Source organism: Zalophus californianus, chromosome 9, assembly GCF_009762305.2.
Source record: "Zalophus californianus isolate mZalCal1 chromosome 9, mZalCal1.pri.v2, whole genome shotgun sequence".
In the NCBI taxonomy this organism is placed as follows: Eukaryota; Metazoa; Chordata; class Mammalia; order Carnivora; family Otariidae; genus Zalophus; species Zalophus californianus.
The window spans coordinates 119,807,075-119,879,163 of NC_045603.1; positions in this window are offsets into that span (position 1 = coordinate 119,807,075).

The following is a 72,089-nucleotide window of genomic DNA, read 5'->3' on the forward strand; positions in this document are numbered from 1 at the left end:
GGATGTTGTTACCCTGTTAGCATTTTGTTCTCTCGTTCATCTATTCTCCTCTGGACAAAATGACAAGACAGAAAATATCAGCTCAACAAAAAGAACAAGAGGTAGTACTGTCTGCCAGGGACCTACTAAATATGGACATTAGTATGATGTCGGACATAGAGTTCAGAATCATGATTTTAAAGATACTAGCTGGGCTTGGAAAAAGCATGGAAGTTATTAGAGAAACCCTTTCTGGAGAAATAAAAGAACTAAAATCTAACCAAGTCAAAATCAAAAAGGCTATTAATGAGGTGCAAACAAAAATGGGGGCACTAACTGCTAGGATAAATGAGGCAGAAGAGAGAATCAGCGATATAGAAGACCAAATGATGGAAGATAAAGACGTTGAGAAAAAGAGAGAAAAACAACTACTGGATCACGAGGGCAGAATTCGAGAGATAAGGGATAACATAAGACGAAACAACGTTAGAATAATTGGGATCCCAGAAGAAGAAGAAAGAGAGAGAGGGGCAGAAGGTATATTGGAGCAAATTATAGCAGAGAACTTCCCTAATTTGGGGAAGGAAACAGGCATCCAAATCCAGGAGGCACAGAGAACCCCTCTCAAAATCAATAAAAATAGGTCAACACCCCAACATCTAATAGTAAAACTTATGAGTCTCAGAGACAAAGAGAAAATCCTGAAAGCAGCTCCAGCCAAAAGATATGTAACCTACAATGGTAGAAACATTAGATTGGCAACAGACCCATCCACAGAGACCTGGCAGGCCAGAAAGGACTGGCATATATTCAGAGCAATAAATGACAAAAATATGCAGCCAAGAATACTATATCCAGCTAGGCTATCATTGAAAATAGAAGGAGAAATAAAAAGCTTCCGGGGCAAAAAAAAAACTAAAGGAATTTACAAACATGAAACCAGCCCTACAAGAAATATTGAAAGGGGTCCTCTAAGCAAAGAGAGAGCCTAAAAGCACATAGACCAGAAAGGAACACAGACAAAATACAGTTGACAGTCACCTTACAGGAAATACAATGACACTAAATTCATATCTTTCAATAGTTATCTTGAATGTAAATAGGCTAAGTGCCCCCAGCAAAAGACACAGGCTATCAGATGGGATTAAAAAACAAGACCCATCAATATGCTGTCTGCAAGAGACTCATTTTAGACCCAAAGACACCCCCAGATTGAAGGTGAGGGGCTGGAAAACCATCTACCATGCTAATAGACAGCTAAAAGAAAGCTGGGGTGGCAATCCTTCTATCAGACAAATTAGATTTTAAACCAAAGACTGTAATAAGAGATGAGGAAGGACACTGTATCCTACTTAAAGGGATTATCCAACAAGAAGATCTAACAATTGTAAATATCTATACCCCTAACGTGGGAGCAGCCAATTATATAAGGCAATTAATAACAAAAGCAAAGAAACACATGGACAACAATACAATAATAGTGGGGGACTTTAACACCCCCCTGACTGAAATGGACAGATCATCTAAGCAAAAGATCAACAAGGAAATAAAGACCTTAAATGAAACCCTGGACCAAATGGATTTCGCAGACATATTCAGAACATTCCATCCCAAAGCAACGGAATACACATTCTTCTCTAGTGCCCATGGAACATTCTCCAGAATAGATCACATTCTAAGTCACAAATCAGGTCTCAACCAGTACCAAAAGACTGGGATCATTCCCTGCATATTTTCAGACCACAGTCCTTTGAAACTAGAACTCAATCACAAGAGGAACGTTGGAAGGAACTCAAATACATGGAGGCTAAAGAGCATCCTACTAAAGAATGAATGGGTCAACCAGGGAATTAAAGAAGAATTAAAAAAATTCATGGAAACCAATGAAGATGAAAACACAACTGTTCCAAATCTTTGGGATGCAGCAAAGGCAGTCCTGAGAGGAAAGTATATAGCAATACAAGCCTTTCTCAAGAAACAAGAAAGGTCTCAAATACACAACCTAACCCTACACCTAAAGGAGCTAGAGAAAAAACAGCAAATAAAGCCTAAACCCAGCAGGAGAAGAGAAATCATAAAGATCAGAGCAGAAATCAATGAAATAGAAACCAAAAGAACAGTAGAACAGATCAACGAAACTAGGAGCGGGTTCTTTGAAAGAATTAACAAGATTGATAAACCCCTGGACAGACTTACCAAAAAGAAAAGAGCAATGTCCCAAATCAACAAAATCATAAATGAAAGAGGAGAGATCACAACCAACGCCAAAGATATAAAAAATTATAAGAACATATTATGAGTTGGGCGCCTGGATGGCTCAGTTGGTTAAGTGACTGCCTTCGGCGCAGGTCATGACTCTGGAGTCCTGGGATTGAGTCTCACATCCGGCTCCCTGCTCAGCAGGGAGTCTGCTTCTCCCTCTGACCCTCTTCCCTCTCATACTCCCTATCTCTCATTCTCTCTCTCTCAAATAGATAAATAAAAAAATTAAAAAAAAAAAACATATTATGAGCAACTCTATGCCAGTAAATTAGATAACCTGGAAGAAATGGGTGCATTCCTAGAGATGTATCAACTACCAAAAATGAACCGGGAAGAAATAGAAAAACTGAACAGACCTATAACCGCTAAGGAAATTGAAGCAGTCATCAAAAATCTCCCAAGAAACAAAAGCCCAGGGCCAGATGGCTTCCCAGGGAATTCTACCAAACACTTAGAGAAGAATTAATACCTATTTTTCTGAAACTGTTCCAAAAAATAGAAATGGAAGGAAAACTTTCAAACTCATTTTATGAGGCCAGCATTACCTTGATCCCCAAACCAGACAAAGACCCCATCAAAAAGGAGAATTACAGACCAATATCCTTGATGAACATGGATGCAAAAATTCTCACCAAAATACTAGCCAATAGGATCCAACAGTACAGTGAAAGGATTATTCACCACGACCAAGTGGGATTTATCCCTGGGCTGCAAGGTTGGTTCAACATCCGCAAATCAATCAACGTGATACAATACATTAACAAAAGAAAGAACAAGAATCATAGGATCCTCTCAATAGATGCAGAAAAAGCATTTGATAAAGCACAGCATCCTTTCTTGATCAAAACTCTTCAGAGTATAGGGATAGAGGGTCCATACCTCAATATCATAAAAGCCATCTATGAAAAACCTACAGTGAATATCATTCTCAATGGGGAAAAACTGAGAGCTCTCCCCCTAAGGTCAGGAAAGCGGCAGGGATGTCCACTCTCACCACTGCTATTCAACATAGTATTAGAAGTCCTAGCCACAGCAATCAGACAACAAAAAGAAATAAAAGGCATCCAAATCGGCAAAGAAGAAGTCAAACTCTCACTCTTTGCAGATGATTTGATACTTTACGTGGAAAATCCAAAAGACTCCACCCCAAAACTGCTAGAACTCATACAGGAATTCAGTAAAGTGGCAGGCTATAAAATCAATTCACAGAAATCAGTGGCATTCCTATACAGCAACAACAAGACAGAAGAAAGAGAAAGTAAGGAGTCAATCCCATTTACAATTGCACCCAAAACCATAAGATACCTAAGAATAAATTTAACCAAAGAGGCAAAGGATCTGTATTCAGAAAACTATAAAATACTCATGAAATAAATTGAGGTAGAAACAAAGAAATGGAAAAACGCTTCATGATCATGGATTGGAAGAATAAATATTGTGAAGATGTCAATGCTACCTAGAGCAATCTACACATTCAATGCCATCCCCATCAAAATACCATCCACTTTTTCCAAAGAAATGGAACAAATAATCCTAAAATTTGTATGGAACCAGAAAAGACCCCGAATAGCCAGAGGAATGTTGAAAAAGAAGAGCAAAGCTGGTGGCATCATAATTCCAGACTTCCAGCTCTATTACAAAGGTGTCATCATCAAGACAGTATGGTACTGGCACAAAAACAGACACATAGATCAATGGAACAGAATAGAGAGCCCAGAAATGGACCCTCAACTCTATGGTCAACTCATCTTTGACAAAGCAGGAAAGAATTTCCAGTGGAAAAAAGACAGTATCTTCAACAAATGGTGTTGGAAAATTGGACAGCCACATGCACAAGAAGGAAACTCGACCATTTCCTTACACCACACACAAAAATAGACTCAAAATGGTTGAATGACCTAAATGTGAGACAGGAGTCCATCAAAATCCTAAAGGAGAACACAGGCAGCAACCTCTTCCACCTCAGCCACAGCAACTTCTTCCTAGAAACATCGCCAATGGCAAGGGAAGCCAGGGCAAAAATGAACTCTTGGGACTTTATCAAGATAAAAGCTTTTGCACAGCAAAAGAAACAGTCCACAAAACCAAAAGACAACCGACAGAATGGGAGAAAATATTTGCAAATGACATATCCGATAAAGGGCTAGTATCCAAAATCTATAACGCACTTATCAAACTCGACACCCAAAGAACAAATAATCCAATCAAGAAATGAGCAGAAGACATGAACAGACGTTTTTCCAAAGAAGACATCCAAATGGCCAACAGACACATGAAAAAGTGCTCAACATCGCTCGGCATCAGGGAAATCCAAATCAAAACCTCAGTGAGATACCACCTCACACCAGTCAGAATGGCTAAAATGAACAAGTCAGGAAATGACAGATGTTGGCGGAGATGCGGAGAAAGGGGAACCCTCCTACACTGTTGGTGGGAATGCAAGCTGGTGCAACCACTCTGGAAAACAGTATGGAAGTTCCTCAAACAGTTGAAAATAGAGCTCCCATATGATCCAGCAATTGCACTACTGGGTATTTACCCCAAAGATACAAATGTAGGGATCCGAAGGGGTGCATGCACCCCGATGTTTATAGCAGCAATGTCCACAATAGCCAAACTGTGGAAAGAGCCAAGATGTCCATCGATAGATGAATGGATAAAGAAGATGTGGTGTATACACACACACACACACACACACACACACACACACACACACACACACACAGGAATATTATGCAGCCATCAGAAGGAATGAGATCTTGCCATTTGCAACGACGTGGTTGGAACTGGAGGGTGTTATGCACAGCGAAATAAGTCAATCAGAGAAAGACATGTATCATTTGACCTCACTGATATGAGGAATTCTTAATCTCAGGAAACAAACTGAGGGTTGCTGGAGTGGTGGGGGGTGGGAGGGATGGGGTGGCTGGGTGATAGACATTGGGAAGGGTATGTGCTATGGTGAGTGCTGTGAAGTGTGCAAGACTGTTGAATCACAGACCTGTACCTCTGAAACAAATAATGCAACATATGTTAAGAAAAAAAAGAAGGTAGGAGGAGGGAAAGAATGAAGGGGGGAAATCTGAGGGGGACATGTACCATGAGAGACAGTGGACTCTGAGAAACAAGCTGAGGGTTCTAGAGGGGAGGGGGGCGGGAGGATGGGTGAGCCTGGTGATGGGTATTAAAGAGGGCACGTTCTTCATGGAGCACTGGGTGTTATGCACAATGAATCATGGAACACTACGTCAAAAACTAGTGATGTAATGTATGGTGATTAACATAACAATAAAAATTTTTTTAAAAAAGAAGTAGCTTTGTAGTCAGCTAGCTTGAGTTAAAAAAAAAAAAAGAAACAATAGCTGGGGCGCCTGGGTTGCTCAGTCGGCTGGGTGTCTGACTCTTGGTTTAAGCTCAAGGTCATGATCTCAGGATTTGGGGATTGAGCAGGAGTCTGCTTCCCCTCTCCTTTTCCCTCTGCCTTCCCCCTCCAAAATCAATCAATCAATCAATCTTAAAAAAAAAAAAAAACACCTGAGGGAGTTCATCACCACTAGACCTGCCTTACAAGAATTGCTAAAGGGACTTTTTCAAGCTGAAACTAAAGGATGCTAGACAGCAACATGAAAGCATATGAAAATATAAACTCTCTGGTAACAGTAAATATATAGACAAATACGGAATTCTATATTACTGTTATGAATGTGTGTAAATCATTTTCAAGCCAGGTATAGAAATTAGAAGGGGAAAGCATAAAAATAAGTATAACTAAAAACTTGTTACTGGACACAAATATAAAAAGATGTCATTTGTGACATCAATAACAGAAAGTGGCCAGGGGTGGATATAAAGGAGTAGTTTTTATATGTGATTGAAGTTAAGCTGTTATCAATTTGAAATAGCTTGTTATAAGATATTCTGTGTAATCTCATGGTAACCACAAAGAAGATACCTAAAGAAGATGCACAAAATAAAATGAGAAAAGAATCAAAACATGTCACCAAAAAGGAACAAATCAACAAAACACAAAGGAAGGCAGGAAGAGAGGAAATGGGAAAAATAACTGCAAGGCATTTAAAAAACAATAAACAAAATGGTAATATTAAATGCTTCTTTACCAATACTCTAAATGTAAATGGAGTAAACTCCCCAATCAAAAGACATAGAGTAGCTGAGTGTATAAAAAAATAAAATCCAATTACATGCTGTCTACAAGAGACACTTTATTTTTTTAAAAGATTTTGTTTATTTATTTGAGAGAGAGTGTGAGAAAGAGAGCACGAGCAGGGTGAGGGGCAGAGGGAGAAGCAGACTCCCTGCTGAGCAAGGAGCCCAGTGTGGGGTTTGATCCCAGGACCCCGGGATCATGACCTGAGCCGAAGGCAGATGCTTAACCAACGGAGCCACCCAGGACCCCTACAAGAGACACTTTAGATATGAGGACAGATACAGGCTGAAAGTCAAGGAATGGAAAAAGATATTCTATGCAAATTGTAACCAAAAGGTAGAAGAGGTTGCCATATCTGACTTATATCAGACATAATAGACCTCAAGTCAAAAATTGTCACAAGAAACAAAGAAGGACATTATATAGTATATATTCGAACAACATGTTAAAGACTCAATTCACCAGGGAGATATAACAACTATAAATATTTATGCAGTTAACAGCAGAGTAGCCAAATATATGAAACAAACATTGACAGAATTTGAAGGGTGAAAACAAAAACAATAGTAGGAAATCTCAATACCTACTTTCAGTTAGGGATAAGTCACCGGACAGAAAATTGGTAAAGAAACAGAGGACTTGAACAACACTGTTGACCATATACAAAGGTGCCAAGCTATACAATAGGAAAAAGACAGTGTTTTCAACAAATGGTGTTGGGAAAACTGGATAGCTACATGCAAAAAAAAAAAAGTTGGATTCTTACCTTACACCATATACAAAATTAATTCAAAATGGATTAAAGACCTAGATGTAAGACCTGAAACCATAAAACTGCTGGGAGAAAATATAGGGGGGAAAGTTCATAACATTGGATTTGGCAATGATTTCTTGGTTATGACACCAAAAGCATACATGGCAACAAAAGAAAAAAAAAAACCTCAAAGCTAAAACCTTGTGCACGGCAAAGGAAACAATCAGCAGCATGAAAAGACAACCTATGGAATGGGAGAAAATATTTGCAAACCGTATTTCTGATAAAGGGTTAATATCCAGAGTATATAAACAACTCTTACAACTGAACAACAAAAAATCAAATAACCTAATTTAAAATGGACAAAGGTCTTGAATAAACATTTCTCAAAGATCTACAAATGACTAAAAGCATATGAAAAGATGTTCAACATTACTAATATTAGGGAAATGTAAATTAAAACCACAATGAGAGATCACAGTATGCTCATTAGGATGACCATTATATAAAAAAACCAAAACAGCAAATAGCAATTGTTGGTGAGAATGAGGAGAAATTGGAACCCTTGTGCACTGTTCATGAGGATATAAAGTGGTGCAGCCATTATGGAAAACAGTATAGAGGTTTATCAAAAAAAGTTAAAAATAGAATTACCATATAATATAGCAATCTCACTTCTGGATATATACACAAAAGAATTGAAACAGGATCTTTAAGAAATATTTGCACGCCCATGTTAATTACAACATTATTCACAATACCCAAGAAGTGGAAGCAATCTGTCTATCAAAAGATAGATAAAGAAAATGTAGTATAGACATACAATGGAATATTTATTATTCAGCCTTGAAAAAGGAAGGAAATCCTGTCAAATGCTACAACATGGTTGAACCTTGAGGACATTACAGTAAGTGAAATGAGCCAGTCACAGAAGGACAAACACTACATGATGCCACTTATATGAGGAATCTAAAATTGTTAAACTCTTAGAAACAGAAAGTAGAATGATAATTTCCAGGGCCGTTGGGGAGGGGGAAAAAGAGAATTGTTCAGTGGGTATAGAGTTCTGGTTTTGCAAGATGAAAAAGTTCTAGAGATACATTTTGCAACAATGTGCACATAATTAATACTACTTAGTCTACACTTTAAAATGGTTAAGATGGTAAATTTTATGGATGTGTTTTTGACCACAATAAAAAATATCTGCCTCAAAGAACAACAACAAAGTTATATATAATTCCATTTATATGACACCTTCAAAAAGGTGCAAAAGTATAGTAACAGAGACATTAAGTAGTTGCTGGAGGTTTGGGGTGGGAAGAGAGTTGCAAAAGGAAGTATTCAGGGATGATGGAGCTCTTCTATCCCGAGTGTGGTGGTGGTTACATGAATCTATACGTGTGTTAAAACCCACACCACACTGTTCACTCCCCTCAAAATCAATTTTTCTATATGTTAATTTTTAAAATAAAATGATCAAAAAATTAAATATGAAATGCAAACATTTTTAAAATAAAATAAATATATTTATAATAAATATATATAAATATGAAATTGAATATAAAAATGCATGATTCTGTAACATCAGGTCAGCAAATTATATGTACCATTGATAGAAATCAGAGTTATTTTAAAGAGAAGTCTATGTAATAATGAACATTGTTGCTTCTATGCCATTTTACAGATTGCTTTCTGTGGCTTCGTGTTTTTTTTTTTTCCTTTTAATAACTTCAAACTGTTCTCACACTAAGTTCTCATTTTATTCTTTTCCTGATGAATGGCGGAAGGAGCATTTATCATTCTATCTCTTCTAGTTCTTTTTCTTATATCATGTGTAACACCTCCCAGCTTGAATTCACCTAAACACCTAATTAAAGGGTTTTTAAAATCGAAGTCTTCTAGATTATTTACGGACATGTTAAACAAAGCTGGGTTTGACCTTAAACTCTACCAGGTCTGCTAATCTAAACCACAATCTTTCAACCACATGCTGCTTGATTTTAAGCTCTCCATTGTTTACAGTCCTATCTGAGATCCATTTCATGGTATCAATAACTAAAGGAATTCATTTCCATTTCTCTAATGTGTATGCTACCAAATGCTTACGCCAAAGTCCAGATGTTTTATATCCTTTTGTCTATTCATTTGATAATTGCATGAAAAAATTTGATCTCACATTCTCTTCGTGGCCACCTACAAGGAAGAGAAGAGCAGTGTGAGTCCATTAGAATCAGTTTGTTCCTGAGAGTTAGATAGTAAATGAGTAAGTAAACAGAAGACATGAGCAATAAAGACAGATGCCTTGTAAAGATAAGCAGATCTTCAGCTTGGAGCAACAACATAGAAAAGAAAGAAAGCAAAGCAAACAGTAAGGCAGAGAAATTTCTTATTATGAAGGATAAGGGTCCATGAGTTCACAGACGCAGTTAGAATTAAATGGTAATTTAATTCGATGATGGTAAGCCATAATAATCTCTAATAGATGACACAGGGTGGTGTTTGGATGCAGAGACAAAAGAACAACAGAAAAGTAGAATCAAAGCTGCACTGTAAAGAGAATTATGGAATATGAAGGCTTTGAGTAAGATTCCTGTGATGATGAATGAATATAATCGAAAAGAAATAGCATTTGGACTCGTTCAGTTTGAAACACAAGTAACGGGTCCCAGATAAAATGAGGGGAGCTCATAAAAGAAGAGCTTAAAAGTGAGAAGATTAAAAGCTTAAAAAGTGAAATGTTAAAATAAGTATTTATCGGGTGTCCTATAAACAGGTCTGGAACCCAGGCAAATAGGCACGGTGTTGTCAAAGATATCTCCGATCTGTAAAAAAATAATAAATGAAATAACATTAAGCTCTGTTTCTAGATATGAGGTACTGGGAACTCAATTTGTGGGAAGGAAATTGTGAACTTGGATCACTAATGGTGATGAAAAAACAGTATGTCTTGTTAAGGTGGTTATAAACTAAAAAATGATACTGATAATATAATTTCTCCACATGAAATCTTATTTAACCCGACTGAATAACCTTCGAGGCCCTCTTCAAAATGGGCTTACCCCCTCTAGCACCTCCTCATCTATACCTGGTAACTGTCTTCCAAGTGCTGCATTGCTACCTCACAACATTCTTGCAGGAGAGTTAATGAAACAAAGTACCTAGGACCAGGCACATAAGTGTTTCACAAATGCTAATTGCCTTACTTTTCAATTCCCCTTCCCTGGAGCCCTACATTCTCTACACACCAGACTGAAGCATGCTGTGCTCATAACAGTTCTCTGTCTGTTTTCATATGCACTCTTAAACATCATCTCAGATATTTTCTTTGTTTTTAATTTGGCAAAACACAGTTCATCAGAGAGAACCAGCTTTAATGTGCTGTCTGTTTTGCCCTGCCAGGCAGAAATGATCACTGTGTCTGAGCTGACCCCATAGCATCTGGTCCTATTTCCCAGAATTTTACTTATTTCATTGTTTTTTCTCCCACTGACTACAAGTTCCTCGAGGGCAATCAATGGATCTAATTATTCTCTGCATATCCGGAGTTTAACAAACTTGATCATTCACTCATTCGTTCCATCACTAAACACTAATTGGGCAACTATAATGTTAGAAGTGCCTTGGATACAAATTTAAGGACAAATGCTCACTGCTTTCAAAAAACTCCTATCTGTTGTGGGAGAGAGGTCTAGTTAATAATGACTACCAGTGGATGTCAGGGGATTTGTGATCTCTTCTTAATGCTATTTGTGGATTGTGTGCATATTTAAAATGAGAACTTTTGGGCGCCTGAGTGGCTCAGTTGGTTAAGCGACTGCCTTCGGCTCAGGTCATGATCCTGGAGTCCCGGGATCGAGTCCCGCATCAGGCTCCCTGCTCAGCAGGGAGTCTGCTTCTCCTTCTGACCCTCCCCCCGCCATGCTCTCTCTCTATCTCTCATTCTCTCTCTCAAATAAATAAATAAAATCTTAAAAATTTTTTTAAATGAGGACTTTGTAAAATACAAGAAGATATTGATATTCTATTTTCACTTCGAAAAAAGAATTGCAAGTATGATGATAGAATTCTATAAGGGGTAATAGGGGCACCAAGGAGAAAGCTAAAAGGCACAAATCAAGAGAAGCTTCGGAGAGGAGAACAACAATGGATTGCCTCCATTAACACAAAGAGCAGAGGTGGAGCCCTGGTCCTGTTCCTCCACCCAGCAGTGTACTAAGAAGGCTGAACAATGCTCAGAGAATTATCTTCTGACTTTGCAGTACTTTGGTTTCTTCATTCATATCTATTAAATTGTATGCTTAAGAAATCCCACATCTCTGATTTCATACAAATTTTAGGATTGTTCCAGGATTTGAAAAATGTCATTGGAATTTTGATCAGGATGGCGTTGAAGGTATAGATTGCTCTGGGTAGCATAGACATTTTAACAATGTTTATTCTTCCGATCCATGAGTATGGAATATTTGTCCATCTTTTTGTGTCTTCTTCAATTTCTTTCATGAGTGTTCTGTAGTTCCTAGAGTATAGATCCTTCCCCTCTTTGGTTAGGTTTATTCTGAGGTATCTTATGGTTTTTGGTGCTATTGTAAATGGAGTTGTTTCTCTAATTTCTCTTTCTACAGTTGCACTGTTAGTGTATAAGAAAGCAACTGATTTCTGTGCATTGATTTTGTATCCTGCCACATTACTGAATTGCTCTATGAGTTCTAGTAATTTGGGGGTGGAGTCTTTTGGATTTTCCACATAAGGTATCATGTCGTCTGCGAAGAGAGAAAGTTTGATTTCTTCTTTGCCAATTTGAATACATTTTACTTCTTTTTGTTGTCTGATTGCTGTTGCCAGGACTTCTAGTACTATGTTGAACAATAGTGGCGAGAGTGGGCATCCTTGACATGTTCCTGATCTTAAGGGAAAGGCTCTCAGCTTTTCCCCAATGAGGATGATATTTGCTGTGGGTTTTTCATAGATGGATTTTATGAACTTGAAGAATGTTCCCTCTACCTCTGTACTCTGAAGAGTTTTAATCAGGAAAGGATGCTGTATTTTGTCAAATGCTTTTTCTGCATCAATTGAGAGGACCATATGATTCTTCTCTCCCCTCTTATTAATGTGTTTTATCACACTGATTGATTTGAGAATACTGAACCACCCTTGCATACCGGGGATAAATCCCACTTGGTCAGAAAAGACCACGAATCGCCAAGGAAATGTTGCAAAAGAAAAACAAAGCTGGGGGCATCATGTTGCCTAATTTCAAGCTATATTACAAAGAAGTGATCACCAAGACAGCATGGTACTGGCACAAAAACAGATATATAGACCAATGGAACAGAATAGAGAGCCCAGATATGGACCCTCAACTCTATGGAGAAATAATGTTTGATAAAGCAGAAAAAATATACAATGGAAAAAAGAGTCTCTTCAATAAATGGTGCTGGGAAAATTGGACAGCCACATGCAGAAGAATGAAACTCTACCATTCTCTAACACCATCACAAAGATAAACTCAAAGTGGATGAAAGACCCCAGTGTGAGACAGGAATCCATCAAAATCCTAGAGGAGAACATAGGCAGTCACCTCTTCGACATCGGCCACAGCAACTTCTTTCAAGATACATCCCCAAAGGCTAGTGAAGCAAAAGCAAAAATGAATTTTGGGGACTTCATCAAGATAAAAAGCTTCTACACAGCAAAGGAAACAGTCAACAAAACAAAGAGGCAACCCACAGAATGGGAGAAGATATTTGCAAATGACACCACAGACAAAGTGCAGATTTCCAAGATCTATAAAGAACTTCTCAAACTCAACACCCAAAGAACAAGTAATCAAGTCAAAAAATGGGCAGAAGACATAAACAGACACTTCTCAAAAGAAGACATAAAATGGCTAACAAGGCGAGAAGGAAAGATGGTGGAGGAGTAGGGGACCCTATTTCAACTGGTCCCCGGAATTGAGCTGGAATCTACCAGACCACTCTGAGCACCCACGAAACCAGCCTGAGATGTAAGAAGATCTGGATCTCTACAAATAGATTATCACAGGCGGTTGGTTTTGAGGTACGAAGCGGGGAGCCGTGATTCCGCGGGCAGATATTGGAGGATAAATGGCAGCGGGAGGGAGCCTGGCCGTGGGGATCCTACACTACTGCTGAGTGACAGCCTCGTGAGCTGGGGACGGGGCATGGACTCGCAGACCGGTAGCGGTGGGGAAAGGACTGTAGGGCAGCCCCCGAGGCGGAAACCCGGAGCAGCGGGGTGGCACGTGCGAACTAGGGGTGGCTGGCAGAAGCACAAAGGGCAGAGACGTGCCCCGACCTGGAGGCAGGACTGGGAGCGCTGCGGAGGGGCGCACAACCCAGGCCACTGCAGTTTATAGCAGCGCGGACAGAAATGGAGACAGTGGGGCCTGGAGAGCTCAGTGAAGAACAGACTGTGATCTCTCTGCTCTGAGGCAGAGGGTTGGAAACAGTCTCTTCTGCTCTGACTCTCAGAAGACACATGGAAAGCCACCAGGGAAAGCTGCCAGAGAACAAAAGCCCCCCAAACCGATTCCCACTGAGCCCATCCCCTGCCACAGGGGGCAGGGCAACTCCGCCCAAACAGGGTTGCCTGCGTAACAGCGGGGCAGGCCCCTCCTGCAGAAGACAGGCTGGGAAAACAAGAGGCCAGCAACCGTAAGGTCCCAAGAAAACAGGTGCATCTTGCTTAGATTCTGGTCAATAATTTGGACTCTATACATTCCCTCAAACACCCATCAACAGAATGACTAGGAGGAGGAACCCCCAAAGTAGAAAAGACTCAGAGATTATGACTTATGCTGCAGATTTACAAATGGATGCAGATATAACCAAGATGCCGGAGATGGAATTCAGGCTAGCAATTGTGAAGACAATGGCTAGAATGGAGAAATCAATTAATGGCAACATAGAGTCTCTAAGGGCAGAAATGAAAGCTGAATTGGCAGAACTTAAAAATGCTATCAATGAGATCCAATCCAATCTAGACAATCTAACAGCTAGGGTAAGTGAGGCAGAAGAATGAATTAGCAACCTGGAAGACAATATAATAGATAAAAAGGGAAAAGAGGAGGCCAGGGAAAATCAACTCTGAATCCATGAAAATAGAATCAGAGAAATAAGTGACACCATGAAGCGTTCCAATGTCAGAATAATTGGAATCCTGGAGGGAGTGGAGAGAGAGAGAGGACTAGAAGATGTATTTGAGCAAATCGTAGCTGAGAACTTCCCTAATCTGGGGAATGAAACAAACATTCATGTCCTAGAGGCAGAGAGGACCCCTCCCAAGATCAAGGACCCCTCCCAAGATCAAGGAAAACAGGTCAACACCCTGGCATGTAATAGTAAAACTTGCAAATCTTAGAACCAAGGAAACCATCTTAAGGGCAGTTAGGGGGAAGAGATTCCTTATGTACAGAGGGAGGAATATCAGAATAACATCAGACCTATCCACAGAGACTTGGCAAGCCAGAAAGGCCTGGCAAGACATATTCAGGGTATTAAATGAGAAGAACATGCAGCCAAGAATACTTTATCCAGCAAGGCTGTCATTTAGAATGGATGGAGAGATGCAGAGCTTCCACGACTGGCAGAAACTGAAAGAATATGTGACCACTAAGCTGGCCCTGCAAGAAATATTAAGGGGGGCTCTATAAAAGGAGAAAGACCCCAAGAGTGATATACAACAGAAATTTACAGGGACAATCTATAACAACAACGTCTTCATAGGCAACATGATGACAATTAATTCATATCTTTCAATAATCACTCTCAACGTGAAAGCCTTAATGCTCCCATAAAACGGCACAGGGTTGCAGATTGGATAAAAAGACAGGACCCATCCATATGCTGCCTACAAGAGACTCATTTTGAACCCAAAGATACATCCAGACTGAAAGTGAAGGGATGGAGATCCATCTTCCATGCCAGCGGACCTCAAAAGAAAGCTCGGGTAGCAATTCTTATATCACACAAATTAGATTTTAAACTAAAGTCTGTAATTAGAGACACAGAAGGACACTCTATCATTCTTAAAAGGTCTATCCAACAAGAAGATCTAATAATTGTAAATATCTATGCCCCCAACATGGGAGCAGCCATCTACATAAGCCAACTGTTAACCAAAATAAAGAGTCATATTGATAACAATACGTTAATTGTAGGAGACCTCAATACTCCACTCTCAGCAATGGACAGATCATCTAAGCAGAAAATCAACAAGGAAACAAGAGCTTTGAATGATACACTGGACCAGATGGACCTCATAGATATTTACAGAACATTCCACCCTAAAACAACAGAATACTCATTCTTCTCGAGCGCACATGGAACTTTCTCCAGAATAGACCACATACTGGGTCACAAATCAGGTCTCAACTGATACCAAAAGACTGAGATTATTCCTTGCATATTCTCAGACCACAATGCTTTAAAACTGGAACTCAATCACAAGAAAAAAATTTGGCAGAAATTCAAACACTTGGAAGCTAAAGACCAGTCTGCTCAAGAATGTTTGGGTTGGGGCGCCTGGGTGGCTCGGTCGTTAAGTGTCTGCCTTCAGCTCAGGTCATAATCCCAGGGTCCTGGGATCGAGCCCCGCGTCGGGCTCCCTGCTCAGCGGGAAGCCTGCTTCTCCCTCTTCCACTCCCCCTGCTTGTGTTCCCTCTCTCGCTGTCTCTCTCTGTCAAATAAATAAAATAAAATCTTTAAAAAAAAAAAAAAAGAATGTTTGGATCAACCAGGAAATCAAAGAAGAACTTAAACAATTCATGGAAATCAATGAGAACGAAAACACATCAGTCCAAAACCTATGGGATACTGCAAAGGCAGTCCTAAGGGGGAAATACATAGCCATCCAAGCCTCACTCAAAAAAATAGAAAAATCCCGAATTCACCAACTAACTCTACACCTTAAAGAACTAGAGAAAAAGCAACAAATGATGCCTAAGCCACACATTAAAAGAGAAATAATTAAAATTAGAGCAGAAATAATGAATTAGAAACCAGAAACACAGTAGATCAGATCAACGAAACTAGAAGTTGGTTCTTTGAAAGAATTAATAAGATCGATAAACCATTGCCAAGACTTATCCAAAAGAAAAGAGAAAGGACCCAAATTAATAAAATTATGAATGAAAGGGGAGAGATCACGACTAACACCAAGGAAATAGAAACAATTATTAGAAATTATTATCAACAACTATATGCCAATAAACTGAGCAATCTGGATTAAATGGAGGCCTTCCTGGAAACCTATAAGCTGCCAAGACTGAAACAGGAAGAAATTGACAAACTGAATAGGCCAATAACCAGTAACGAGATTGAAGCAGTGATCAAAAACCTCCCAAAAAAACAAGAATCCAGGGCCTGATGGATTTCCTGGGGAATTCTACCAAACATTCAAAGAAGAAATAATACCTATTCTACTGAAGCTGTTTCAAAAAATAGAAACAGAAGGAAAACTTCCAAACTCATTATATGAGGCCAGCATTACCTTAATTCCCAAACCAGGCAAAGACCCATCAAAAAGGAGAATTTCAGACCAATATCCCTGATGAATATGGATTCCAAAATCCTCAAAAAATCCTAGCTAATAGGATCCAACTACATTAAAAGGATCATCCACCACGACTAAGTGGGATTTATCCCCGGGATGCAAGGGTGGTTCAACATTTGCAAATCAATCAATGTGATAGAACACATTAATAAGAGGAGGGAGAAGAACCATATGGTCCTCTCAATTGATGCAGAAAAAGCATTTGACAAAATACAGCATCCTTTCCTGATTAAAACTCTTCAGGGTATAGGGATAGAGGGAACATTCCTCAAGTTCATAAAATCCATCTATGAAAAACCCAGAGCAAATATCATCCTCAATGGGGAAAAGCTAAGAGCCTTTCCCTTAAGATCAGGAACACGTCAAGGATGCCCACTTTCGCCACTATTGTTCAACATAGTACTAGAAGTCCTAGCAACAGCAATCAGACAACAAAAAGAAATAAGAGGTATTCAAATTGGCAAAGAAGAAGTCAAACTCTCTCTTTTCGCAGATGACATAATACTTTATGTGGAAAACCCAAAAGACTCCACCCCCAAATTACTAGAACTCATAGAGCAATTCAGTAATGTGGCAGGATACAAAATCAATGCACAGAAATCAGTTGCTTTCTTATACACTAACAGTGCAACTGTAGAAAGAGAAATTAGAGAAACAACTCCATTTACAATAGCACCAAAAACCATAAGATACCTCAGAATAAACCTAACCAAAGAGGGGAAGGATCTATACTCTAGGAACTACAGAACACTCATGAAAGAAATTGAAGAAGACACAAAAAGATGGACAAATATTCCATACTCATGGATCGGAAGAATAAACATTGTTAAAATGTCTATGCTACCCAGAACAATATACACCTTCAATGACATCCCTATCAAAATTCCAATGACATTTTTCAAAGTTCTGGAACAAACAATCCTAAAATTTGTATGCAATCAGAAAAGATCCCGAATCGCCAAGGAAATGTTGAAAAAGAAAAACAAAGCTGGGGGCATCACGTTGCCCGATTTCAAGCTATATTACAAAGCTGTGATCACCAAGACAGCATGGTACTGGCACAAAAACAGATATATAGACCAATGGAACAGAATAGAGAACCCAGATATGGACCCTCAACTCTATGGTCAACTAATCTTTGACAAAGCAGGAAAAAACATGCAATGGAAAAAAGACAGTCTCTTCAATAAATGGTGCTGGGAAAATTGGACAGCCACATGCAGAAGAATGAAACTCGACCATTCTCTAACACCATCACAAAGATAAACTCAAAGTGGATGAAAGACCTCAATGTGAGACAGGAATCCATCAAAGTCCTAGAGGAGAACATAGGCAGTCACCTCTTTGACATCGCCCACAGCAACTTCTTTCAAGACACATCTCCAAAAGCTAGTGAAACAAAAGCAAAAATGAACTTTTGGGACTCCATCAAGTTGAAAAGCTTCTGCACAGCAAAGGAAACAGTCAACAAAATAAAGAGGCAACACACAGAATGGGAAAAGATATTTGCAAATGACACTACAGATAAAGGGCTGGTATCCAAGATCTATAAAGAACTTCTCAAACTCAACACCCAAAAAACAAATAATCAAGTGATGAAGTGGGCAGAAAATATGAAAAGACACTTCTCTGAAGAAGACATACAAATGGCTAACAGACACATGAAAAAATGTTCATCATCATTAGCCATCAGGGAAATTCAAATCAAAACCACATTGAGATATTACCTTACACCAGTCAGAAAGGCAAAAATGGACAGGAAAAGAAACAACAAATGTTGGAGAGGTTGTGGAGAAAGGGGAACCCTCTTACACTGTTGGTGGGAATGCAAGTTGGTTCAGCCACTTTGGAAAACAGTGTGGAGGTGCCTCAAAAATTTAAAAATAGAGCTACCCTATGACCCAGCAATTGCACTAGTGGGTATTTACCCCAAAGACACAGATGTAGTGAAAAGAAGGTCTATAGGCATCCCAATGTTCATAGCAGCAATGTCCACAATAGCCAAACTGTGAGAAGGGCCGAGATGCCCTTCAACAGATGAATGGATAAAGAAGATGTGGTCCATATGTACAATGGAATATTACTCAGCCATCAAAAGGATGAATACCCACTATTTGCATCGACATGGACGGAACTGGAGGGGATTATGCTAAGTGAAATAAGCAGAGAAAGTCAATTATCATGTGGTTTCACTTATTTGTGGAACATAAGGAATAGCGGGGAGGACATTAGGAGAAGGAAGGGAAAAATGAAGGGGGGAATCAGAGGGAGAGACGAACCATGAGAGACTATGGACTCTGAGAAACAAACAGGGTTCTAGAGGGGAGGGGGGAGGGGGGATGGGTTAGCCCGGTGATGGGTGTTAAGGAGGGCACGTGCTGCATGGAGCACAGGGTGTTATACAAAAACAATGGATCGTGGATCACCACATCAAAAAATAATGATGTATTGTATGGTGACTAACATAACATAATAAAATTTTTAAAAAACAAAATAAATAAATAAATAAATAAAATGGCTAACAGACACATGAAAAAATGTTCATCATCATTAGGCTTCAGGGAATTTCAATCAAAACTACATTGAGATACCACCTCACACCAGTTAGAATGGCAAAAATTGACAAGGTAAGAAACAACAAATGTTGGAGAGGTTGTGGAGAAAGGGGAACCCTCTTACACTGTTGGTGGGAATGCAAGTTGGTTCAGCCACTTTGGAAAACAGTGTGGAGGTGCCTCAGAAAATTAAAAATAGAGCTACCCTATGACCCAGCAATTGCACTCCTGGGTATTTACCCCAAAGACACAGATGTAGTGAAAAGAAGGGCCATATGCACCCCAATGTTCATAGCAGCGATGTCCACAATAGCCAAACTGTGGAAAGAGCTGAGATGCCCTTCAACAGACGAATGGATAAAGAAGATGTGGTCCATATATACAATGGAATATTAGCCATCAGAGAGGGTGAATACCCAACTTTTACATCAACATGGATGGGACTGGAGGAGATTATGCTAAGTGAAATAAGTCAAGCAGAGAAAGTCAATTATCATATGGTTTCACTTATTTGTGGAACATAAGCAATAGCATAGAGGACTTAGGAGAAGGAAGGGAAAAATGAAGGGGGGGAAATCAGAGGGGGAGATGAACCATGAAAGACTCTGGACTCCAAGAAACAAACTGAGGGTTTTAGAGGGAAGGGGGGTAGAGGGATGGCTTAGCCTGATGATGGGTATTAAAGAGGGCATGTATTGCATGGATCACTGGGCGTTATACGAAAACAATGAATCATGGAACACTACATCAAAAACTAATGGTGTATTGTATGGTGACTAACATAACATAATAAAGTTAAATTAAAATAAAAAAAAAAGAAACCCCACATCTCATACCCAAAAGCAAGTACTCACAGACCACCTAAGTTGACCTTCTGGCACGATTCCAAGAGGCCATTCAGATTATTTTGTTTTATCTAATATTCTGTCATTCGAGTCATTTAAAAATACTGAGTACCACCCTCAAGATATACTGTTCTATGATCAACAATGGCTCATTAATTTCAATTGTTATCTATGACTCACTTTAAAACATAACTCATATTTTTGGGGTGCCTGGGTGGCTCAGTCAGTTAAGCGGCCGACTCTTGATTTCAGTTCAGGTCTTGAGCTCAGGGTCATGAGTTCAAACCCCATGTTGGGCTCCATGCTGGCAGTGGAGCCTGCTTAAAACAAAAACAAAACAAAAAAAACTGGTATTTTAGTATTTCATACACTAAGCTTTGCAATATTTTTTCCCATGATTTGCCTGCAGAATTATATCCTAACCATACATGCCAATCCTCTCCTTGCTTTGGGCCCTGCCATTTCCCCCTGTGAGCTCCCAAATATGCATCTATTACTGATAACCTAAATGCTGGGGACAGACGAATGAGGCAGAGTCCCCGCTTTCAAAGGACTCCCATTCTTGAGTCCTCTGAACAGAGGTATGAGTAGAAGAATAACTTCAGGTCTCCATGTTATAATCCGATGGTTTCTTTCTTTCTTTTTTTTAAGATTTTATTTATTTATTTGTCAGAGAGAGAGCATGAGCACAAGCAGGGGGAGCGGCAGGTAGCGGGAGAAGCAGGCTCCCTGCTGAGCAAGGAGTCCAATGTGGGACTAGATCCCAAGAGCTTGGGATCATGACCTGAGCCGAAGGCAGACACTTAACCAACTGAGCCACCCAGGTGTCCCAATCAGATAGTTTCTTACAGGATGTAATAGTGAAACCCTCTAGGCACAAACATTATAATCAGCCGTGATCAGAAAGGGGTTAATGTGCATGAGTTAATAGTTTTTAAGATCAAATATTTCTTAAGAGAACACACTTCCAGATAACAAAATAAATATCTGTGGACATGACATGGATATGTGATTAAATTAGATCATTTACTATGTTACTATAACTATTTTGTATGGACTCTGCATAAATTTCACATGCTTTGCTATTAAAGTAACATGGTACACAATTTTATCACTTTCACAATGAGGTTTATAATACTTTAGAATTGTATGCTTTGCTTTTCTTAACACTGTGATTTATTCTGAGATATTATTATATTTCTGAAAAACCTAAATGAGTGCTAAATTTTAATTTTTGAAGTTAAAAGCAAAAAGCTTATTTTGCAAATTAGCTTTTACAAATGAGATTTGTTCCCAGTCTTTAAAATAACTGCTTCCAGGAAACAACGGTAAAAATTCATCTTGTATAGGTTCTTGTGATATTGTGATTTGGTCTCCATCCCATTTCTGGCACAGAGTTCTGAAAACCTATAGAATTTCCTAAGTGAAAGAGCAATAAATGTGTCTTACTATTCATAGCAAACCTCTTTCAACCCCACTTGAGTTTATGTGAATGAGGTGACTTTTGGAAAGCACCTACAGACGAGGGCTGGTTGCCAGGGGAACTAACCATGAATAGAAGGTTGGAATTTTCAGTCCCACCCCCTGATTTCCCAGGAGGGGAGAAGGACTAGAGGTTGAATCAATCACCAGTGGTCAGTGATTTAATCAATCATGCCTATGTAATGAAGCCTCCATAAAAAACCCAAAAGGAGAGGGTTTGAGAGCTTCTAAGTTAGTGAACCAGAGCACTGACTCATGTCATCATGCCAGCCCCCAAACTCCACAGGGACAGAGAAGTTCCTTTGTTTGGGGCCTTACCCTATGCACCTCTTCATCTGGCTATTGATTGTATCCTTTAAATAATAAATTGATAGTCAAATGAGTGAACTGATTTCCTGAGTTCTGTGAGCCACTATAGGAAATTGATTGAACCCAAGGAGGGGGTCATGGGAACTTCTGATGTGTAGCCAGTAGGTCAGAAGCACACCTGACAACCTGGACTTGTGATTGGCATTTGAAGTGGGGAGCAGCTTTGTGGGACTAAATCTTAAACCTATGGAATCTGATGCTGTTTCTGGGTAGACTTTATATGCACGGGTTTATTTCTAGGCTCTCAATTCTATTCCATTGATCCATGTGCCTGTTTTTTAATGCCAGTACCATACTGTTTTGATTACTGTAGCTTTGTACATGAAATCTTCATGACGAGTTCTTCAAAGAGAAAGGGGACACTTGTGCACTGGTTGGTGGGAATGTAAAGTGTTAAAGCCACTATGAATAACAGTATGGCGGTACCTCAAAAAATTAAAATATAACAACTATATGATCCAGCAGTCCCATTTCTGGATATTTATCCAAAAGAAATGAAATCACTATATCAGTTCATCAGTGGATGAATGGGTAAAGAAAATGTGTGAGATACAAACACATGAATATTATTCACCCATAAAAAAGGAAGGGAAATCCTGCCATTTATGAAAACATAGATGAAGCTTGAGGGCATTATGCTAAGTGAAATAAAACAAACAGAGAAACACAAATACTGTATGATCTCATGTATGGAATCTAAAAATGCTGAAGTCATAGAAATGGAGAGTAGGATGGTTGCCAGGGGCTGTGGGTTTAGGATAAATGGGAAGATGTTGGTCCAAGAGTACAAACTTCCAGTGATGAGGAACAGTTCTGTGGACCTAATATATAGCATGGTGACTGTAGTTAACAAAACTGTATTGTATACTTCAAAGTTGCTAAGAGAGTAGGTCTTAAATGTTCTCACCATAACAACAACAATAAAAAATGGTAATTACGAGAGGTGAAGGATGTGCTAACTAACCTGATTATGGTAATCCTTTTGCCATATATATACATATGAAATCATTATGTTGTACACCTTAAACTTACACAGTGTTCTATCTCTATAAAGCTGTGGTCAGAGTGCGGGGGAAAACATGAAGGACCCTGCTATCCTAGGGATAACTCCTGGTGTTTGATAGCTCTCAAGACTGGGATCCAGTCTGGGGGGCTTCAAAGGCCCCACCATACTCTTGACACAGCTTCTCTCTACTGCTTCTCTCTACTGCTTCCACTTTAACTCTCTAGGCATCTAGAGCACAAGTTCCCAGTGAGAGAGAAACTGACTGAGCTGATTAGTCTCAATCCAGTATGAAAGGCCTTTCTTGGCTGTGTTTGTGGATTTCAAGGGTCTAATCAATTGTGGCCGAGGCAACACGATCAAATGGCATGAAGCTTGACAACCTATGCATCAGCAGCAGTTAGGGTTGCTTTGTCCCAGGAAGTCTGTACGTGTCAGTTACCTAGAGTTTCATGGTCTGTCTAGTTCACTTCTATAGCTTGCTTTCATCCAATGATTGGTATTATTTCGTATTTTTATACCAGGAACTACCTAGGATGCTAAGCTTTGAGTTACTAAGTGTAGAACAGAACAAACATCATGTTTGATTAAAGAATAAACCATGTGTTGTACTTTTTCTAGGGTACTGGATCTTTAGGGTGACTCTGATAGTAAAGATAATAATAATACAAGGCATTATAAAACAAGATATCAAGATAGAAAGATCAACCTAGGTACTGTAAAATGGAGTGTCAGATTCTAAATCTAGGGTTTTGGAAAAAGTCAAGGTAATTTACAGCGTTAATAGTAGGTGTAAACCATTGCTTAAGCCTATAACATCTGGAAGGGTATGAAGATACTATACTTTATGGGAAAGAAAAAAGTTTTATTATTATGCAATCCAATATAAATACATAAACACGCACACTGAAAGGTCATCAGGGAAACGTTGGGTAATCTGTTCCTTCTGTCTGTTCTCTCTGTCTGTGTACTTGCCCCCTTGTCCAGGCTCTCACCCTATCCCAGTTGATCGCTTTGGTGTTCTCCTCAGTAAGGCTGACAGGGCAGCATCTGTGCTTTGGAAGAGGATTGCAGGCCCCTCCGAGAAGGGAAAACATCCACCAGACCAATTTTTTTCTCTTCCCTGGTTGATACTGATCACCTTTATAACGTCAATGCAGAGGGCTGTTATATTCTGCTTCTTTAAAAAAAAAAAAAAAAAAGCTTTTTTTTTTTAAGACTTTATTTATTTTATTTCAGAGAGAGAGCACGAGCAGGGGGAGCAGCGGAGGGAGAGGGAGAAGCAGATCCCTGCTGAGCAAAGAGCCCGATGTGGGACTCAATTCCAGGATTCAGGGATCATGACGTGAGCCGAAGGCAGATGCTTAACGACTGAACCACCCAGGCGCCCCTCTTTTCTCCACTTTAAAGACCCCTCCCACGATGGAAGATGGGGAGTAAAAAGGGGGTTGATGGGAGAAGAAAAGCCTACCTGCCACAGTGTCTTAATGACAATGGAGACTGGAATCTGTTAAGCCCTGGCCTTGCTGTTGCTGGCTTTCACATTACATTTGCTTGCTCTCCCTAGTATACAAGTAATTTCCACTCAAGTTGACTCAGTCCCAAACAGGAAAGGAAGAATAGATTACATTATGTTAAAGCTTATAGTCCTGAATGACACAGGAGCTATTGCAAATGCATTGAAAAATTTCTGGGTTTAAAAGACAAGCCCAGTTGTAAAGTTTCTATAGTTTTGTGTATATTGGTGAATAAGGAGAATTGAATACATTTGCCTTCGTTTGATGGGATTTGTGTTTAATTTAGTGACATTTCAATTATAATAGTTTATAAAATCAGGAGTTTATGTTTAAAAAGGGGGAATTTCACACAAAGCCAAATAGTAAAAATATAATCCTAAAGTTCCCGATGTTTTCAAAATCTATCACTGACAAAAAAAAAATGTAATGATACTGATTTTAGCCTTAAAGATTTTATTTATTTATTTATTTATTTGAGAGAGAGGTGGGGAAGAGTGGAGGGAGTGGGAGAGGGAGTCCTAAGCAGACTTGGAGCTGAGCACACAGCCCAACGCAGGGCTCGATCCCACAACCCTGAGATCACGCCCTGAGCCAAAAACCAAGAGTCAGAAGCTTCACCAACTGAGCCACCCAGGCGCCCCTGATTTTAGTTTTAAATGAAACATTTAGAGAAGAGGGACACAAACTTGTCAATGTGGTAAAGATAAATTTACTTTAATAAAAGCTTTCCAACTCAAATGATGCTATGTGGCCAAAGTCATTTTTACAGAAATAATGCCATCTCGGATAGTATTGAGCCTTTTAATCCTAAGATTTATGTGTACTAATTAGACTTAATATGATTTCATTGTTGGCTCTAATGGTATAGTTAATTATATTTCATTATTAGCACTCCTGACCACAAATCCATTTCAGATTTCTTATCATCTTCTCGTCATCCCAAAGTCCTGCCAACTCCACCTCCGAAGTATTTATTTCCACCACCACCACCACCCCCATTGCTCACTCATACTGTCGGCTTAGGCTCCTAATTGGTCTCCTGCTCTCTTCACTCTGCTCCCTCTCTCCTCTGTTCTCCACGTGGCCGACAGAAGGAGTGTTCGTGGATGCGCACGTGTGAGGAGGAAGGCCACCTCTTCATATGGCCAGCAAGGCCCGTATGATCTTGTCCTTACCTTCCTCCTGGGGTCTCATCTGGCACAGGCTACTGCTGATCCTGTGTCTTTGAGAACCTCCTACGGGGCTCCAGCCGCAGAACCCTACACACGCATTTAGGACCCTCTGTCCTCTCCCCTCCCCTCTTTACCTGATTAACTCCGAGTGCCTTTCAGGTCTCAGCTCAAGGGTCACTTCCTCTAAGAAGCCTGCCCTGATCCCCTTCCCTGACCAGCTCAAACACCTGTCTAAGGACTATGGCTAGCAATATGTAACTAACTTTCTTAGCTCTTGTGATGGTCCTACTACTTTATTGGCTTGGTGATCATTTAATTAATGTCTCTCTTCCCTACTTGACTAGAAGTGAAATGAAGACAAGAATCACTTCTGGGCCTAGAAAAGTACCCGGCACATAATTGGCACCCAATAAGTATATGTTGTATGAATAACTATGAAAATAGCCAAAAAATAAACATAAGTACATTTAGCATATGGATTGAAATGTGTAGATGGAAAATTATTATTATTCCATGAGTCTGTTTTAACAATTAAAAGAAAAAATAACAAAACTCAGCTTAGGTTTTTATTGTTTATTGGGAGATATTAAATTACTCAAAGCATTGTTTTACTAAAATGTTTAGTTTTTCATGCCATTCATCAATATTAAGTAACCAAAATATGCATGTCAACCTTAAATTCCTATGACATCCTTTCTACCTTCCAAAATTAAAAAATTTATTCACTCGTGCTTTTGAAAAATTAAAGTGATTTTCAATTTTGGCTTTGAGTTCTCCAGCTTTTTTAAAAATTAAGAAAATACTACAGGGGTGCTGGGTGGCTCAGTCTTTAAGTGTCTGCCTTTGGCTCAGGCCATGGTCCCAGGGTCCTGGGATCGAGCCCCGTATCGGGCTCCCTGCTCGGCGGGAAGCCTGCTTCTCCCTCTCCCACTCCCCCTGCTTGTGTTCCCTCTCTCTCTGTGTCTCTCCGTGTCAAATAAATAAATAAAATCTTTAAAAAAAGTAAAGAAAATAGTACAAAAACCGTAAAATGGAAAGTTACTGATGGTACGTATAGTAAGAAGAACAGCAACAATTTCAGACAACTAGGAGTACTGTGCTCTATTTTAAGGTGTCTAGGTGATTGCTCATAATTTATGTTACTACTTCAATAAATATTGCTGTTTGTGAATTTTTCCTTGCCTGGACCTCATGCAGGTTAAATGTGTTTAAAGATTTGGGTAGTTAACTTTTATGGTCAGAAAACTTTGATTCCAAATTTACAATCTTTGGTGCTTTATGTGAAATAGACATGTGCAAATAGTCTGGAAGAAAAATTCCATTACCACATTGAACAGAAACAGAATTAACTCCTTAATTTTCTGTGCAGTCTTTGAGGGAATTCCGCCCCCCATCGACCCCCAGTGTACTATTTAATTTCTAATAGCTTGACTACTTAAATAGAAATATTTTGCCTGAGTCAGACATTAGCAGTTAGATACTTTGGTAATGTAAGAAGATACTTTAAAAACAAACCATGCTAATGATTTAAGAGCACTTTGTGTTTCTTGTTCATGGCTTATCCATATCATCTGAAAATAGTTCCTGGCATAAAAAAGCATTTAATATTTGTGGAGTGATAAAGTGTTTATGTAAGTCTAACTTTAAAAGCTGGATTAATATATAAAATATGAATCTTTCAGTTTTGGAAATTAATTAACTCAGTTCATCTTAATGGCTTTGCAATAAGTGGACTGGTGGGTCTCATGCTTTAGAGAAAATAGAGGTATATTTCATTTGTAAATAGGAGAAATCCTTTTCAGTGAGTTTTTAATGTGTAAAAGAGGCTGCGGGCCAGAATGACATATTCACAATTACTATGATTTAATTCATATTCAGTTTATTCAAGCCTGCAAATTCAACTTACAGATATTGATGTTTTATTTATAAATCTAATACTTGTGTGTTAAAATACAAAATGATGACTTTCATTTTTCTTTGATTTCTAAGAGGTCATAAATCTGACAGTTTAATTTCTCATAATCTGTTATTTATTTTTTAAATACCACGGGTACAAAAAATGATAAGTATAGTAAGTACCACCATATAATATATATATACTGAAGCCCACCCACCACTGGCTTAAGAAATAAAGTATTACAGATACTTTTGAAGTTCAAAGACTACTTCTTCTGAAGTCTATTTCCACGCCCCACACCACTACCATTCTGAATTTTATTCTATAAATATTTACTACAGATAATATCATGTATTGTTTTGTTTACTTTGAAATATAATAAATAGTTTGTCACAGGTTGGGCTCTCCAGAAGCAGATGCTGACATTGAGTTTGGAATATTTCTGTGGCTTGTTTTTTCACTCTTTTTTAAAACATGGAACTGTTTGCTATATAGAAGTTTTAATTTTTAATTAAATGAAATTTAAATTTAATTTTAAATTTAATTTAATCATAAGTGTGCTCTTAATCGGCTTCACCTATTTCACCCGTCTCCCCTCTGGTGACCATCTGATTGTTCTCTATGGTTAAGAGTCTGTTTTTTTGGTTTGCCTCTTTTTTTATTTGTTTGTTTTGTTCTTAAATTCCACATATGAGTGAAATCATGTGGTATTTGTCTTTCTCTCACTGAGTTATTTCACTTACCATTAAACCCTCTAGATCCATCCATGGTGTTGCAAATGGCAAGATTTCATTCTTGTTTGTGACTGAGTAATAATTCCATTGTATATATCTACACCCATCTTCTTTATCCATCCACCTATTGAAGGAGGCTTGGGCTGCTTCCATAATTTGGCTATTGTAAATAATGCTGCAATAAACATAGGGGTGCATATATCTTTTTGAATTAGTGTTTTTGTATTCTTTGGGTAAATACCCAGTAGTGGGATTACTGGATCATATGGTAATTCTATTTTTAACTTTTTGAGGAATCTTTATACTGTTTTCCACAGTGGCTGCACCAGTTTGCATTCCCACCAACAGTGTACAAGGGTGCCTTTTTCTCCACATCCTTGTCAACACTTATTGTTTCTTGTGTTTTTTTTTCTTTTATTCTAGCCATTCTGACAGGTATGAGGTAATATCTCATTGTGGTTTTGATTTGAATTTTCCTAATGATGAGTGATGGTAAGCATCTTTTCATGTGTCTGTTGGCCATCTGTATGTCTTCTTTGGAAAAAATGTCTGTTCTTGTCTTCTGCCCACTTTTTATTTGAATTATTTGTGGGGTTTTTTGGTGTTGAGTTATATCAGTTCTTTATAGACTTTGGATATTAACCCTTTATTGGATATGTCATTTGCAAGTATCTTCTCGCATTCAGTAAGTTGTCTTTAGTTTTGTCAATTCCTTTCTTCCTGTGCAGAAGCTTTTTATTTTGATACAATCCCAATAGTTTATTTTTGCTTTTATTTCCCTTGCCTCAGGAGATATATCTAGAAAAATGTTGCACAGCTCATGTCAGAGAAATTACTGCCTATGCTCTCTTCCAGGATTTTAATGGTTTCAGTTTTCACATTTAGGTCTTTAACCCATTTGAGTTTATTTTTGTGTACGGTGTAAGAAAGTAGTCCATTCTTTGACATGTAACTGTCCAGTTTTTCCAGCACCATTTGTGGAAGAGACTGTCTTTTTCCCAGGCAAGACTGACATTCTTGCCTCCCTTGTTGAAGATTAATTGTGGGTTTATTTCTGGATTCTGTTCTGTTCCATTGATCTATGTGTCCATTTTTGTGCCACTGTCATAGTGTTTTGATTACTATAGTATATTTTGTAGTATATTTTGGTATCTGGGATTATAATATCTCCAGTTTTGTTCTTCTTTTTTCAAGATTGCTTTGGCTATTCAGGATCTTTTGTGTTTCCACATAATTTTAAGATTATTTGATCTAGGAGCGCCTGGGTGGCTCAGTCAGTTAAGCATCTGCCTTCAGCCCCGGTCATGATCCCAGGGTCCTGGGATCAAGCCCCACATTGTTGTTGGCATATAATTTTTCATTATATTCTCTTACAATCCTTTGTATTTCTCTGGTGTTGGTTATTTCTCATCTTTCATTACTGATTTTGTTCATTTGAAGCCTCTCTCTCACTCTCTCTTTTTATGGGTCTGGCTAAAGTTTTAGCAATTTGGTTGATCTTTTCAAAGAACCAGCTCCTGGTTTCATTGATCTTTTTTTGATCTTCCATTGATTTTTTTTTTAAAGATTTTATTTATTTATTTGACAGAGAGAGACACAGCAAGAGAGGGAACATAAGCAGGGGGAGTGGGAGAGGGAGAGAAGCAGGCTTCCTGCGGAGCAGGGAGCCCGATGCGGGGCTCAATCCCCAGAGCCTGGGATCATGACCTGAGCTGAAGGCAGACGCTTAACAACTGAGCCACCCAGGCACCCCTTCCATTGATTTTTTTTTTTTAAGTTTCTATATCATTTATTTCTGCTCTAATCTTTATTATTTCCTTCTTTCTACTGGTTTGGGACTTTGTTCTTCTTTTTCTAATTCCTTTAGCTGTAAGTTTAGGTGGTTTATTTGAGATTTTTCTTGCTTCTTGAGGTAGGTTTATATTGCTATAAACTTTCCCCTTAGAACAGCTTTTGCTGCATTCCAAAGATTTGGGGCCACTGTGTTTTCACTTTCATTTGTCTCCATGTTTTTTTCTGATTTCCTCTTTGATTTCTTGGTTGACTTTTCATTGTTTAGTAGCATGTTATTTAACCTCCATGTATTGTGTTCTTTCCAGACTTTTTCTTGTGGTCAATTTCTAGTTTCATAGTATTGTGGTCAGAAAAGATGCATGATATGACTTCAATCTTTTTTACTTGTTGGGACTTATTTTGTGGTCTAATATGTGATATATTCTGGGGAATGTTCCTTGTGCACTTGAAAAGAATGTGTCTTCTGCTGTTTTAGGATGGAATGTTCTGAATATATCTATTAAGTCCATCTGGCCCAGTGTGTTATTCCAAACTACTGTCTTCTTTTTTATTTTGTTTGGATGATCTATCCATTGATGTTAAGTGGGCTGTTAAAATCCCCTACTATTATTGTATTACTACCAATTGCTCCCTTTTACATTTTTTACTAGCTGCTTTATGTATTTGGGTTCCCCTGTTGGGTGAACAAATACTTACAATTGTCCTATCTTCTTGTTGGATTGTTCCCTTTATGATTATATAGTGTCCTCCTTTGTCCCTTTTTATTGTCTTTGTTTTTAAAGTCCATTTTGTCCAATATATGCATTGCTACCCTGGCTTTCTTTTCACTTCCATTTGCATGATAAATGCTTTTCTTTCCCCTACTTTCAATCTACATGTGTTTTTAGGTCAAAAATGAGTGTCTTATGGGCAGCATGTAGACGGGTATTGCTTTTTCATCCATCCCATCACCCTATGTCTTTTGTTTGGAGCATTTAGTTCATTTACATTCAAAGTAATTATTGATAGGTATATATTTATTGCCATTTTGTTAATTGTTTTATGGGGGGTTTTGTAATTCTTCTCTCTTTATTCCCTTGTTCTCTTTTCTCATAGCTTGCTAACTTTCTTTAGTGATATACTTGGATTCTTTTCTCTTTAATTTTTGCATATCTCTTACCAATTTTTGATTTGTGGTTACTATTAGGTTTATATATAACATCTTATGCATATGGTAGTCTATATTAAGTTCATGGTCACTTAAGTTTGAACCCATTCTTCACTCCTCCCCCCCCACTATGTTTTAGGTATATGGTGTGATACTTTACATCCTTTTACTCTGTGAATTCCTTGACTGATATCTATACATACACTTAATTTTACTGCTTTTGTGCTTCCTACTTCTCTTACTCTTACTTATGGTCTTTCCACTTGAAGACTCCCCTTTAACATTTCTTGTAAGACTGGTTTTGTGGTGGGGTGCCTGGGTGGCTCAGTCGTTAAGCATCTGCCCTCGGCTCAGGTCATGATCCCAGGGTCCTGGGATCGAGCCCCGCATCGGGCTCCCTGCTCGGCAGGAAGCCTGCTTCTCCCGCTCCCACCGCCCCCCCCCCCCAGCTTGTGTTCTCTCTCTCGCTTTGTCTCTCTCTGTCAAATAAATAAATAAAATCTTTAAAAAAAAAAAAAAAAGACTGGTTTAGTGGTGATGAACTCCTTTAATTTTCGTTTGTCTGGGAAACTCTTTATCTCTCCTTGTATTCTGAATGATAGCCTTGCTGAATAGAGTATTCTGGGCTGCAAGTTGTTTACTTTCAGCACTTTGAATATATCATGCCACTCCCTTCTGGCCTCTAAAGTTTCTTTTTTTTTTTAAGATTTTATTTATTTGAGGGAGAGAGAGAATTTGCACGAGCAGGGGGAGGGGCAGAGGGAGATGCAGACTCCCTGCTGAGCAAGGATCCTGACTCAGGGCTTGATCCCAGGACCCTGAGATCATGGCCTGGGCCAAAGACAGATGTTTAACTGACTGAGCCACCCAGGTGCCCCTGGCCTCTAAAGTTTCTGCTGAAAACTCAGCTTATAGCCTTATAGTGTTTCCTTGTATGTAGCTGTTTTCTTTTCTCTTGCTGCTTTAAAATTTTTTCTTTTTATCACTACTTTTTGCCACTTTAGTCACTATGTGTCCTGGTGTGGACCTTCTTGGGTTAATTTTGCTGGGGGGCTCTCTGTGCCCCCTGGATCTGGATTTCTGTTTCCTTCTCCAGATTTGGGAAGTTTTCAGCTATTATTTCTTCAAATAAATTTCTGCCCCCTTTTCTCTCTCTTCTCTTCAAATCCCTGTAATGTGAATGTTATTTTACTTGACGGTGTCACTAAGTTCCCTGAGGCTGTTTTCATTTGTTATTATCTTTTTTTCTCTCTCTTGTTCACCTTGATTACTTTCCATTCCTCTGTCCTCGGGGTCACTGATCTGTTCTTCTGTTTCCTCTAGTCTACTATTTATTCCATCTAGTGTATTTTTTTTAAGATTTATTAATTTATTTTAGAAAGAGAGAGAATGTGTGTGAGCATGGGTGGGGGGATGGGTAGAGGCAGAAGAGAGAGAGAATCTCAAGCAAACTCCTGCTGAGTGGGAAGCCCGACGACACAGGGCTCGATCCCATGACCATGAGATCATGACCTGAACTGAAATCAGGAGTTGGACCCCCAACCAACTGAGTCACCCAGGCACCCCTCCATCTAGTGTATTTTTAATTTCAGTTGAGTTCTTCATCTCTGATTGGTTCTTTTTTAATATTTTCTATCTCTTTGTTGAGGGTCTCACTGAAGTCCTCCACACTTTTCTCAAATCCAGTGAATATCTTTATGACCATTACTGTAAATTCTCTATCAGGCATATTACTTATCTCTGTTTTGTGTACCTCTCTTGCTGTGACTTTGTCCTCTTCTTTCATTTGGGACATATTCCTCTGTCTCCTCATTTTGTCTAACTCTCTGTGTCTGTTTCTAGGTGTTAGGAAAGTCAGCCAAGTCTCCTGCTCTTGAAAGTAGTGGCCTTATGAAGAAAAGGTCCTGCAGTGCCCTACAGTGCAATGTCCCCTGTTCACCAGAACATGGCACTTCAGGGGTGTCTCCTATATGTGTCACATATACCCTACTGTTGTGGCTGAGCTGCATTTGCCTTCAGTCCAGTTGTCTGCAATGGTTCTCTTTGCCTGTTGTGAACAAGGTTGGGTCCCTAGGTTGTTAGTGGGCCAGTCTTGGGGGCTGACTTGGACTTAAGTTGAGTCAGACAAGGCATTTGCCAGAGATGCAGTAGCTTCAAACTGCAGGGTGCTTTCCCTTTGTTATCCCTGAGATTTTATTGGTGGGTGGACCCTGCAGTCAGACATGATGTCTGTTTCCATCCAACTGTGGGGGCCACAGTCAGACTGGTGTATGTGGTTATCTTCCTTTTGTTCCCAGGCAAGAGTTTGCTTGCATACTGCCAGGCTTATGGGACCACTTTGGATGGGCTCTGGCCATCCAATTGAGGGGGCAGGTCCACAGGAGAATTTGGGAGTATGGCATGCTGTGCCAGGAAGGACCACACAGGCCACTGGATGTGGGGAGGTGCAGTCACAGCTGCCAGGGTTTAAGAGGCGAGAACTACTGCCAAGGCCAAGTAGATTGGAGGAGGCCAATCTGCAGAAGCATGCAGGGGGTGAGCATACTGTTAGCAACCTAGGTGGAGAGTGTTTGCACAGTATGGTTCCCACAGGTATCCATGTATCTAGGCTGGGGGCTGGGGGAGGGAAATGGCACCCACCAGCTCTTTTGTTCTTTGAGAAGTGTCCCAAAGATCCTACCCCTCCAGCACATGCTCTGAGATTAGTAAAGAGATCTTCCTGTATACTCCAGATGTTTTTCAAACTTTTGTTTCTATGCTGTATCTTAGTATAGCTGTTTGTTGTACTGTTCTTTATGGCAGAGACTCTGCATCTTTGATAACCACATCTCAGAAGTGATCATGTCTGCTGTATTCTATTGGTCACTTACACCAACCTTAATCCAATGTTGGGAATGAACTACCCAGAGGTGGGGATCACTGGGGACCGTCTTGGAGGTTGCTGGATTAATTTGCCCATACTTTTGCTACAATTTTTGTTCTATGTTCACAAGTGAAACTGGACTGTAATTTTTCTTTCTTGTTGTCAAGTTTATGCCAGCCTCATGAAGTGAGATAAGTAGTGTTCTCTCTTTTTCGAGTCTCTGAAAGAGTTTGTCTATAATATCAGAATAGTTCAGAATTATTTATTCCTTCACCGTGGCAATTTAATGTGAAGCCATCTAGGGCCCCAAATTTTCCTTGATTCAGTTTCTTCACCTTCACTGAAAGATCATTTAGGTTTTAACAGCATTCAGTTTTTCTATTTCTTCTTGAGACAGTTTGTGTAAATTGCACTTTGATAAAATTTGTTCCTTTAATCTACATTTTCAAATTCAATGGCATAAAATTGTTCATAACGACTTTTTATTCTGTATTTAATATTTCTAGCTTTTATGGAAATGTCCTTTTTTTCTCATATTGGTTATTTGTGCTGTCACTCTCCTTTTTGTATTGATCTCATCAGATGCTAATTTATTAGGTTTTTTGAAAAATCAGTCTTTGGTTTTATTGATTCTGTTGGTTTTCTATTTAATTGACCTCTTATTTTTAACATTTCCTTTCTTCTACTTTCTTTGGGTTTATTTTGTTCTTTTTTTAATTTCTTAAATTATATCTTAGTTTATTAATTTTTAGACTTTTTCTAATATGAATATCTTACACCATAATTTTCCTTTAAGTATTCCTCTGCTGAATCTCATAAGTTTTTATATGTGCTATTTTAATTATTGCTCAGTTCAAACTATTTTTTTAAAGATTTTTTATTTTTATTTATTTTGAGAGAGAGAAAGAGAGTGTGTGTGTGAGCAGAGGGAGGAGCAGAGGCAGAAGGAGAGAAATAATCTCAAGCAGACTCCATGCTCGGCACAGAGCCTGATATGGGCTAGATCCCATGACCCTGAGATCATGACCTGAGCCGGAATCGAGAGCTGGATGCCTAACCGACTGAGCCACCAAGCACCCACGAACTATTTTTTTAATCCAACTATATCTTCTTTGATCCATGAGTTACTTAGATATCTATTTAATTTCCAAGCATATGAAGATTTTCTTGAATTGTGGTTAGTTTCTAACTCATTGTATTATGTTAGGAAAAATATACGTATTATTTCAATCTTATGACATTCATTTAGGCTTGGTTTAAAATTATTTAGTCAGTTCTTATAAATGTTTTGAATGTGCTTATTATATACAATACTCAATATGGGTTTATTAGGTCAAAAACATTAATCATGATGTTTAAATCGTGTATATTTTGAAGAATTGTTTTTCTCTATCAATTACTGAGTGGTTATATTAAAATATCACAGTAAAAGTGTGGATTTGTCTGTTTCTCTTAATAGTTCTATCAGTTTGTAAGTTGAAATTTTTTCCATTGCTTTTTTTTATTATATTATGTTAATCACCATACATTACATCATTAGTTTTTGATGTAGTGTTCCATGATTCATTGTTTGTGCATAACACCCAGTGCTCCATGCAGAACGTGCCCTCCCCAATACCCATCACCAGGCTAACCCATCCTCTCACCCCCCTCCCCTCTAGAACCCTCAGTTTGTTTTTCAGAGTCCATCGTCTCTCACGGTTTGTCTCTCCCTCCGATTTCCCCCTCTTTATTCTTACCCTCCTGCTGTCTTCTTCTTTTTTTTAACATATAATGTATTATTTGTTTCAGAGGTACAGATCTGTGATTCAACAGTCTTGCACACTTCACAGCGCTCACCATAGCACATACCCTCCCCAATGTCTATCACCCAGCCACCCCGTCCCTCCCACCCCGCACCACTCCAGCAACCCTCAGTTTGTTTCCTGAGATTAAGAATTCCTCATATCAGTGAGGTCATATGATACATGTCTTTCTCTGATTGACTTATTTCACTCAGCATAACACTCTCCAGTTCTATCCACATCATTGCAAATGGCAAGATTTCATTCTTTTTGATGGCTGCATAATATTCCTTTGTATGTGTATATATATATATAGCACATCTTCTTTATCCATTCATCTGTTGATAGACATCTTGGCTCTTTCCACAGTTTGGCTATTGTGGACATTGCTGCTATAAACATCGGGGTGCACGTACCCCTTTGGATCCCTACATTTGTATCTTTGAGGTAAATACCCAGTAGAGAAATTGCTGGATCGTATGGTAGCCTATTTTCAATTTCTTGAAGAACCTCCATACTGTTTTCTCTGCATCCCCACCAACATCTGTCGTTTCCTGACTTGTTAATTTTAGCCACTCTCACTGGTGTGAGGTGATATTTCATTGAGGTTTTGATTTGGATTTCCCTGATGCTGAGCGATGTTGAGTTCTTTTTCATGTGTCTGTTGGCCATTTGGATGTCTTCTTTGGAAAAATGTCTGTGCATGTCTTCTGCTCATTTCCTGATTGGATCATTTGTTCTTTGGGTGTTGAGTTTAAGAAGTTCTTTATAGATTTTGGATACTAGCCCTTTATCAGATATGTCATTTGCAAATATCTTCCCCCATTCTGTCGGTTGTCTTTTGGTTTTGTGGACTGTTTCTTTTGCTGTGCAAAAGCTTTTTATATTGATGAGGTCCCAATAGTTCATTTTTGCCCTTGCCTCCCTTGCCTTTGGCGATGTTTCTAGGAAGAAGTTGCTGCGGCTGAGGTGGAAGAGGTTGCTGCCTGTGTTCTCCTTTAGGATTTTGATGGACTCCTGTCTCACATTTAGGTCATTCAACCATTTGGAGTCTATTTTTGTGTGTGGTGTAAGGAAATGGTCCAGTTTCATTCTTCTGCATGTGGCTGTCCAATTTGCCCAACACCATTTGTTGAAGAGACTGTCTTTTTTCCATTGGACATTCTTTCCTGCTTTGTCGAAGATTAGTTGACCATAGAGTTGAGGCTGAATCACATAATTCATCTTAAAGGCTACTTAGTCTAGAAATAATTTGGCTATTTATTTGGGCCTTCTAGTTTTCCACTTACAGTGAGGTGATTCTCCTTAATTCTTTCTCATTATCAAGGCCCAGTTGCACCTTCTCATTATAATAAGCTTCAGCTTATTCCACTGTTATTTAATGATATCATGTTCATCTTTTTCTCTGTTTCCTCAAGTAAAATTAAGCTCCACAGGCCTGGTTTTGCTTTAAGTAATGAATAAAATTCCAGAGCTGGCTCTTAAAAATGTCAAATCTTCATAATTAACAAAAGGAGCCCAAGGGACAGTTGAAGGAGAGGTGATCTCTCCCCTGCAGCTACAGAAGAATGACCCTCCTTGTGTCATAAAACATGTTCAAAGAATGTGATCTTATGTGGTATTGAGACTTGTGTGAATATTTATAACTATACTAACTTGTTCTGTTCTTTATTATTATAATTTTATCCTTGGAAGAATAATGCAAATAAAGATTCCAGAAGTCATTGCTGTATTCTTAATCTCCAAAGTACCCTGTAATTCTCATGAGTTATCTTCTCAATAATCTGATGTTCTCTTAATGTCATGTTTGACATTTCTATTTTCCTATATAGTATGAATACTTGTGAGATTGTTCTAGCAAGTCAGTAGACTACTGGCATTTTTCCCCTTCTCTTGTCTATAGAATAAAATGAATAAATGCCCATGGCTCTACTAGATTTCTTGTTTAACAAAGAAATCGATCATCTTGTCTCATATATATTAACCAGCCGAATGCCTTGGCTTCAACATTTTTGTATTCTGTATTCTGCCTTTCTGTTGCCCAATTGGAAGTTCCCAGATCTGGGCACAGTAACAACTGGTGAATTTGGTAGACTTTTGTCTTTGCATTCACATCTATGGTTGTGTTTAAAGAACTGCATCAGAGTTCATTCTTCCTGATCATGTGTACTTCTCTCTGTTCTCGTAGTTAGAGCAGGGGCTCTGGGGGGAGGGGCAAGCCTCTATTTCCTGATTATACCTCTAATTCAGGTTTTTTGATGGTTTTGATACTGTCAGAAACTATTAGCCCTGAAGGAGTATTGTGCTGCCCATTCTTTATTCACCAGCCACATCCCAAGCTTTTCTCTTAACCATAGGTAAAGTGCAAAATGTAAGATTTCTTCAGGCTAAGACACTGTAGAGCAGGGAATGGTTTCACATGGGACTTTCCATGTACCATCTATGTCTCTAGAAGTTTTTTTTTTTAAGATTTTATTTATTTATTTGAGAGAAACAGAGAGATAGAGAGAGAGCACAAGCAGGGTGAGAGGCAGAGGAGAAGGAGCAGGCTCCCAGCTGAGCAGGGACTCTGATGCCGGGCTCAATCCCAGGACTCCGGGATCATGGCCTGAGTGTAAGCAGACACTTAACCGACTGAGCCACCCAGGCGCTCCTGTCTCCAGAAGTTTTTTGTTTTTTTTTTTAAACCTTAATCACGTTTTTTTTTTTAAGATTTTATTTATTTGACAGAGAGAGATACAGAGAGAGGGGGAACACAAGCAGGGGGAGTGGGAGAGAGAGAAGCAGGCTCCCCACTGAGCAGGGAACCCGATGAGGGGCTCGATCCCAGGACCCTGGGATCATGACCCGAGCCAAAGGCAGCCGCTTAACCGACTGAGCCACCCAGGGCCTCTGTCTCCAGAAGTTTTAAATTTATTTTCTTTTTTTTCATTCCATTTTCAAGACTTCTTTTATTTAGAGATAGTTTTCCCTTATTAGACCCGAATTTCTCTTCTACCTTCTTCCCAACAAGAGAAAAATAAGCCAATGTGTTTGGCACTGTGTCTGGCTTTCACTGAGTCACGGCTTACCTGTCGTGAGGAGCAGGACTTCCACTCTAGAGCAGCTTTCTGTGTCTTTGTCTTTGGGCTGCCTCCTCACACACCCATGACCATCAGTTCTGTTCGGTTCCAAAGTAGATGTGTTAGTCACAGATTAGAATTTTGTCTCAACATCTTCCCCTTGCTTTTTTTCTTGTCTCTCACTCTCACATCTGCAAAATCTATCACCGGTCTGGTATTCTAGCACATAGCAGGCACTCAATATGTCTTTGTTGAGTGGGTGAACGGAGAAACGACAAACACTACTTCTGAGAAAGCAGATAAAGATCTCTTAAGGTTTTCTGCAAACTTCTGTCTCTGAATAATGCTTTCCAAAGAACATAAAGAAAAATGTTGCTCCTCTCTAGTTTGATGACTGTGTGTGAGTGTGCTGTTTCTGAGTCTTAGTGATTTATTAAGATTTTAATGGGAGAGAAATTCTGTGATCCTGCCATTTTTCTCTGGAAGTAAAGTTATGTATCTGTGTGTGTGTGTGTGTGTGTGTGTGTGTGTGTGTGTGTGTGTATGCACAATATATATAGTATATTTGTTTTAGTAAATTCTTTATAAGTCAAGGTTCTCCAGAGAAACAGAACCAATAGGATATAAAAGGAAACTTACTATGATGAATTGGCTTACACAATTCTGGAGGTTGTGAAGTCCCAAGATCTGCCATCTGTAAACGGGAGACCCAGGAAAGCTAGTAGTTTAATTCAATCCAGGTCTGAAAGCCTGAGAACTAGGAGAGCCAGTGATACAAATCCCAGGGGGAGAGCAAAAAAAGATGAAAAGAGATGTCCCAAATGAAGCAATGAGGCAGGACAAAAAGGGGCAATTTCTTCCTTCCTCCACATTTTTGTTCTATCCAGACCCTTAGTGGAGTAGTTGATACACACATTGGGGGTGTGTATCACCCCCAGTAAAGCAATATTCTTTACTGAGTCCACCAATTCCTATGCTATTCAGTGCAATTAAATGCTCTTCATAGACACATCTGCAGACACCTTCACAGACACATTCAGAAATAATAATCAGATATCTGGACACCCCTGATCCTATCAAGTTGACACAGAAAATTTACTATCATGCACTTTAAAGAAAATATAGGTAAAAAAAAAAAGAGTTTTAGAATCTTTTCTGGGGGTCATTTTGTCAATATCAAAAAAAAAAATCTTTTTACCTAATAATTTTACAATAGGAATTATCCAAAATATATGCTCACACAGGTATAAAATGGCATAGAAATAGGATATTTTGCTTCTGTAATTGCAAAAGACTTGAAAAAATATAAATATTCATGAAAAGGAAATGTCTCAGATAAATTATGGTCTGACCATACAATTGGAGAAGCAGCAGTAAAAAAGAAAATGAGAAAATTTTGTGAAGTGATATGAAAGATCTCCAAGAGCTATTGTCAAGTGAAAAAGCCAAGTTGCATAATAGTACATATAGTATGCTATTGTTACTGAAAAAAAAAAAAGAGAGGGGAAGTACATGTATTTGTTTTTTATGTGCTCAAATTAGTTGTGAAGATTTGGAAAGATACATAAGAAATGTATATTTGTTGCTGCTAGGTGGGAGAACTCCATGTCTAGGTGACTGGGGAATGCTCTTCTTTCTTTTGACTTCAGAATTATATGACTGTATTACCTACTCTAACTGGAAAGTAGGAAGGAAAGAAATTCACTAAATCGTTAAAAGAATTGTCTTTTGGTGATTAGAATCTGAGCAATCTTTATTGCCTTTTTATGTTCCTCAGTATTTTCCTAACTTTCTATATGACATATGTTACCTTTATAACTAGGAAAAAAGTGTTTAGATACAAATACTCATTTTTGTTCTTTTATTTACCACGAGTCCCTCTTAATTCCTTTTGAGGAATAAAAATAAAAAAGATAGGCTTCGAAGATATATATATTCTCCTATCCTTTTTGACATAGTGAATTAAGAAAGGCATATTTTGAAGTGCACAATACCGTATTGTTAATTATAGGCATTATACTGTAAAGTGGATCTTTAGGACTTATTAATCTAGAATAACTGAAACTTTGCACCCATTAAACAACAACTCCCAGACAAAACCAAAACAAAGGGACACAAGGAAATTTGGGAGACGTTGGATATGCCTATTAGCTTGATTGTGCTGATGGTATCACAGGTGCTGGCATATGTCCAAACTCATATGTCCAAATGTTAAGTATATGCAGTTCTTTATATATTCATTATAAATCAAAAATCTGTTTTTAAAAAAAACTAGATTATTTAAACTGTCCAAACTGTTCTAGTTTTTACTATCTCTAAAGGTAGGAGGTAGAATTATGCACATATAAAACACAATTATATATGAAATTATGGAAGATTTTACAAAGATACCACTTCTTTTGTGTCCTGATTTGCCTCAGATCCCCACTTTGTGTTGACTAAATTCTAGATCGGGTAATCCAGACTTATTCACAACTTTTTTTTCTGCAGCTGGAATCATGTAGTATTATCATTTTATTTTAAAATTGAAAACTTTGATGTTATGTACATTTATCACCTCAGACCTGGGCCATTGTGACTGGTTAAAGTACTTGAAATTTTATGGGTAAATTCTCTTCAAGTAATGAAATGTGTAGCTCTGTGTAATTTAAATCACTTATTAGGCAAAAGCTACATTTGGTATATGCACTGTTGTTATTGCGGTGACAGTTTTGCCCAATGGTTAGGAGTTCTGCCTTCTTGAGGCCTGAGGCCATGGACAAGCCAGCCCAAGCAGACATGTGGAAATTTCTATGCCCTGAGACCCTGAGGGAGGTGAGGGTGCGCTGCTCAGTATTGGCAGAGAACTTTGAGGCTCAACATGATTTCAGAATTATTGCCATAAATAGTTGTGTAAGTTGTTCATGCTTACTGAATGCCAACGTGGCTGATATAAAAGCAGCAGGCACACAGGTCTGTGCTCCTCCAACCTGACAGATACCTCACTCACAGCTTGCTTAGCCCACCAGACCTCTAGGGTGTCTCCACGAGAAACAAGGGAGGCGCTGGTTGCTGTGTCCACCCATTGGAATGCTTATCTCAAGAATATCATCTATACTTCATTTGTTATTAGGCCAAACCTAAATAGAAGCTACTTTGAGCTAGGAAAAATCGTAATTCTTTTTTTTAATAATTTTTTATTGTTATGTTAATCACCATACATTACATCATTAGTTTTTGATGTAGTGTTCCATGATTCATTGTTTGTGCATAACACCCAGTGCTCCACGCAGAACGTGCCCTCTTTAATACCTATCACCAGGCTAACCCATCCCCCCACCCCCCTCCCCTCTGAAACCTTAGTTTGTTTTTCAGAGTCCATCGTCTCTCATGGTTCGTCTCCCCCTCCGACTTACTCCCCTTCATTCTTGCCCTCCTGCTATCCTCTTCTTCTTTTTTTCCCTTAACATATGTTGCATTATTTGTTTCAGAAGTACAGATCCGTGATTCATCAGTCTTGTACAATTCACAGCGCTCACCATAGCACATACCCTCCCCAATGTCTATCACCCAGCCACCCAATCCCTCCCACCCCCAACCACTCCAGCAACCCTCAGTTTGTTTCCTGAGATTAAGAATTCCTCACATCAGTGAGGTCATATGATACATGTCTTTCTCTGATTGACTTCTTTCACTCAGCATAACACCCTCCAGTTCCATCCACGTTGTTGCAAATGGCAAGATCTCATTCCTTTTGATGGCTGCATAATATTCCATTGTGTATATATACCACCTCTTCTTTATCCATTCATCTGTCGATGGACATCTTGGCTCTTTCCACAGTTTGGCTATTGTGGACATGGCTGCTATAAACATTGGGGTGCACGTACCCCTTCAGGTCCCTACATTTGTATCTTTGGGGTAAATACCCACTGGTGCAATTGCTGGATCGTATGGTGGCTCTATTTTCAACTGTTTGAGGAACTTCCATACTGTTTTCCAGAGTGGTTGCACCAGCTTGCATTCCCACCAACAGTGTAGGAGGGTTCCCCTTTCTCCACATCCCCGCCAACATCTGTCATTTCCTGACTTGTTAATTTTAGCCATTCTGACGGGTGTGAGGTGGTATCTCATTGAGGTTTTAATTTGGATTTCCCTGATGCCGAGCGATGTTGAGCACTTTTTCATGTGTCTGTTGGCCATTTGGATGTCTTCTTTGGAAAAATGTCTGTGCATGTCTTCTGCCCATTTCTTGATTGGATTATTTGTTCTTTGGGTGTTGAGTTTAAGAAGTTCTTTATAGATTTTGGATACTAGCCCTTTATCAGATATGTCATTTGCAAATATTTCCTCCCATTCTGTCGGTTGTCTTTTGGTTTTGTGGACTGTTTCTTTTGCTATGCAAAAGCTTTTTATCTTGAAGTCCCAATAGTTCATTTTTGCCCTGGCTTCCCTTGCCATTGGCGATGTTTCTAGGAAGAAGTTGCTGTGGCTGAGGTGGAAGAGGTTGCTGCCTGTGTTCTCCTTTAGGATTTTGATGGACTCCTGTCTGACGTTTAGGTCTTTCAACCATTTGGAGTCTATTTTTGTGTGTGGTGTAAGGAAATGCTCCAGTTTCATTCTTCTGCATGTGGCTGTCCAATTTTCCCAACACCATTTGTTGAACAGACTGTCTTTTTTCCATTGGACATTCTTTCCTGCTTTGTCAAAGATAAGTTGACCATAGAGTTGAGGGTCCATTTCTGGGCTCTCTATTCTGTTCCATTGATCTATGTGTCTTTTTGTGCCAGTACCATACTGTCTTGATGATGACAGCTTTGTAATAGAGCTGGAAGTCCGGAATGGTGATGCCGCCAGCTTTGCTTTTCTTTTTCAAGATTCCTCTGGCTATTCGGGGTCTCTTCTGGTTCCATACAAATTTTAGGATTATTTGTTCCATTTCTTTGAAAAAGGTGGATGGTATTTTGGTGGCGATTGCATTGAATGTGTAGATTGCCCTGGGTAGCACTGACATCTTCACAATGTTTGTTCTTCCAATCCATGAGCATGGAACGTTTTTCCATTTCTTTGTGTCTTCTTCAATTTCTTTCATGAGTATTTTATAGTTTTTTGAGTACAGATCCTTTGCCTCTTTGGTTAAATTCATTCCTAGGTATCTTATGGTTTTGGGTGCAATTGTAAATGGGATCGACTCCTTGATTTGTCTCTCTTCTGTCTTGTTGTTGGTGTGTAGGAATGCCACTGATGTCTGTGCATTGATTTTATATCCTGCTACTTTACTGAATTCCTGTATGAGTTCTAGCAGTTTTGGGGTGGAGTCTTTTGGGTTTTCCACATACAGTATCATATCATCTGCAAAGAGGGAGAATTTGACTTCCTCTTTGCCGATTTGGATGCCTTTGATTTCTTTTTGTTGTCTGATTGCTGTGGCTAGGACTTCTAATACTATGTTGAATAGCAGTGGTGAGAGTGGACATCCCTGCCACGTTCCTGACCTTAGGGGAAAAGCTCTCAGCTTTTCCCTATTGAGAATGATATTCACTGTAGGTTTTTCATAGATGGCTTTTATGATATTGAGGTATGGACCCTCTATCCCTATACTCTGAAGAGTTTTGATCAAGAAAGGATGTTGTACTTGGTCAAATGCTTTTTCTGCATCTACTGAGAGGATCCTATGATTCTTGTTCTTTCTTTTGTTAATGTATTGTATCACGTTGATTGATTTGCGGATGTTGAACCAGCCTTGCACCCCGGGGATAAATCCCACTTGGTCATGGTGAATAATCCTTTTAATGTGCTGTTGGATCCTACTGGCTAGTATTTTGGTGAGAATTTTTGCATCCATGTTCATCAAGGATATTGGTCTGTAATTCTCCTTTTTGGTGGGGTCTTTGTCTGGTTTGGGGATCAAGGTAATGGTGGCCTCATAAAATGAGTTTGGAAGTTTTCCTTCCATTTCTATTTTTTGAAACAGTTTCAGGAGAATAGGTCTTAATTCTTCTTGAAATGTCTGAGAGAATTCCCCTGGGAAGCCATCTGGCCCTGGGCTTTTGTTTCTTGGGAGATTTTTGATGACTGCTTCAATTTCCTTAGTGGTTCTAGGTCTGTTCAGGTTTTCTATTTCTTCCTGGTTCAATTTTGGTAGTTGATACATCTCTAGTAATGCATCCATTTCTTCCAGGTTATCTAATTTGCTGGCATAGAATTGCTCATAATATGTTCTTATAATTGTTTGTATGTCTTTGGTGTTGGTTGTGATCTCTCCTCTTTCATTCATGATTTTGTTGATTTGGGTCATTTCTCTTTTCTTTTTGATAAGTCTGGCCAGGGGTTTATCAATCTTGTTAATTCTTTCAAAGAACCAGCTCCTAGTTTTGTTGATCTGTTCTACTGTTCTTTTGGTTTCTATTTCATTGATTTCTGCTCTGATCTTTATTATTTCTCTTCTCCTGCTGGGTTTAGGCTTTATTTGCTGTTCTTTCTCGAGTTCCTTTAGGTGTAGGGTTAGGTTGTGTATTTGAGACCTTTCTTGTTTCTTGAGAAAAGCTTGTATTGCTATATACTTTCCTCTCAGGACTGCCTTTGCTGTATCCCAAAGATTTTGAACAGTTGTGTTTTCATTTTCATTGGTTTCCATGAATTTTTTTTAATTCTTCTTTAATTTCCTGGTTGACCCATTCATTTTTTAGTAGGATGCTCTTTATCCTCCACGTGTTTGAGTGCTTTCCGACTTTCCTCTTGTGATTGAGTTCTAGTTTCAAAACATTGTGGTCTGAAAATATGCAGGGAATAATCCCAATCTTTTGGTACCGGTTGAGACCTGATTTGTGACCTAGGATGTGATCAATTCTGGAGAATGTTCCATGGGCACTAGAGAAGAATGTGTATTCCATTGCTTTGGGATGGAATGTTCTGAATATGTCTGTAAAGTCCGTTTGGTCCAGTGTTTCATTTAAAGTCTTTATTTCCTTGTTGATCTTTTGCTTAGATGATCTGTCCATTTCAGTCAGGCGGGTGTTAAAGTCCCCCACTCTTATTGTATTGTTGTCAATGTGTTTCTTTGCTTTTGTTATTAATTGCCTTATATAATTGGCTGCTCCCACGTTAGGGGCATAGATATTTACAATTGTTAGATCTTCTTGTTGGATAGACCCTTTAAGTAGGATATAGTGTCCTTCCTCATCTCTTATTACAGTCTTTGTTTTAAAATCTAATTTGTCTGATATAAGGATTGCCACCCCAGCTTTCTCTTGGTGTCCATTAGCATGGTAAATGGTTTTCCACCCCCTCACTTTCAATCTGGGGGTGTCTTTGGGTCTAAAATGAGTCTCTTGCAGACAGCATATTGATGGGTCTTGTATTTTCATCCAATCTGATAGCCTGTGTCTTTTGATTGGGGCATTGAGGCCATTTAAATTCAGGGTAACTATTGAAAGGTATGAATTTAGTGCCATTGTATTGCCTGTAAGGTGACTGTTACTGTATATTGTCTGTGTTCCTTTCTGATCTGTGCTGCTTTTAAGCCCTCTTTTTGCTTAGAGGACCTCTTTCAATATTTCTTGTAGGGCTGGTTTTGTGTTTGCAAATTCCTTTAGTTTTTGTTTGTCCTGGAAGCTTTTTATCTCTCCTTCTATTTTCAATGACAGCCTAGCTGGATATAGTATTCTTGGCTGCATATTTTTCTCGTTTAGTGCTCTGAAGATCTCATGCCAGTCCTTTCTGGCCTGCCAGGTCTCTGTGGATAGGTCTGTTGCCAATCTAATGTTTCTACCATTGTAGGTTACATATCTCTTCTCCCGAGCTGCTTTCAGGATTTTCTCTTTGTCTCTGAGACTCGTAAGTTTTACTATTAGATGTCGGGGTGTTGACCTATTTTTATTGATTTTGAGAGGGGTTCTCTTGCCTCCTGGATTTGGATGCCTGTTTCCTTCCCCACATTAGGGAAGTTCTCTGCTATAATTTGCTCCAATATACCTTCTGCCCCTCTCTCTCTTTCTTCTTCTTCTGGGATCCCAATTATTCTAATGTTGTTTCATCTTATCGTATCGCTTATCTCTCGAATTCTGCCCTCGTGATCCTGTAGTTGTGTATCTCTCTTTTTCTCAGCCTCTTTATTTTCCATCATTTGGTCTTCTATATCGCTGATTCTTTCTTCTGCCTCATTTATCCTAGCAGTTAGTGCCCCCATCTTTGATTGCACCTCATTAATAGCCTTTTTGATTTCGACTTGGTTAGATTTTAGTTCTTTTATTTCTGCAGAAAGGGTTTCTCTAATAACTTCCACACTTTTTTCAAGCCCAGCTAGTATCTTTAAAGTCATGATTCTGAACTCTAGGTCCGACATCGTACTAATGTCAGTATTGAGTAGGTCCCTCGCAGACGGTACTACCTCTTTTTCTTTTTGCTGAGGTGATTTTTTCGTCTTGTCATTTTGTCCAGAGGAGAACAGATGAATGAGAGAACAGAATGCTAACAGGTTAACAACGTCTCCAGCAAATACACTCTATACAAATCAGAAAAGACCAGAAACCAGGGGACAAGAAAGGGAAAGAAAGAAGAGAGAGAAAAAAAAAAAGGAAAACGAAAAAGATACATTGGGGAGGGTATGTGCTACGGTGAGTGCTGTGAATTGTGTAAGACTGTTGAACCACAGATCTGTAATTCTGAAACAAATAACGCAACATATTTTAAGAAAAAAGAAAAAGAAGAAGATAGCAGGAGAGGAAGAATGAAGGGGAGTAAGTCAGAGGGGGAGACGAACCAGGAGAGATGATGGACTCTGAAAAACTAACTGCGGTTTCTAGAGGGGAGGAGGGTGGGGGATGGGTTAGCCTGGTGATGGGTATTAAAGAGGGCACATTCTGCATGGAGCACTGGGTGTTATGAACAAACAATGAATCATGGAACACTACACGAAAACAAATGATGTAATATATGGTGATTAACATAACAATAAAAAAAATAAAAAAAAAACAAAAACAGAACAAAACAAAGAAAAACAGAATGTGATCAAATATGATCAGGCTAGTGCATAGATCAGTGCCACACCCAAGCTTTTGGGCATATTTTGGTCTGTTAGAAGAAAGTGCCTGCTAAAATTTTAAAGGAAGAGAGACTTATATATGTACAAAATAAGGGTTGATACAATGAAGGGATGGCAGATGACTGTAAACATGAAAATTATAAAAGATTTTATAAAAGGAATTGATAAGATAAGTTGTTTTTTAAAAAGAAAGAAGAAGATTTAAAAAGAAAAAGAAAAAAGAAAAAAAGAAAAAAGGAGAGAGAGAATGTGATCAGGCAGGAGAATAGAACAAAGCCATACACTAGTGATTTAGGGTATATTTTGATCTGTTAGAAGAAATTGTATCTCAAAATTTTCAAGAGAGAACAACTTATATATATATGCCAAAAATAAGGGTAACTACTATGAAGGGATAAAAATATGACTCTAAAAATGAAAAATAAAAAATGTTTTTTTAAAAAAAGGGATTGATAAGATGTTGTTTGAAAAAGGGAAAAAGAAAAATTCAAAAAAAACGGTTAAAAAATTAACTTTGAAAAACTAATGAATTATGGTAAAAAAGCCATGAATTCTATGTGCAGTATTCCCCTAGCGCTGGAGTTCTGCCGTTCTCCTTGATCGGTAAACTTGGTCTTGGCTTGCTGGCTGTTCGTGCTGATCTTCTGGGGGAGGGGCCTGTTGCCGTGGTTCCCAAATGTCTTTGCCGGAGGCTGAATTGCCCCGCCCTTGTTGGTCCAGGCTAAGCAATCTGCTCGCGTTTGCTCTCGGGAGCTTTTGTTCCCTGCAAGCTCTCGGTACAGCTTTGGAGGACCAGAGTGAAAATGGTGGCCTCCCAATCTCCGCCCGGGGGAGCCGAGAACTCGGGGCCCTGCTCCTCAGTGTGCCCCCAGAGAAAAGCAGTCACTCCCGCCTCCCCGGTCTCCGGCCGCACTCCGTGCTCACCCGGCCTGTGACCGAGTGTTTCTTTCTCTGGCACCCGACCCCGTGTGGAGTCTCCAAACCCAGCAGATCCCCGCGGTGCGTTCCCGTGCCGCTCCTCCCGGGGGAGGAAGGGGAGTCTCCCCGGCTCTGCCGCTTGTTGGGTCCCTGCTGGAGGAGCAGTGGCCCGACTGGGCCGCGGATCACAGTTTATGGCAACCCCGAGCTGAGAGCCCGCGTCTGGGCTCCGTCTCTGCAGCCGGCTTCCCCGCTCCGATACCTGGGAGCTCTGCTGCACTCAGGCACCCCCGGTCTTTCTGTGACCCCGAGGGTCCTGAGACCACACTGTCCCGCGAGGGTTCCACCCCCCGCTTAGCCACTGGAGCGACGTCCCACAGCGGAGCCAGCTTCTAAAAGTTCCGATTTTGTGCTCCGCGGCTCTAGCACTTGCCAGAAGTGGCCGACGGAGGCCCCCTCCCCCGCCATCTATCCTCCCGAATATCGCCTCGGATTCACTTCTCCGCACCTCCTACCTTCCAGAAAGTGGTCGCTTTTCTGTTCAGAGAGTTGTTACTCTTCTTCTCTTCAATCTCCTGTTGAGTTCGTAGGTGTTCAGAATGGTTTGATCCATATTCAGCTGAATTCCTGAGACCAGACGAAACCCAGGTCTCCTACTCCTCCGCCATCTTGCTCCGCCCCCTGGAAAAATCGAAATTCTTTCCCACTGTTAATTTAGAACCAGACTCTGTGGTCCAGTCCAGCTATTCTTTTGTTTAGAAACATACTGTGGAGTTAGATCATGACAAGAATCCTAAAATGAGGCAGATCTGAATTAAATTTGGACCCTACCACTTACTGTTTCAGTGATCTAGAAAAACTACTTAATTTTTTCCGAAACTTAGTGTTCTTGCTTATAATAGTGAGACAATAATGCTTACCTTATGATATAGTTGTGAAATTATATATTTGTATAAAGAGAGAGGACCTTAAATACTCGATATTTCAGTATTTCATTAGTTACTTTCCCAATTTGTGGTTAAACTGTAAAGCATGGTAGAATCTTAGAATCTTAGAAAATAATATTTATATAATATATATTATTATATATAAAGTATTTTCCATAATTGAATCTGAACAGTGGTAAAGTTCAGATAACTGCTACCAATTCTTCTACTTTATTTTTAGTTCTGTCTCTTTTCTTCACAAATCATTATTTTAATGTTTATTGCTTTGTTTTTAAAAGTTAATGAAAGACAGAAATAGTACGTACATAACATCTTTTATTTTCTAAATATAAGATTACACTGGCAACAAATTTTAAAACTATGAGTTCTGAGTTTTATTTATTTTCACATTTTCCAAAAATACTCTTCTATTGTGATGTGAAACAAACAGAAAGATCAACCAAAAATTATCTCTTCCTGAGATCAGGTAAATAAAATAGTCCTCTGAGTGACATAAAAAACATACTAAAATATTAATAGGACTGTTCTTCAAATCTGGGTCTTCAAAAGCTGACTGAGGTCAGTTTCCCTGGGAAAGAACTCTGGCAGAAACACATGTGTGGTAACTTGCTGATGAGTGCCATGGGGGCTCAACACCTGTAGGGAGAGTGGAAGAAACAGGATTGAGTAGAAGGAGAAGCTGAAATGTGGTGCAGTCCTATAGGGAGCTCTGAGCTGAGAAGGCCCGTTAAGTGTAGTTCTGCCTTGAGGCAAGGGTGTTGGTCAGGATGGCCCCACATTTCCAGTTCTGTACTGTGAGCTATTCCAGGAAGGAAGGTAGAGTGGCTCTTTTTGGCTAAGGGCAATTCCCAGAAAGGGTTTAGCTGAGTGCTGGGGGTGGGGGGTGAGAGTTGCCTGAGTCACCCACCTCAGCATTCACTACATGCTTAAATCAGAATATATTCAGACTTTCTTAAACTTATATTTTATATGTGTATTGCAAACTGATGTCTTCTGAACAGTGAATAGCCAAAACCAATTCAGGGCAGAGTACCTTTCAAAATCATCTAGAAAAAAATAAAAATGAAAACAGAATAAAATCCTCATTTGTTTGAATGGAAACAGTCTTACAGTGAGCAACATAATTGTTTAACATGCCAATTATCTATTAAAAACAATTTCCAGGGGCGCCTGGGTGGCTCGGTTAAGCGACTGCCTTCGGCTCAGGTCATGATCCTGGAGTCCCAGGATCGAGTCCCACATCGGGCTCCCTGCTCGGCGGGGAGTCTGCTTCTCCCTCTGACCCTCTTCCCTCTCGTGCTCTCTGTCTCTCATTCTCTCTCTCTCAAATAAGTAAATAAAATCTTTAAAAAAAAATTAAAAAATAAAAACAATTTCCAAACATACATGGCCCTCTTACTAATCTGTTAGTCTCAGTCAGTGTATCTCCTGACTAATATATGGGTTACATTACTCCTGAATATTTAATACAAGGGTTACGTTACTTCCCGCCCACTTAACACACCAGAAGAGAAGCAAAGCTCTGATGCATGTAGCTACAAGTCCTAGGACCATCATCCATGTAGAATCTCGGACAGTCAAAGGTATGAGACTTTCAGGGACGGCTGAGCTTTTCCAGGGTTTAAGAGAAATGAACTTGGGCTAAACCCTGCTGAGGAAATTTATCACTTTCTTGAGTCCACACTGAGAAAGAAAGGCAAGGGATGGGGGTAGAGAAAAAGTGTGGAGTCTCCCTACCTCCAATTAGGATGCTTTCCTAGAAAACCATGAGATAAATGCCCTAGAATATTTGACGTGCCTCTGTAACCTTCCTTCTCTTAAGCTACCATACCCAGGAAAGGCAGGCTTTCCTTCCTTATTTTCTATGAGAGTAAGACTTTCTTGCCCAGGTAAATTGTCATAATTGGTCTTATTATATATTCACAAATAATAAAATTAATTTTTAAAGTTCTTTTCTCTCCGAAAAAGTCTGGCATTACCTCACACTCACTTGCATTTCTCTCTCTCACGCGTGCGCACACTCTCTCCATCTCTCTCTCTTCAGAAAAAGAAGCCACCCCTGGGACATGAAGCTGGACAATGGCCTCTCTGCTTGGTACCTGTCTGCTTCTCCTTCCCTGGATGATTAGGCTCATAGCTCAGACTTGGAAATGGAGTGTCCTGTAGAGAGGTCTGATATTTTCAAGTATTTCCGTTATAATCATCATATAGAAAAGTAAGCAAGGAAATAGGACAAATGTTGCATCTACTAGATGAACAATTAAACTCTTGGTGAAACAAAAAGTGAGGGAAGGTAATGCACTACTGGATTTGGGTACAATAGAGAGCTTGGGAATGGCCAGAACAATCTAGAGCAGCTCTCAATTCAAGGCACTAGAACTTTAAGACACACAGGCATTTCAGATGGGGGATAAAATGACCATAAAAAGAAGAGAGGCTTAAGGAAGAGTGACACCACGGCTGTGAAATGCCCTTTGTTTATGGGACAGGGTTGTGTTATTTTCTACTTCGTCTCTTCTGGTCTTCTGTGGTCTTTCTCTTGATGTGTCATAGTGCTTTTTATTTGCTATTTAACATGTCTTTTATGTAGAGAAAAATTAAAGTATATAATTATTAGCATGAATTTTACTATTCATCTTTATAGTGTGCATAGCTAGTTTTAAATGCAAATATGAGAGTACTTAATTGGTGTGAGGAATTACTGAACTCATACAATTTGTATTTTGTAAGTTTGCTTATGCCCACATATTTTGTTCTTACCAGAAAGGTAGAAACTGTACAAAATCAACTCAACTGTTCTTATTTCACTTCTTGATACATGCATATTCTATCAGCACTGTCTACTTTTAGCTTACTAATGAGTAAGGAAGGACTGAAAGGAAAAGGCCCTATGGGTTGCAACCTGTCACTCCGTCAAGACACTTAACTGGTTGACACCTGGGTGGCCCAGTTGGTTTAGCGTCTGCCTTTGGCTTAGGTCATTATCTGAGCCCCAAGTTGGGCTTCCTGCTCAGTGAGGAGTCTGCTTCTCTCTCTTTCTCTCTCTCTCCCCCCCTGTCCATCCCCAGCACTCATATTCTCTCTCTCTCCTCTCTCTCTTTCTCTGTCAAATAAGTAAATAAATAAAATCTTAAAAAAAAAAAAAAAACACTTACCTTGTACTTGCTTTGTGTCTCACTGAACTCCTCTCCATTACATGTCTCCTGAAATTCTGTGCTCATGGGCATTTCAAGGCTATATATAGGCAGGGCAGCAAGGAATTGCATGCATGTTACATGTATGTCTACCTCTGCTCAGGCACCTGCTGCATTGTCCCTTTGAACTTCGCTGACGAAAGAATAAACTCTAAGATAATATGAAGAATTTCAAGATGGAAATGACAGAGCATTAGCCTAGTGTAGGGTTCTATGTGGCTACACAGGTCATAAACCCATTAAGCTGGTCCTGAATCCAAGCTGTGGAAACCAGCATGGATATTTTCAAAGATTCAGAAAACGCTTTCATTTTCTTAGAAAGTGGATCTGAGAGAAATGATTACAATTCAGTTGATAAATTTGGTTGAACTAAAAGGCAATGTCCTAGAACCTGACTCTAGCAAAAGAATATTGACTGGCTCTCCAACACTTGGGCCAAGAAGTGGGGCTGCAGGGAGAGCCTCCTCAACTTGGCTACATTTTTTGGAATGAGGGGAAGAGAAATATAGAGAACTGTGACAAAGACTAATTTCCCCCCAGGATTTATTTGCCCTCCTTCCCCTGTAGAAATACAATGCTGATTTTTAGTTGGGGAAATGGCCACCCAGAATAAAGACTCCATATTCTACCCCTTCCTGCCTTTGGGTAGAGTCATGTGATATATGTTAAATAATACGGTTAATATTAGTTTCAGGTGTAGAATTTGCCGATTCATCACTTAATACAACACCCGGTGCTCATCACAAGTGCCCTCCTTCATCCCCATCACCTATTTCACCCATTCCCCCACCCACCTCCCCTCTGGGAACCATCAGTTTCAGACATATATTCTAATCAATCTCAGAAAAATACTCAAAAGCTCTCCTTTTTCAAAATCTTTTAGAGTTGCAAAAGTTCATTTATTTATTCACTTAACAAATTTGAAACTATTCTGTGCCAGGCAATGTTCTGCACACTGAGGATACAATTGTGAACAAGACACACAAAGTCTGCTTTCCTAAGTTTACATTCCAGCGGGGAAGGCATTCAATCTACAAATAAATATGAAATATTGCAGGAGGTGGTAGTGCAGAGTTAAGGAGTAACAGAATGCTTTGCTAACAAAGTTGTATTTGAGCACAGACCTGAAAGAAGTAGTAAAATTGAAAACACTTGGTTATCTGGAGAAGGAACACTCCAGAAGGAAATACCAACAAATATTAATTGGGAAGCAGGAGCAAATTGACATGTTTGAAAAATAGTGAGGCCATTATGGTTGGGGCTGAGGGAGCAAGGGGTGTAGGAGATCTGAAGGCTTATTTGGTAAGGACCTAGGATTTTCCTAGGAGTGAATGACCAGAGACATTTGAGCAGAGGAATGAAGTGATTGGGGGATATATTTTAAAGGCACTTCTGTGGAAAATGCCACCTCTGGGGGCAAGTATCGGAGCAGAAAGATGAGGTGAAAGTTGATGGTGGCATGGATCAGGGTGCTAGCTGTAGAGAAGTGGTCAAATTCTAGATAAGTTTTTAGTGTGAAGCAGATGTGATTTGCTGATTAATTGACTGGGAAAGGTGAGAGAATATGGACTCTTGGATGACTCTTAAGATTGGCCCTGCTATACCCTGTCTTAATAAAATCCTGCTGTAGGGCGCCTGGGTGGCTCGGTCGTTAAGCATCTGCCTTCGGCTCGGGTCATGGTCCCAGGGTCCTGGGATCGAGCCCCGCATCGGGCTCCCTGCTCGGCGGGAAGCCTGCTTCTCCCTCTCCCGCTCCCCCTGCTTGTGTTCCCTCTCTCGCTGTGTCTCTCTCTGTCAAATAAATAAAATCTTAAAATAAAATAAAATAAAATAAAATAAAATAAAATAAAATAAAATAAAATAAAATAAAATAAAATAAAATAAAATAAAATAAAATAAAATAAAATAAAATAAAATAAAATCCTGCCATAAGTTCCAGTGTGGGACAGAGGTTTGGGGAAAATAATCGCTTTGTGGTACTCGTAAAGACTTTTCATCATAGTAGTGACTACATTCACTGTGACCTTGCATACGCTAAACATACATATAGTACTTCATTTAATTTTCACAATTCTATGAAATAGCTATTACCATACTCATCTTACAGATGAGGACATGGTTTTAAGCATGTCGGATAATTTGTCCAAGGTCACACAACTAGCGAATGGCCAATCCAATACTCAAACACATCTCTGCCTGGGAGACTTGATGTTCCTACTCTTCTATCCCTTCAGACTATGACTGGCAAACTAAGCCCCACAGGCCAAATCTGGCCCTTCAGCTGTTTTTGTACAGCTTATAAGCTAAGAAATTTTTCTGAAAAAACAATCAATAGAAAAATATTTCTTGACAGTTGAAAATTATGTGAAATTCAAGTTTCAGTGTCCATAAATAAAGTTTCTTTGGAACAGTAACCCTTGTTCCATTACATAGTGCCTATGGCTATTTTCATGCTACAGCGGCAGAGTTGACTAGTTGCAACAGAGACCATTTGGCCCACAAAGCCAAACATATTGGGAGTCTGGTCCTTTGCAGAAGAAGTTTGCCAACCCCAGATTTAGAGAATGAACTCTATTCTAACATTTATGAAATGCTGCACTTGTGAAACATGTCTATTTGTAGTTAATTTCTCTAATGTCAGAGAAGGTACGGCTCTGTGGAAGAGAGTTTGTTCAGCCAGTTAAAGATTAATTACTCATGTAGTTCTGTTCTACAGTGAAAGTGTGATACACAATGGAAGCGAACCCAGAGTCAGAAGAATAGCCATAACCTTTGACAGCTCAATCTCTCTCCCTCCCTATCTCTCTTTCTCTTACTTCTTCCTTCCCAGGCCCTCCCTCTCCCCCTCTCCCCCTCTCCCTTCCACACTCCTTCTCTAACTCTCTTTCTCAAATAGAGATTAAATACACTCAAATAAGCTGTGTATTTCAGGAAATTGAGAGCTCTTATTATGTTGAAGTTATTAAGGGATTTGCTTTTGGGAGTTCTTTTTCAAAATTTTAGTTCCCAAATTTCTAGCTCTGAAACTGTATCAGACAGTGATATATAGACCAAATCAAGTTTACTTCTACTGAATGCCAATGGTGAAAAATCATAACATTGATCAAGGGACAGCATTTCATAAACGAACAAGTCATTTTATTTCAATCAGAGAAGAATTATATAAGGTCCACAAACATGGTTTGCCCAGTAGAAAGCTATGTAATGATCTAGTGTGGATGGAAACAAGACTATGGAAAACGAGATGAGAGCTACAATGAAAGGAGAGTGTTCAATCTTTGTGCCAAGTACAGAGAGGCTGTCTTGGCCGTAGTTTTTACCTGGGAACCTAGAAGCCACTGATATTGTGAAGCTCAGTGTGTTTGCATATCGCTATCATTGCTGCTGGATTTCTTTTCTAATAAAAATCTATCTTATCTGAATTGAGCTGAAACACTTGTTTTTATGCATCCCATTCTTGGCTCAGAAAGAGTTGAGAAATTCCATCCTTGGAGTAGACTGGCAATGAGAGCCACCTAAATTACATTTGTATGTGAATGGTAATGCTGCCCAGACTCCTCAAAGAGCAAGGACTAAGTCTCTCCTTTTTATTATGCCCAATTGCCTCTTGTCATGTCCAGCTATTGTATCTTATATAGAAACTTTTCTATACTGTAGATATTCTGTATATCTACTACTTCTGGTAACATATTTTCCTTGGGACCAAACTTTTGTATAACAACAATAGAACCAGTCATCGGCGGGGAGGGGGGTTGCATATTGTATGATTCCATTTACATAGCATTCTCCTTTTTTTAAAAGATTTTATTTATTTATTTGAGAGAGAGACAGCATGAGCAGGGGATGGGGCAAAGGGAGAAGAGATTCCCCTCTGAGCAGGGAGCCCAACACAGGGCTCAATCCCAGAACCCCAGGATCAGGGCCTGAGCAGAAGGCAGACACTTAACCAACTGAGCCACCCAGGCACCCCCATAGCATTCTCTTTTTTCACAGCTTTATTGATATATAATTCACATATTTACTCATTAAAAGTGTACAATTCAGTGGTTTCCAATATATTCACAGAGTTGAACAACCATCACCACATTCACTCTTAGAACATTTTCATTATCCCAAAAAAGAAACCCTGCGCCTTTTAGCCATCACCAGCAACTCTCCCTCCACCTGTGCCATCCCACCCAGCCCTCAAGCACTAATTCACTTTTTGTCTCTAGATCTGTCTACTTTGGACACTTCATATAAATGCAATCATCCAGAAGGTGGTCCTTCGTGGTTGGCTTCTTTAATTTAGCATGTTTGTAAGTTTCATCCATGTTGTGGCATGTGTCAATACTTTACTTCTTTTTATTTCTGAATAATATTTCATAGAGTATGTGGGACATACTCTATGACACTTTTGAAATGACAAAATCATAGGCATGAAGAATAGATTAGTAGTTGCCAGGTGTTAGGAGTGGTGGTTGTGGGGGCAGGGGGTTGATGTGACTGTGGATGAAGTGATAGCGTGAGGGATCCTGGTGTAGAACTGCTAGGTATCATACCTATGGTGGTGGTCACAAAGACCTACATATGTGATAAAGTTGCACAGAACTAAATACATACACACACACATACACGAACATAAATGAGTACATGTAAATGTTAAAAATCTGAGTAAGATCAGTAGATTACAGCAGTATCAACTTCCTGGATAAGATACTGTACTCTGGTTATGCAAGATGCTACCGTTGGGAGAAACTGGGTGGAATGTATTGGTATCTTTTTTATTATTCCCTACAACTATATATGAATATACATTTATCTCAAAATAAAATAAAATAATATTAGGAACCAGAAAGCCCTTCAGGAATGGCAGAGGAAGGTCCTCTGAAAATTCACTCCTCCATAAAAGCAACAAAAATACTAGCAAAAATGGTCAAAATAAACCTTTCCAGAACCCTGGAAGTTAACCAAAGGCTTGCAACAATTTGAGGAGTGTTATTCAAAAAGAACATTGAATCATGGTAAAGACAGTGAGTTTTGTTTCATTTTAACTTACCCTGTTCCCCTCCTTCTCTCTCCAGCTCCAGGATAGACTTGAAAACACACACCACATCTTCTCTTTCCATTCCTCAGTTGATGGACATTTGAGCTCTCTCCATACTTTGCCTATTGTAGATAATGCTGCTATAAGCATTGGGGTGCATATACCCCTTCACATTTGTATTTTTTAATTCTTTGGGTAAATACTTAGTCGTGCAATTGCTGGATCATAGGGTAGTTCTATTTGTAACTTTTTGAGGAACCTCCAAACTGTTGTCCAGAGTGGCTGCACCAGTTTGCATTCCCTCCAACAGTGCAAGGGAGTTCCTCTTTCTCTGCAGCCTCACCAACATCCGTTGCTTCTTGTGTTGTTTGTTGTTAATTTTAGCCATTCTGACAGGTGTAAGGTGGTATCTCCTTGTGGTTTTGATTTGTATTTCCCTGGTGGTGAGTGATGTTGAGCATCTTTTCATGTGTGTTTTAGCCATCTGGATGTCTTCTTTGGAAAAATGTCTGTTCATGTCTTCTGCCCATTTCTTAACTGGATTATTTGGTTTTTGGTGTTGAATTTGATAAGTTCTTTATAGATTTTGGATACCAACCCTTTATCAGATATGTCATTTGCAAATATTTTCTCCCATTCTATAGTCTGCCTTTTAGTTTCATTGATTGTTTCCTTCACTCTGCAGAAGCTTTTTATTTTGATGAAGTCCCAATAGTTCATTTTTGCTTTTTGTTTCCCTTGCCTCTGGTGATGTGTCTAGTAAGAAGTTGCTGCAGCCAAGATCAAAGAGATTTCTGCCTATGTTCTCCTCTAGGATTTTGATGGTTTCCTGTCTCACATTTAGGTCTTTCATCCATTTTGAGTTTATTTTGTGTATGGTGTAAGAAAGTGGTCCAGTTTAATTCTTCTGCATGTGGCTGTGCAATTTTCCCAACACCATTTGTTGAAGAGACTGTCTTTTTTCCATTGGATATCTTTTCCTGCTTTGTTGAAGATTAGTTGACCATATAGTTGTGGGTCCATTTCTGCATTCTCTATTCTGTTCCATTAATCTATGTGTCTGTTTTTGTGCCAGTACCATACTGTCTTGATCCCTACAGCTTTGTAATAGAGCTTGAAATGCAGAATTGTGATGCCTCCAGTTTTGTTTTTCTTTTCCAGAATTGCTTTGGCTATTCAGGGTCTCTTGGGGTTCCCTACAAATTGTAAGATTCTTTGTTCTAGCTCTGCAAAAAATGCTGCTGGTATTTTGATAGGGATTGCATCAAATGTATAGATTGCTTTGGGTAGTACAGACATTTTAATAATGTTTGTTCTTTCAATCCATGAGCAGGGAATGCTTTTCTATTTCTTTGTTGATTTATTCCTAAGTATCTTCTTGGTTTTGGTGCAATTGCAAATGGGATCGATTCCTTGATTTCTTTTTCTGCTGCTATGTTATTGATGTATAGAAATATAGGCAATGGTTTCTCAAATATGACACTGGAAGCACAGCAACAAAAGAAAAAAATAGCTAAATTGTACTTCATCATAACTAAAAACTTAAGTGGTTCAAAGGGCATCCTCAAGAAAGTGAAAAGACAACCCACAGAATGAGGAAAATATTTGTAAATCATATATCAGATAAGGGAACTTATATCAAGGATCTCAAATTATTAAAGAACTTTTACAACTCAATAACTAAATGACAATTATTAACTCTATTACACATGGGCAAAGAATTTGAATAGACATTTCTCCAAAGATATGCAAATAGCCAATAAGCGCATGAAAAGCTGCTCAACATCATTAATCACTGGGGAAATGCAATGAGAACCACAAAGAGATATCACTTTAAACTCACTAGGATACCTGTAATTTATTTTTTAAGATTGATTGATTGATTGATTGATTGATTGATTTGACAGAGAGAGAGAGAAAGAGAGCACAAGCAGGGGAGCAGCAGAAGGAGAGGGAGAAGCAGGCTCCCTGCTAAGCAGGGAGCCTGATGTGGGGCTCTATCCCAGGACCCAGGGATCATGACCTGAGCCAAGGGCAGACACTTAGCCAACTGACCCACCCAGGCGCCCCTAGGATAGCTATAATTTAAAGAACAGAAAATAATAAGTGTTGATGAGGGTACAGAGAAACTGGAACTCTCATGTTGCTGGTGGGAAGGTAAAGTGATACAAACCACTGTGGAAAACAGTTTGGCAGTTCTTCAAAAACTTAAACATAGAATTATTAAATGACCCAGAAATTTCACTGCTAGTTATATTTTGGTTTTAGAATGTGCCACGAATCACATTTTGACCAGCCAGATGTTGGGAATGTAACGGAGTTTGCTGGTGATATACCATGAGGTCCAGAGGTCATGGTGGAAGAGTTTGGGAAGATAGAAAGGGGTGGGAAGATAGCTCAATTAGTTTAGAAGCACAATTAATTAAATAAAGTTACTGTTCTTACCATTTTAGAGCTTTTAAGGGACAAAATTTAAATGTTCAACTTCTCAGGAAAATATATGAAGGAATAGTAGTTGGCATTGCGGGAGAGGAAGGGGCGGCTATTTCATGGGACTAGCACATCCCTGGTTGACCGTATGCTCAAGTTTATTAGGAGAATAAAAAGCTGGGGTGTGTTCGGGGGCGCCCTTCTATCCTCCCCTTCATATTTCCAAGAAGGGAGAAAGTGTCCCCTCAGCAGGAAAGAAAAAGATAGGAGGAAGTTTTCAGGTTTTTTTCTGTCTCCTCATTCACTTAGCCCCCAAACTGAGGAGCAATTTATATTTAAAGGGACAGAGTGTGTGTAGTCCAGCTTTTTCTGGGCTCCCTTTTTGGATGCAGCCTGATATTGGGAGACTTACTCCCTGCTCACCTTTCCCCAAACTTCCTAGAGCTGGCATAATCTGGTGGAGTGGGGGACCTCTTAAGGTATCCTGATAATGGCCATAGCTCAGATTATAATCTTTAAACTTACTAAGAATAAAGCTGATGTTTATATTTCAGTCTGATTTCAGCATCTATTTCTCATTTGGTTTTAAACTAAATGGGGGAATAAAGGTTTATTATTTGATGACCCCTAAGATTCCCCCAAACTCTAACATTGGAAAGCCAAATAGGTCAGAAGGGCAGGGAACACTTGGGTGAGTCTCTTCTCCTGTAGCTGCCAGGGGTGAGGTAAGCAGAGGGCACAATCAAGGACTGTTCTCAGTGCTCCGTTAGGTGCCAGGAACACAAGATGCCCTGAGGATCCTTTGCTTTCCATGCCAGGCGCCTATCCCTGAGCAGGAAGCTGGAGACTGCCACGTATCTCAGAAGAGGGTAGGGTGGTGGCACATGATTTAATTATAAACATCAGATTCAGTTAACTGCCCTTCCATTTATTCAACACATATTCAACACACTGTTTACTCATTGCACCGTGCAAGGTGTTGGAGATGTGAGGATGAACGTGACAGACATAGAATGTTGACAGTCACAGACCTTTCATCTAGAATGGAAAGCTCTTTTGCTCCCCGAGGACAGCATTTCACCACTAGAGTGAAGACTGGTTTTCCCTCAAGCCTCATGTACCTGGGACCTGAAGGAGGAGAGAGTCCTTCTTGCTCCCCAGATGCCATTTCCAGGCCTTCTCTCTCCCACCCTCTTGCAAAGTTCTTATCGAACTTTCCACCTGCTATCCCAGGGTCTCTGTCGCTGACATCTTGCTGTTCTGATCATCCCACTTCAGTCCCTGATGACTTTAACACCTGGCTCACTGTCTTCTCTTCCACCTCTACTCCTGTCTTCATTTTTTGGTTGACTTCAACAGTCTCGCGGATAATCAGTCTGAGACAGGGTCTATCTCTAATTTCCCATGTGCCTTCTGTGAATTTCTCCGGTCTGGTACCCTCTCTAGAAAACTGAAGGCTGGTTTTTTTCCCCCTGGCACATGGTGAAGAAGAAACAAAGACTTGGAGAAGCTCAGCCGCAATGTGGGACAGACGGATACAGACATGGGCTTGCTGAATAAGTTGGAGCTCCAAGAAAAAGAAAGAACAGGTAAAGGGCTGGCTCACAAGAAGAGGGAAGCCTGGAGAGAGCAGAGTTCTTGAAACAAGAAGGGCAAGAAAGACCCTTGGTTGAGAGAACCAGGAAGTGGAGTGGACAGGACTCCTGAGCTATCCTCAAGTGGGAAGGAAGCTCCCACCCACTGGGGACATCCTGCTGTTCCCAGGGTTGAATTGTGCCCTTGATCTGAAGGGGGGGCACACCAGGTCATCTTGTGTGGAAATAGAGACACGAAGGGAAAAATCACACTTCCTGACCAAGGTGGGACTGAAGAGAATGAGATTAGAGTTTCCTAAACTGTGCAGAAGTCACACACCCTTATTGCCATATGTACGCATACCCAGACCACCACAATAAAGCGAATATGGCTGTAAAGTGAGTCCAGTGAATTTGTTGGTTTCCCAGAGCATATAAAAGTTAATGTACACACTATACTGTAGTCTATTAAGTGTGCAATAGCTTTATGTCTGAAAAAAATGTTCATACCTTAATTTAAAAGTAATTTATTTTTTTAAAAAATACTAGATTTCAGCAAGTCGTAATTAATGATCAGAGATCACCATAAGAGATATAATAATAATGAAAAAGTTGGAAATTCTGTGAGAATTATCAAAATGTGCCATAGAGACAAGAAGTGAGCAAAGGCTTTTGGAAAAATGGTGCCAATAGACTTGCTTGATGCAAAGTTGCCATAAACCTTCAATTTGGAAAAAAAATGCAACTTCTGCAAAGCACTGTAAAGTGACGATGTGCAATAAAATGAGGTATGCCTGTATTTGTACCTTGACCTCGCATTCCTTGCTTCTCATCTCCAATGCTCATTTCCTCAACCCATTTCAGACACCCACTATCACAATGATGACCTTGTCATCAGCATTGACCAAACCTGCTCTGAATCCTAACATTCTCTCACTACCAGTCACCAACACACACCTTGCAAAGCACATTAACTTCATCCTCCCTCTCCCTTTGTTGTGCTCAGGCAGAGCCCCAGTCTGCTCGGGGCCTGTCCCTGAGCAGGTGAGTGGTGCGAGAGAAAAATGCACCACGCTACTGAACAGTCTCAGATTTACTGAACAGTAAATCTATGACCATAAGTCTTAAAAGGGTACTCAGTACTGCCCAGAGTCCTGTTTTACATTCCCGGCGTATTTCCTTTCTTAACTCCAAAATGGCTATTTTATACCTTCTTTCCCATCAAATTGTCTGTGCACACCGCATCACCCTTCACCTTACTTCCTCAGACTAGAGCTTTCTCATCCTCCCTTTACCAACGTTACCTTACCTGCACACACCTCACCCCACCACTCTCCCTGGCCAGCTCCTCCACATGGGCTCTGGATCCATCCCCTTTCTTGTTCTCAGGAACTATGCTCCTACAGTTCCCCAAACTCTTCGAGACTTTTCCTGCCAGCATCCAAACAGGCTGTAATCTGTCCTATGAAAGAAACAAAAACAAAACATCTCATTTGACCCCATAATACCTTTCAAATTCCCCTCTCATTACTCTTCTCCAAAGCAAAACATTTTGAAAGCAGTGATTATAATTAGTTTCCACTTCTTCATTTCATAATCTCTCTTCAACTCACTCCATCCAGTTTCCATACACAACAGTCCATCAAGACCGCTCTTGTCAAGGTCTCTGAAGACCTTCATGTTGCCAGCTGTGGGACCGAGTCTCTGCTCTTTTCTAACTGCCTTGCCCAGCATTGGACACAGCCAACCACTCCTGCTTTCCTTCTTTCCTTGGCTTCCTGGGCTCATACCCTTTTAGGTTCCCCCACACTTCACTCGCTGTAGCTTCTCAGTTTTTCTTAGCTTCTCTCTCCTTCCCTTTTTTGTTTTTTTGACAGTTGCATTATTTATTTATTTTTCTTTCTTTTTTTTAAGTTATCACTTAAATTCAATTAGTTAACATATAGTGTATCTTAGTTTCAGACGTAGAGTTCACTTATTCATCCATTGCATATAACACCCAGGGCTCATTACCTCACGTGCCCTCCTTAATGCCCATCACCCAGTTACCCCATCCCCCCACCTCCCCTCCAGCAACCCTCAGTTTGTTTAATACAGTTAGGAGTCTCTTATGGTTTGTCACCCCCAGTGATTTTGTCTTATTTTATTTTTCCCTGCCTTCCCCTCTCATCCTCTGTTTTGTTTCTTAAATTTCACATATAAGTGAAACCATATGGTAATTATCTTTCTCTAATTGACTTATTTCGCTTAGCATAATACCCTCTAGTTCCATCCACGTCATTGTAAATCGTAAGATTGCATCCTTTTTGATGGCTGAGTAATATTCCATTGTATATATGTATATATAGCACATCTTCTTTATCCATTCATCTGTCGATGGACATCTTGGCTCTTTCCACAGTTTGGCTATTGTGGACATTGCTGCTATAAACATTGGGGTGCAGGTGCCCCTTCGAATCACAACATCTGTATCCTTTGGGTAAATAACTAGTAGGGCAATTGCTGGGTCATAGGGTAGCTCTATTTTTAACTTCTTGAGGAACCTCCATACTGTTTTCCAGAGTGGCTGCACCAGCTTGCATTCCCACCGACAGTGTAAGAGGGTTCCCCTTTCTCTGCATCTTCATCCACATTTGTTGTTTCCTGACTTGTTAATTTTAGCCATTCTGACCAGTGTGAGGTGGTATTTCCTTGTGGTTTTGATTTGTATGTCCCTGATGCCAAGTGACGTTGAACATTTTTTCATGTGTCTGTTAGCCATTTGTATGTCTTCTTTGGAGAAATGTCTGTTTAAGTCTTCTGCCCATTTCTTTTTTTTTTTTTTTTTTTTTAAGATTTTATTTATTTATTTGACAGAGAGAGAGACAGCAAGAGAGAGAACACAAGCAGGGGGAGTGGGAGAGGGAGAAGAAGGCCTCCCGCCAAACAGGGAGCCCGATGCGGGGCTCGATCCCAGGACCCTGGGATCATGACCCGAGCCGAAGGCAGACGCTTAACAACTGAGCCACCCAGGCGCCCCTGATAAGTTCTTTATAGACTTTGGATACCAGCCCTTTATCTGATAAGACATTTGCAAATATCTTCTCCCATTCTGTCAGTTGCCTTTTGGGGTTGTCTACTGTTTCCTTTGCTGTGCAAAAGCTTTTTATCTTGATGAAGTCCTAATAGTTCATTTTTTCTTTTGTTTCCCTTGCCTTTGGAGATGTGTCTAAGAAGAAGTTGCTGCAGCTGAGGTCAAAGAGGTTGCTGCCTGTGTTCTCCTCTAGGATTTTGGGGGTTTCCTGTCTCACATTTAGGTCTTTCATCCATTTTGAGTTTATCTACCATATGATCCTTCCCTTCCTTTAAACAAGCAGTCCCATTAACAAGGCATAGTCTATGAAGACAATGGTGGAGCCTCTATTTTCATTTATTTTTTTCTTTAAAAAATAAGGAAGAAATTAAATTTTACTAACATATGAAACACATTTCTATATCCATGCCCTCAGTTGCTTGGTATATTAGACAATTAGAAGTCACATATGCTACATAGGACATGCTGAGGAATCAGTGGACATTCGACAGAGAGGTTACTGCATGCTGTAGTTTATTTGTGACCAGTTATATTGTTGTATAGATTATCTTCTTAAAATTTGTTTATTGTGGTAAAAAATACATAACATGAAATTTGCCATTTTTAAATGCACTGTTCAGTGACATTAAGTACATTAAATACAGGGACATTAAGTACATTCACATTGCCATCACCACCATCTATCTCCAGAACTTTTTTATCTTCCGCAACTATATCCATGAATCAATAACACCATGTCCCTGTCTCCCCAGCCCTTGGCAACCACCATGCTACTTTCTACGCCTATGAATTTGCCTATTCTAGGTCCTTCGTTTAAGTAGAATCATATATTATTGGTACTTTTGTGACTGACCTTTTCACTTAGCAGAATGTCTTCATAATAGATAGGCATAATCCATATAATCCAATGGATAAAGTTTATCCATATTTATCCATATTGTGGTATGTATCAGAATTTTGTTCCTTTTAAAGGCTGAATAATATTCCACTGTATGTATATAACACATTTTGTTTATCTACTCATCTGTCCATAAACATTTGGGTTTTTTCCACCTTTTGGTGATTGTGTGAACAATGTTTCAATGAACATTGGTGCACAAATATCTGTTTGAATCCCTGCTTTCAGTTCTTTTGGTTGGGTATATACCCAGCAGTGGAATTGCTGGATCATATGGTAATTCTATCTTTAATTTTTTGAAGAAGCATGATGCTGGTTTCCACAGCAGCTGCACCATTTTACAGTCCCGCCAACAATGCACAAGGGTTCCAGTGCCTTCACATCCTCACAAACATGTCATTTTCTGTTTTGTTTTCTTTGACAATAGCCATCCCAATGGGTTATGAATGAGTTCTCATTGTCCTTTTGATTTCCTTAATTATTAGTGATGTTGAACATCTTTTCATATGCTTTCTAGCCATTTGTCAGAGAAATGTCCATTCAAATATTTTGCTGATTTGGGGGAAGTTGTTTTGTTATTGTTGGTGCTGTTGAGCTATCAGAGTCCTTTATATATTCTGGATATTAATCCCTTATCAGATATATAATTTGCCAGTATTTTCTCCCAATATATGGGTTGCCTTTTCACTCTGTTGGTAGCATCCTTAGGTGCACAAAAGTTTTTGAAATTTTGGTGAAGTCTAATTTATCTATCTTTTCCTTCTTTGCCTGTACTTTTTTTTAATGCTTTTTTCTTTAAATTTTTTTTATTGTTCTGTTAATCACCATACATCATTAGTTTTTGATGTAGTGTTCCATGATTCATTGTTTGTGCATAACACCCAGTGCTCCATACAGAACGTGCCCTCTTTAATACCCACCACCAGGCTAACCCATCCCCCCAACCCCCTCCCCTCTAGAACCCTCAGTTTGTTTTTCAGAGTCCATCGTCTCTCATGGTTCGTGTCCCCCTCCGATTTACTCCCCTTCATTCTTCCCCTCCTGCTATAATGCAATATATGTTAAGAAAAAAAAAAGAAGAAGAAAATGCCTGTACTTTTGGTATCATATCCAATAAATCATTGCCAAATTCAGTGTCAAAAAGATTTCTCCCTATATTTTCTTCTAGGAGTTTTATGGTTTCCGGTCTTTAGATCTTTAATCCATTTTGAATTAATGTCGTATATGATGTAAGGTAAGGGTCCAACTTCATTCTTTGCCTGTGGACATTCAGTTTTCACAGCACTAATTTTTGAAAAGACGGTTCATTCTCCATTAAATGGTTTTTACCACTCTAGTCAAAAATTATTTGACTATATTTGTGGAAGTTCATTTCTGGGCTCTCTATTCCATTCTGTTGGCCTGTATATTTGTCTTTATGCCACTATCACGTTGTTTTAACTGCTGTAGATTTGTAGTAAGTTTTGAAATCAGGAAGTATGAGACCTCCAGCTTTGTTCTTTTTTAGGACTGTTTTGTCTATTTGGAGTCCCTTGAGATTCCATATTAATTTTAGGATGGATTTTTAAAAAAATTTTTTCAAATAAATAAAAAAAAACAAAAAGAAATACAAAACCTTGGTATGTTGTTAGGGATTGCACTGAATCTGTAGACCACCTGGGTAGTATTGACATCTTCACAATATTAAGTTTTCCGATTCATGAAGCCAGGATGTCTTTCCATTTATTAATGTCTTATTTAATTTCTTTTAGCAATGTTTTGTAGTTTCAATGAACAAATCTTTCGCCTGCTTAGTTAAACTTAATCCTAAATATTTTATTTTTTGATGCTATTGAAAATGAAATTGTTTTTGGAGTGCCTGGGTGGCTCAGTCGGTTAAACATCTGCCTTCAGCTCAGGTCACAATCCCAGGGTCCTGGGATCTAGTCCCGCTTTGGGCTCCCTGCTTGGCGGAGAGTGCGCTTCTCCTCCTGCCCTTCCCCCCTGCTCGTGATCTCTCTCTCTCGTTCTCTCTCTCTCTCAAATAAATAAATTAAATCTTAAAAAAAAGAAAATGAAATTGTTTTCGAAATTTCCTCTTCAGGTTGTTCATTGTTACTGTAGAGAAACACAACTGATTTTTGTGTGATAATTTTATATCCTGCAACTTTGCCGAATTCATTTATTAGTTTAACTGATTTTGGTTTGTTTGTTAGTGACATCTCGGGTTTGCAGTTATCTTTGATTCTTCCTTTTCTCTCTTGCTCTCTCATTCTCTGCATGCAAACAGCCACCAACTCATTTCAGTTTGTTTTGATTTCATAGTGTTTCTGCTCTTTCACATTTTCATTAGTCTCACTGTAGTCCAATGTGATTGAGTGAGTATTTGTATCCACACTGTCTAGGGTAATGCATGGAGCACTTGTTATCTCAAACAGCTCTTTTATTCTTGCTATCCCACTCAAACCTCTAGGGTTTCCATATAACAGCAGAGGTCCCAGGCTTCTCTCTCATCTTCTCAGAGGTGGTACTGGCAGTTAAAAGGGTCAAGAGCACCTGAGATGGAAGCGGATATGCTGCTTACTAGCTGTGTAACCATAAGCATATGTAGACCCCTTCGGTCTCACTTTTTCAGCTGGGAACTGGTGATGATAATAATATCTATGCCATAAAGAGGTGGGAGGTGTCTTAGCCCATTTGGGCTGCTATAACAAAATACCACAGACTGGGTGACTTATAAACAAGAGAAATTTATGGCTCACAGTTCTGGAGTCTGGGAAGTCCAAGATCGAGGTCCTGGCATGGTCATATTTTGGTGAGGACACTCTTCCTGGTCCATAGTTGGCACCTTCTCACTGGTTCTTCACATGATGGAAGGAACCAGGGATCATTATTATAAGAGAATTTTTATAAGATCATTTTTATATTTTTATAACCCATCCATGAGGACTTTGCCCTCATGACTTAATCACCTCCCAACAGCCTCATCTTTTTTTTTCTCCATTTTTTTATGTTCTGTTAATCACCATACATTACATCATTAGTTTTTGATGTAGTGTTCCATGATTCATTGTTTGCATATAACACCCAGTGCTCCATGCAGAATGTGCCCTCCCCAATACCCATCACCAGGCTAACCCATCTTCCCACCCCCGTCTCCTCTAGAACCCTCAGTTTGTTTTTCAGGGTCCATTGTCTTTCATGGTTCCTCTCCCCCTCCGATTTCCCCCTCTTCATTCTTCCCCTCCTGCTATCTTCTTTTTTTTTTTAACATATAATGTATTATTTGTTTCAGAGGTACAGATCTGTGACTCAACAGTCTTGCACACTTCACAGCGCTCACCATAGCACATACCCTCCCCAATATCTATCACCCAGCCACCCCATCCCTCCCACCCCCCATCATTCCAGCAACCCTCAGTTTGTTTCCTGAGATTAAGAATTCCTCATATCAGTGAGGTCATATGATACATGTCTTTCTCTGACTGACTTATTTCACTCAGCGTAATACCCTCCAGTTCCAGCCACATCATTGCAGATGGCAAGATTTCATTCTTTTTGATGGCTGCATAATATTCCATTATATATATATATATATATATATATATATATATATATATATATATATATATATATATATACCACATCTTCTTTATCCATTCATCTGTCGATGGACGTCTTGGCTCTTTCCACGGTTTGGCTATTGTGGACATTGCTGCTATAAACATCGGGGTGCACGTACCCCTTTGGATCCCTACATTTGTATCTTTAGGGTAAATACCCAGAAGTGAAATTGCTGGTTCATATGGTAGCTCTATTTTCAACTTTTTGAAGAACTCCATACTGTTTCCCAGAGTGGAACAGCCTCATCTTTTAACACTGTGACATGGGCATGATGGTTCCAGCATGTGAATTTGGCGGGGACACAAACATTCAGACTATAGTGGGAGGCTTAAACAGGACAGTGAGTACAAAGCACTTGGTGAAACTTTCCCTTTCTCTTCCTCTCTCCCTTTGAGGCCAAAGACACAGGTGGAACTGATGTCCTGACTCCTCTTGTCTATATTACTCCTTTGGCACTTACCATCTGCTGCTTTACGCTGTTTGTCATCTTTTTATGTGTATCCTTATTATCTTCCTTATCAAATTATAAATTCTCCAAGGGCCGAGAGCTTGTCTTTTTCTTATTTTTCCTTCTCTTGTGATTGTGGCATGTCATAATACAACGCCTTCTATATGGTAAATGCTTAGGCAATGTTTGCCTTTTAATTGTTTGACATAATGAAATTCTTCATTGCCTCATTTCCAGTATCTTGAGAACTGATGTTTCATTTATTTTATGTGTTTTTTTCAGCTCTTTTCCCACTTTGATGTGAAAACAGCTGACATTTTAAAATAGCCAACAAGAAAGTAATGAACACATCACTACTTCCTAGAAGGCCATCTGAGTGTATTTCAACCAATGTCTCTATAAAGAGTAGAAAAATAAATAACCGGCCAGGGTTGCCAGATAAGATACCCAATTAAATTTGAATGCCAGATAAACAATAGGTAATTTTTTAGTTTCAGTATGTCCCATGCAATATTTGTTGTTTATCTGACATTCAAATCTAATTAGGTATCTTGTATTTTTATTTGATAAATCTGGCAACACTACCGTGAAGGCTTTAATTTTTTTTTTTAATTGTGAACAAGCATTATTCTCTCTGGAACCGAGAATATTCCCATGTGCTTAAAACTGTGTTTTTGTGTCAAAGGTTTACAGCTTGAGACATTATGAAACAAGCCTTAACCATCGCTATGACCCTACATGGAAAAGATAGGTAATGAAAAAGCTAATGAAGGGTAACATTAACTAAAATATCAACACCCATTGCTTTGAATATAAATGAAAGCAGTGATGTTTCTGTGAAATACAGTCCTGTACTAAATGAAAGCATTGGTTGGGTTTCAAAGTCTTTTATAGTAAGTGGATAAAATTACTGTAGTATTTGCATATCTCAGTCTTCCTGGAAATACTGTTGCTCTGCATGTTGAAAACATGGCTTAGAACTTACAGGAAAAAGCTTGAAAAATTTGAATTATCTGTGGCATGTCCTACTGCAACTGAGGAGAATGTAAGTAAAACCATACCTCTCAGCTGCATTTATTCGAGGTAAATGAGGATTTTTATGTAACCAAAGAACTTTTGGACATAGTCATCATTTTGGCACCACATTACAATCTGATTTGTTTTTAAAAATCATGTATAGTTTAGGGGCACCTGGGTGGCTCAGTCGGTTAAGCATCTGACTCTTGGTTTTGGTTTCAGCTCAGGTCATGATCTCAGGGTTGAGAGAGAACCCCGCATCGAGCTTCATGGTCAGTGAGGAATCTGATGCTCTCTCCTTCTCCCTCTGCCCTTCCTGCTTGTGCTCTCTCTCTCTCAAATCAATAAAAATGAATCTTAAAAAAAAAATAAATGTCACAGATAGTTTACTATATAGTAATCAAAATGAGTAAGTGTAACTACAAATGGTATGCCTGAGGAGTCACTTACCTCAGACTTGTTACACAAGCAAATAATGCAACCAATGATTTGTATCGATACAGCATGTAGGTCCATTCATCACATCCTCCACCATGAACCACTTGGTTCCACAAGATGAAACACGAGGCATGTAATGCAAGTGGCAGCTTACCTGAGAGCTGGATACTCTTCTATGGTTTGAACATGGACAATTTTCCAGTTTACTTAATTGTTTTGTCTTATGAATCTGATCCATAATACCATTAGAAGATGAAAGGTATTTTTCTTTTAAAATTCAACAATATTTATTGAAAGCCTAATATGGGCTATGTGCTTTTTGGAGAAATGAGTAAGAGAGAGACAAAGTTCTGCTCTCAAGGAGCCTGTATTTTAGTAAGTGGAGTCATATAATAAACAAATAATGAATAAACAAGGAAACAACTAAGAGTGGTTAAGTGCTGGGCAGAAAATTAAATAGGGTGGTGATTTGAAAGAGAGCAACTGGGTCACTTTTTAGGTCAACTGGATGCCTTTTTAGGTTAGGAGATTGAGGTAAGTC